The following is a 72,089-nucleotide window of genomic DNA, read 5'->3' as shown; positions in this document are numbered from 1 at the left end:
GTGTCCGTGACGGGGTCCTGGAACAGATAAGGGACATTAAAAGCCAAAGAACTATGAATAAAGTATAAATTTTAGTTAATAGTTATATAAATATTGGTTGATTAATTTTAACAAGCATACCATACTAATATAAGATACTGATAATAGGAAATGTGGGTTTGGGGTTATCAGAACTCTCCATACAATCTTCATACTTTTTTTCTGTAATTCTAAACCAGCTCTAAGAAGTAAAATATATTACAGAAATTAAACATTATTTTATGTTCATCATTAATTAAGATTTAAGACTGTTTAAAATACGAAGACAACATTCATAAATTAATCTATCCAGTGTCATTTTTTTCATTGTTTATGCCTGCCGTTTGTGCTTATCACTGATGATCAGTTTAACATTTTCCCCTTCACCAAGCCTTCTCTCTGAACTGAAGTAAGATGAGTCCCAAAATTTAAAGCTGCCACCAAAACATTAGTTAATGATATTGACAAGTGCCCACAATATGCTAATAACCTTCTCTTATATACCATTAAATTTATTGAAGCACATCCTAAGGATCTTTTTATTAGATGTAAAGTCTTACACTGTTCTCTGAACTGTGTATATATCTGTGCTGTTTACTTTTGTACTTAAAAATGAGGCTGACTACTGTTTTTATGTCTGCCAATTAAAATTTCTGGTGTTGCAAAAAGTAGATTTTGTCGTTTTTCTGTAAAACAAACCTGTGGTAGTGGAAAAAGCTCTTATTAATACAGAAATAAATGGCTTCCAGTGATTCTCCTTGTGTCTGATGATATTAATATTTTCATGGTCTAATGAAACCAAGACTAAATTCCTCACATTTGGAGATGGTGGGCCAAAAGAGAGGGGAAGAAAAAACTTACAAGTCTTACTAAATACTTGTTCTCTGTTTTTGTTGGTAGTGGTAAATGGGGTAGTGTTGTTGGTGATGATGGTAGGGAAGATGATTATATTGATGCTACAACTACTTTAGGGACAATGTGGTGGTGGTATCTGTAGATTTGGTGATTGTGTGGTAGTTTTTGGAGGATGTTGGTAGCATTATTGATACTGGAGTTGGTAGTGGTGGTGGTATAATTAAAAATATATAACAAAACTAGCAAAACTCCTACAAATTCTTAGAGCATGTAATCTAAAAATCACTAAAGGATTGGCCTTTTATGGTAAGCAATGTGGTTGCCAAAGTAGTTCTTAGAACATGATTATTGAGTGTAACTCAATTACAAACTTGGGCTCTGGAATTTCCTTAACATCCGTGCATTGCTTTCAGTGGCCTTGACCAATATGACTATATATTACAAGGTTTATGTGTTCACATTTTTCCAGGGATTCCCCTAGTACAATTCTGGTCTGTTTACTACTCCAGCACAGGACATTAGTTATTAAAAAAAAAATAAAGATTTCTACAATTTCCTCTAAATGCATTTATAGTTACATGTTTAAGCTTAACATGTGTATCTTGGAGGAGAGGAAGAGAACCAGGACACTCAGATGGTTGTCGCAAATGGAATTCTTTTCAGTCTGAAGCATTTCACCAGACGATCATTAACTTGCAGGTGTGCAATACCACAGAATTCACAAACACTTGGTTAAACAAATATAAGGAAAACCATTTGGCAGTGTTAAAGCTTTTCTACATTTCATGGGGAGGTGGTAAAAGAGGGTCACTGTAAGACATGAGATTTATAGGATAAAATCAATGGTAAAAGGAAGCAAAAATAAAAACAAATGATGGCACCAAAATCCAGGACCTAATCTTGTGAAAATCAAAATGCCATTTAAGTGCATAAAATATTCAGAGTCTTCTTCAAACTGAAATTACTTACTTTTATATATGAATAACCTTAGAACATGTTCAAGAATATTTTTCTGCATATGTATAGCATCTTATGATTTAAAATGAGTAGGAAAAAACAGTTAATATAGCCAATTCTTTTATTTGTCAAGAATTTCTTTACCATCAAATAAAGTACATTTTATACATTACACTATGTTTTTATTCATTTATCTAATATTTAGGGAATGCTAGCTGTGTGACACCATATCCCAGTCAGAGGGCTCTGACTCCAAAACTTGGCCACTACTTAGAACTATTGAGAGTCTAGAAGTTTCACCTCCTGCATCCACCACTTATAGGCCATGTGGTCTTGAGCAATTTTTTTTTTTTTTTTTTGGTCTTGAGCAATTTGTTTGTCCTTTCTGTGCCTTGCTTTCTTAAACTCTAAGATGAACCTATGGCTATGATTAAATTGTTGGGAATCACATCATGTAATATAACAAAGAAACTATGCAGAACACGATATGTACTTTATACCTATTTCTTCACTAAAAAGAAAAAAAAAGCAAAAGGAATTTTAAACTGAACTGATTCAATTGCTTATAAATTACAAAAGGTTTTTTATTCTAAAATTCAAGTCTGAGAGTGTTACTATCATGATAAATACATTTGTATGCCTTCTTCCTCACGTATTAGATATGGTCTGAGTCCATATTCTGAACATGGATATCTTCACCTACAGTGATTCAACCACATTGAAATGTTGATAAGCATTCAGGTCTCTGTAGAGATGATCCTCTTCCCCTTTTCTCTAAGATAAGCCTTACCCCCACTCATGTTTCGTTTGGCAAATCCTCATTCTATAAGACCTATGTCTTGTGTGTTTCTTTGTGACAACTTTGCTTCCCTAATTTTTATGATCACTGTCCTTTGTGCACAGATGTTTTGAGACTTATGCCACTGAAATGCCACTGTTTTTTATATGCAAAATGAAGATAGTAATAATTTCTATCACAAAGAGTAGCTGTTCATATCAAATGAGAAGAGCTTATAAACTGGTTAGAACAATGTTTTTACATGGTAAGTAAGTGTTCAATAAATATTAGTTGGTGGTATCTATGTGTTAATTTATACTCGTGCTTATACTGTTCGTGGTATGCATGTCACATCATGTAACCTCTACACATATTTGAAATAAGTGAAATACAGCAAATATCATTTTAGTCAATAAAATATAACAAGGGAAACAGCACATTTTCTAGATATTAAAGTCTTTGAATGGATTACATATTTTAAAAAATTAGTTTATTTGTATTAATACAATATTTTAAAAATCAAATGGCTATTGTACATGTTTTCTATTAATATTATTGGCCCCAAATATATTTCCCTGAGTTTAACAGGTAGAAATTTTGTAGATTTAAAATATAACTGTTTTTGCTAAGAGGTTTACAGAATCTTCTCAAAATGGGCCTCAAGTTGAATCTGGATGAACACCTATTTCTGCCTCAAAACCTTGAAATGCCAGAAAAATACTATTCAGTAATAGTGCTAAAACAAGAAATTGTGTCAAGATAAAAGAAGAAATATAAGAAGTTTCTGGAATATAGAAGGCAAATGGAAAAAGAGCAAAGAAACTAATACCCTAAAGCCCTTTAAGGAAACAGTTACCAGGAAGATAAGAGCAAATGGAGAGAAACATAAGTTCTCAAAGATGCTGGCAGTAGAGAGGTCCTGGAGCCATTCTCAGGGACAGTAATCAAGCTTGAGCCTTCTTACTAGTTCACTATGGCTCTTTCACCATCATCACATCCTCTCAATAGAAATTTGCTGATTATTACAAAGGCTAAAAATATGTGTTCTCCTTACCTAGGTTGATTACTATCTTCTCTGAAAGTGTCCAACACACCACCATAAACACATAATAGTGAAAACATATTATAATATAAAAGATATACCCTAATATAAAAGATATATCCAATGGATTTAAAAGTCTTGGGCAAATTAGATCAAAGCCCTTTGATATCACAGATTTATTACTATATGAAGCCAACCATGTTTACTAGTCTATGGCTTGTACCATTACTTATGAAATTAGGACAGTCAAATTATGATATTTCACTAGGTATTCATTTTTAATGAATAAAATATATTATACTGTAAACCATTTCCTTTTAATTTTAAACCATAAGCAAGTTAACATTATCAGAATTCCCATCCACTCCGAGAATTTCACGTTAATGATTATGCTGAAATGACTTTGTGTAAGATGGGATATTAATGTATACTTGGGATATTCTCTAAAATGCATTAACATTGTATAGAAAGGCAAAACACTCTAAACAAATCTAATCTAATGGTAAATGATGGAGGAAATTAAATAATAGTTCCTATCTACAATGAGGTATTACTCAGTTTATTTTTATTTTTTTAAATCTTTTTTTTAAGATTTTATTTATTTATTCATGAAAGACACACAGAGAGAGAGAGAGAGAGAGAGGCAGAGACATAGGCAGAGAGAGAAGCAGGCTCCATGCAGGCAGCCTGACGTGAGACTCAATCCCAGGTCTCCAGGATCACACTCTGGGCTGAAGGTGACACTAAACTGCTGAGCCACCCGGGCTGCCCAGTATTATTCAGTTTTAAAACTCTTTTAGCTTGGTGGATTTTTAAATCCTATAAAGTCTCTAGTAGAACAGGAAGAAGAAAAGAAGCCTCAGGCCCTAGATTATCTGTTTTATTGTTGGAACAGGACTTTTTTGAGTGGTAAGGTATGGCTTAGACTATAATAGTCTGAATCACTTGTCTTTACCACCTCTTCCGCACCTTATCCCCATCCATTGTTTACAGTAATTCATTAGCAGGAGATATTAGTTTTACTAGTGAACCAAAGAGAGACTTCTGTTTTTGTTATTATTGTGTTTATGTGGGACATCAGATATTACAGGAGAATGAGAAAACTTATATCTGTTCCCTCCTCAGTCTCTTACTTTAGAATTTAATTCCTTGAAGATAGGAGTAAAAAAATCTCAGAAATATCTAGGGCAAGGACAATGATCAGAGCTCATGAAATCATTGAGGAGAGATGCTGCTTAACTGTGAAATAAACAGTTTTTTTGGCTGTCCAAGTGGCACAGTCTTTGGAGAAAGGGCATCTTCCCTTCCTTTGTGTAGAATCTAGCAATAGTGTGGGTGACTAGATGTTTGTGCTGTCTCTATGGATTATAAATGGTGACATTTGTAATGGTTTCACAGTGAAAGGGATACTTTGAGCTGGAGAGAAACAGGGAAGAATAGAAAGACATTTGGTAGTGATGGTAGTTTTATCAGTCAGGATCAGCAAGATTATGCTGAAATAACAACAACAAAAAAACCTCCCGATGTCAGTATGTTAACACAATGAAGTATATTCCTTGTAGATCCTAAATATTTATACTGCTTTGACAAAGGGATTCTCCTCATCAGTTATTCAAGAACCCCCCCCCCCCTCCTCCCTTGATGAACTCACTGATACCTCAGCACAGAGTCATCAGCTTCCTTCCAATGTGAGCTGTTGATGAGAGCTAATGGGACAAAAATAAGCCTCAAGCATAGGGGAGTAATATGAGAAAATAGATCTTCAAAAAGGTCCTTTAGAAGCAACTGAAGAATTCAGCTTAATTTTGACATAAGCTTCCATAATCTCCGGAACACTGGGGAAGGGAGGCGGCTTGATGAACAGCATTCGGGCTCACTGCTACTTCCATGTACAGTAACATGTCACTTCTCTTATTTCACTGACCAAATCAAGTCAAATGGCCACAGTATCTTCCCTTGGGACAAAATATTACAATCCTTTTATATGCCTGAAAGACAAAAATATGAGCATTTTGACAAAATAAATTGTTGCTTCTGATTTTTCCCAGTGGCTAAGTGTCTGGGTTTCGAATGGAGGTCCATTTGATTACTAATCAAAATTAATAAATCCTAGGATATATGCATTTTATTTGCTTTTAAGATTTTGTTTGAATAAAGAGTACTATAGAAAAAAAAACAATTAGTCTAATCAGAGAATATTTTCAGAAATGAAGATATTTACATTATTTACCTGAAAAAATATTGATGTAAATCATTGTATATAGCATAATTCTACTTTTGTAGCAATATTGTCTTAGTCAAGATCTCAAAAGAAAACAGATGATATATTTGTCTTGAATGAGGAAGAGGGGATGAGAGAGAGAAGAATTTATCTTGGATCCAAGTTGGCCAGAACTTAAATCAGCCACTTATTTCGTTCACATTAACAGAATGCTTGACCAAGGACTGAGATCCAAAATATTAGATGTGAAGTGATTAAAGAGGGTGTCATTCATGAAAAGTTCTCTTAAAAGTGCATACTATCACTAAACATTTCGAAAGGGATTTAGGACTGACTGCATCTCACTTTTGGAGGCTAGAAATACAACCACTGAGAAGTGTAGATCTAGCCACTAAATTTAATATATACATCCACAGAGTATTCTGGAACAGAATATATATAATTTACCTTTACAAGGTACTAATTTAAAGCCTCAAAATTGCTTCAAGGAAAGAAGTCAAATCAGTTTCTCAGTCTTAAAATTTCTCTTTTTCTGTTCATCTCTATAACAAACAGAGTGAAGAGGAGAGTATATTGCCAATAGAATGTCGGTTTCCTGGGCATGACCTTTAAGAAACCTAAATCAGTCCTAGAAGTAACTGGATACCTACACTGAAACAATCTGAAAAGTAGTCCGAGTTTCCCCTATTATATCCTACCACAGGTCTGAGATACATTGAATGCGGACATATTTGGGGCATTCAACAATCCCGTGAATGTAAATATCAATGTAATAATGTTCCTATGTCACAGTTATTGTGAATCATATATATATATACACATAGATAGATAGATAGATAGATATAGATTTATAGTTTTTTTGTTGTTGCTTTTGTTGTTTTGTTCTGTGAATGCTGTTTCAGACTTTGTACTTTCTTGGAAGTAGAAGAGTTTAGGTTGATTTGACCTATTAGCCTGACTATGACTTGTGTTTGTATCAGGAGATTTTCCAATGCATAATTATTGTGGAAAAATTTTGAAACTGTAAGATTTTCTGGGAAATAATTGGCTGTTACCACAATTTCTATATTTTCATAACCAGTGTCTGGGTATTTTGATATTATTATTTGGATGGAAAATGATGCAAAGAATTTTAAATGTTTCTTTCTTTTGCTTTAATGACTGCCAGATATTAAGCAATGGTTAGATGTACTTCCTTAGAGAAAAAAAATAAAAATCACAAACAGTGCTCAAGTAATCTTTACCACAAAAGGAAGGATATTAGCTCCTTCACACCCTTAAGCAAACACATCTGAAGCTCAAATTTATTTTAGAGAAGAACTGCTGTTTGGAGACAATACAAATCTTTCCTTTCTGTATTACTGTAATGTGAAAAAGATATGCATTTCTAATGACTTTCAGTGCTATAAGTGCCATTAAGTTTTATAGAAACACTCGTTAGAGAAGTACTTGGAAGGACTTCTGTCCCTAGAATATATTCTAAAAGTAAATTTCCATAATATAACAGTTGGACAGAGAGTCCAGAAGTTGGAAACTGAAATCCCTGAGTAGAGGCCATCAGGAGTTTATCCAAATGAGAGGCTGTGGATTTGGCTGAATCATCCCCTTACCTTCGTGGAATAATCACTTAGGAGAAAAAAAACTCCCTGGATACTTCAAAGGCTTTTGAAAAGATTTTTTTTCCCCCCAGAAAATTGTTTTAAACTCTGAAACAGAAAATCAAGCTCACCACACTATCTCACAAACCCTCACAGGAACTATCTTGTAGCCAATGGTTACACCCTTTCCCCCTACTCTCTGAAAGCTTTCTAAATGGATTCCAGGGATCTGAATATATCGGATCTGTTCTTTAAAAACTCAAAGGGAATCTCTAACTTCCTAAGGGCATATCATGCATCTATGAAATAAGAGTAGAACATTGACGATGACTCCATTTCCTAAATATCAATACAAAATATATGCGGAAATCATAAAAACAACAGAAGACTCTGGAAAGATTCTGCTCCAGAAGCAACCACAGAAAACTCATGCCTGTGACTTACAGGGTGGCTGTCTGCTGGAGCTTACACGAGGCGATGAGCAATGGAAAAATATAAGCCTGTTTGTTCCCAGGGCTTCTGTAACTGTTTTCAGATTGATGTTTGTGACAAGTTAAAAAAAAAAAAAAGAACCCTTTTCCCAAAAATTGTTCTCTCATCAACTTGGGCTTGAACTGTAGCCACCATAGAGTATTTCATGAAAAATGTGACAGTCTATATAGTGGATCACTTACATGAGAAACATATGATACTTGAAATACTAGAGTTCTGTGCCAGGAACTCACTGATACCTCAGCACAGAGACATCAGTGTCTTTCCAATGTGAGCTGTTGATGAGAGCTAATGGGACAAAAATAAACCTCAAGCATAGGGGAGTAATATGGGAAATAGATCGTCAAAAAGGTCTTTAAGAGGCAACTGGAGAATTCAGTGGGTGGAAGATAACAGTGGGCTTTGGAAGAAACCAGAAACATTATTATCTTAATATACTGCTTCTATCATATTTATAACATTGAGCCAGTATATTTTATTCTGAGCTTTTTTTCTAATGGGTCAATAAGTAGAAAACTGGAGTTATAAGTTATCCAGATCATTATGCCTTGAAGATAGTTCAGAAATGGAAGGCTGCAATTATATATTTCCACCAAATTATCCACCCATTCATAAAATAAGAGAAAGAAATAGGAAATAAACTGGAAATTAGAACAAATTAGTGAGAACAGTGTCGGCAAATGACTAGTTTTATGAATAACAACAAAACAATAACAATAAGTGACATGACATTGAAGAGATGGATATATATATACTTTATATATTACGTAAATAGAACTAGAGGTGACAACTAAATTGGATCTAAGGGACAGCAAGGCAGTCATAGGATGATTGTGGGATGCATATTTTCAGAAAGAGGGGATCAGGTCTTAGAGCTGGAATGAGCTTGGTTATATAGGGAGCAGCAAGGACTGCAGAAAGAGAAGTCAAAGTATTCTTTTTTTAGCCAAAGTATTCTTTGAAAATAGTTATGAAAAGTCGGCAGACTTCTCACAGTGACACATTTAATACTCAACCAACCACCATCAACAGCAACAATAACAAAGCAAAGTAAGGTCTGATATTGAAACTAATAAACTGGACTCAAAATAATGAAGCAGAGAAGCCAAAAAGAAATAAAATAAATAATTATTTGGGGCAGAAGGATTAGAATCTACTCAACTAAGCTAAACTGTCTTCTGGGAGGGTTAGAATTTTGATTGAACAACCACACTATCCTCACTAATTTTCTTTCTAAGAAAGTGTCCATAACATAGTATATTTCTTTCTTTCTAAGTATTTTATTTAGTTCAAAAATGATTTCTTAAGTCTCATTATATCAAGATAAGCTCAGCTGATTATTTATATCTTGGAAAAATGAATTAAAACCAGTCTTGGGTCTGAACCTCCACATTACAGGAGAGGTTGCTTAAAATTTTCCATTTATTTAGAGGGGGGCAGACTAGGGAGCTGAATTATTTTAACCATGCTTATATACCATCTTTTAGCACCTAAGAATGTCAAAGCCAGTTGGGAAGCCAGGAAACTATGCAGTAAGATTAGAAGGATAAACTTAAAGAAAAATATCTCTAAGTATGATATGTATTCAGATGTGCCTTTTGGACAGCCAAGGTGAGGTTCACCTACCAAGTTGCCCACAGAATTTTAAATACTCAAGAAGGACCTTTTGGACATTGCAGTTGATGAGCAAATTCTTAACCAAGAATCTATGGAAATTACTGCACATTTCTTCATTAGAGAGTTTTTATAGAATTTTCCTTGACTTGTAGTATTTTAGTGTGCTTATTGAAAGGTGAACAATTCTCTTAATAAAATAAGTAAATTTCTTAACTTCCCAGAAACTTGCAAATGGCTAAGTACATCTATTTTATGTTCAGTGTTTCTGCTAAAAAACAAAGAAAATTTTCCAGACAATTATTGTACTATACAATAATTTTTATAATCAAGAGCACTTTTAAATTTATAAAGCAATATGCCAATGGGAATATTTAGTCTTATTATACTTAGCTTCTTATAAATGATTTGCAATTACTAATTCTGGTCACCATGAACTGTGGCTCTACTCTGACTCGTCATTACATCTAACTCTTTGTTATAAAAGCTCCACAATCTCATGCTTCATTTTCTGTGACTCCTTTGAGGCTTATCCCTAAATTTTTATTGTTCTATTCAGATCACTAGAATGACCTAAATTTTTCTTGATTCCTCACTTAGAGGCTCTATCCTCACAAGTTTCCCAAAATATTTGCCTCATCATTTCCTGTTTATAAAATGTCTATTGAAATCAGTGATTCTTTATAAATATTTCATTGTCCTCTCTAGATTATAAATTTTTGTCCATTTATCCTAACATTCTTACCAATTAGCGATTTCAGGATTCAGGAATGTGATAGGATGACTTCTTAAAGATGTCCATTCCTTCATCCTCTGACTATGTTATATTTAATACAAAAAAAATAAATCAGATGTAATTAAGAACAGTGACTTCTACTCTACAAAGGGAGGTTACCCTAGATTATCCAAGTGGGTCCAGTCTAATCACATGAGCCCTTAAAAGCAAAGAACTTTCTCTGGCTGGAGACAGATATAAATATAAAGATAAGACAGAGAGGTTTGAAGTATGAAAGGATTTGATGTTGTTTTGCTGATTCTGAGACAATAGAAGCCACATAAAAAGACCAGAGCAAAACCTCTAGTAGCTAAACACAGGTCCCAGTTGACAGCCAACAAGGAGACTGAGACCACAATCCTTGATTGAAAGGTAAACTATTTTCTTGATAACATAAGTAAACTTCTCAAAGTTCTTAAGCCCTTGGAATTGGATTCTGTCTGGAACCAGAATGAGCTTGGAAGTGGATTCTCCTTTAGAACTTCCAAATAAAAGCCCTAGCCCGCCAACAACTTGATTTTGGCCTTTGGAGACTGAGAGTAGAGCTTCCAGGGAGCCCGCCCAGACTTCTGACCTACAGAACTGTGAGATCATAAGTTGACATTGTTTAAAGCAGCACGTGTGGCAATTTGTTACAGCAGCAATAGAAAACTAATACAAAGATACACCGTTTGTAAATACCCTCGCTTATTATGAAAAAGATTAACTGGGAAAATAGGATGTTAAAGCTATTAACTCTAATTGGAGGCTTTCTGTAATGATGTCCAGAAGAATTACAGAAAAGAAAAGAAAAAAGTTTATAAGAACCTGAGTACTTTTTGGAAGTTATTTATTATATTCAGAGCAAAATGTCAATAGCAATCTTCACTCCTATAATATCTTTCAAATGTATCTACATCAAAGAAGGTACTTATTTTACTTTCATTAAGAATAATTATGGCAAGGTCATGTAAGCTAAATCTCCCAAATATGGTTCAGTTGTTTACAACAAATGAATCATTGCCAATGTAATTAATTCATAAATTCCAACAGGAAAAGAATGTGAAATACTGAGATGAAGGTTTTTCTTATTAGTTTTTTTTGGTAAAAAGATAAGCAAATCTCCTCTTATACAAGCCTAAATTCTATAATATGATGGCTTTTTTTCTTGAAAGATATTCAAAGATATTGATAAAGTAAAAGCCAAAATTACAGAATTTGATTGAAATTCAGTCAATCAGGATGGATTAAAATATGAAAATTCCAGATGTCAACTGAGGAAATGTTAAATTATTTTTCAACATTAAGGCAACATTTAAAAATAACAAAAAACAGACTTTGTCACTAAATAAAATGATTTTTTAAATGCTTTGGTATTGTGTCAGTGACAAATATGCCACCTTCCTTTTTTTTTTTTTTTTTAAATTTATTTTATTTTATTTTATTTTTTTTTAATTTTTTTATGATAGGCACACAGTGAGAGAGAGAGAGAGGCAGAGACACAGGCAGAGGGAGAAGCAGGCTCCATGCACCGGGAGCCCGACGTGGGATTCGATCCCGGGTCTCCAGGATCACGCCCCGGGCCAAAGGCAGGCGCTAAACCGCTGCGCCACCCAGGGATCCCTTTTTTTTTTATTTTTATTTTTTTTAATTTTTTTATGATAGGCACACAGTGAGAGAGAGAGAGAGGCAGAGACACAGGCAGAGGGAGAAGCAGGCGCCACCTTCCTTTATACAAAATTGCCCATTCTTTTCACATTTCAAAAATATTTATTTCAATTAAATAATAAATACTTTGTACATTTTTGTCAAATGGCTTTCTCTGCTTTTGTAATGTTTCTGAATCAAAACATGTTATTAAAAAAAGTATTAGGGGAATCCTGAGTGGCTCAGGGGTTTAGCGCCTGCCTTGGCCCAGGGTGTGATCCTGGAGTTCTGGGGTCAAGTCCCATGTAGGGCTTCCTGCATGGAGACTGCTTCTCCCTCTGCCTGTGTCTCTGCCTCTCTCTCTCTCTCTGTGTGTCTCTCATGAATAAATAAATAAATATTTTTAAAGTATTAGTAAATGCTTTATGATTCTTTAGGATATAAAAGTATACAGAATAGGAATTTGTAACTTAATTTTAATAGACTCTTTAGATTTTTACAAGACAGATTTGTATTGTGTGTAGCCAAAGAGTGAATAAAGAATTCTATAGTACAATGAATTGATATTGTAACTTTTATATTTATCTTTTATTTTCTGGTATTATTGTAATTCTTACTTAATTTTTTAAAAAAGGACTCCTATACATAGTGAAGCCAATAATTCTATTGTCTGCAATTTTCTTAAACCATTATTTAATTTTTCATTCATTCATTTGTTCTTTATTTGGCAAATTTTGTCGAATATCTGTTATCTAACAAGCACTCTCATAAATTGGGTGGATGTAAGTTAAGGAGAAAAAAAATGACCAAAAAAAATAAAAAAAAAAACAGTAACCAAAATCTGTACTCTTTAGAGTCCTATTATATATAATTGGCAGAGAAGTATCTGAGTGTTACAGTGCAGCTTGAAAAAGATTAAGCATGTATATTTTTAGACATGTGTAGTCAACTGACTTAATTTAGTTTATTTCAAATTATGACAATTTGTATCTGCCAATGTTTAAAAAAAAATAAAACTGCAATCCTATTCTCCTTCCAAAATTGTTATTAAAAAAAACAAAGCAAACAAACAAGCAAACATACATGAAAAGTAACTCAGAGTATCATAGGAACAACTTGCAAACTGCTCAACCTTGAGTGAGTAAATATTATCTTTTCCCAGTTTACAGCTGGAAAATGAGGGACAGGCAAATGTTAAGTAACTTGCCTGAGGTCACTCAGTGAGCCTCAGTTAAGTCTGGGCTCTAACTCAGAAGTTCCCGATTCCCTGCGGTTGGGCCACAAGTTCATAGCCACTGGCTCACAGCAGCTTCCGGAACAGAACACTTTTCCTGTAAGCCCTAGAGAGTCAGGCTGCCACATCAGCCTAAGTGCCTACAGAAATCAGGCTACAAGGAAGGTCAGCAACTGCAAGTTCTTATTGCTTTAACCTTTCCGCCCACATTGAGGAAATTCACAGCAAAGTGAATCTGGCCAAGACAAAGGAAGCAAAGAAAGATAGCTCTGGAGGAAATATCGTGGCCTCATATCCGTGGATGAAAATTCAGAGTTCGCAAGGCCTGAGAAAATGAACTTTTTCCGCAGTCGAAGTCGTGACATTAAATTTAGCAGTTTTTTCGTGGGTTTCTGACAAATATTTTTGCTTTTTCATTAATCCCAAATGAAAAAGTACTAACTCCAAGTTAAAATTAGAGCCAGGCCAGTCAATGGTGGTGAATCTGAAGAGCTAAGAGTTCAGTGTGCTGTGTAGACTTAAACAGTTAAGCCTGGGAGTTTGAAGAGAAATCAACTTGGATTCAGGTACAGATAAATCAATTCCAAATCCTCTGGCATACAAAATGCAGGGTTTCCTGCCTTGATGGATTGCAGTGCACTTGGGTGGGCTCAGAGGATGTGAGAGAAAAACAAAACGAAATGCTTTTAAATGGACTCAAACCGCTGGATTGCTAATGTCCCATGCATGAAAATAACGGTATTGTAAACACATCGCAAAAATAATAATAATAAAACATATAAATTTGTATTTATTAATACTAACAAAACATACACAATAACACATTAAAAATAATCCAACAACATAAAACTCATATTCAGAGGACTTGATCTGCAAGGACAACGGTCTCACTGATGAGGTCACTTGGCTGCTGTGGCGGTGCCAAAAGAAACAGCGAAAACTTTCTTTTCCAGTGGGAGATGGAGCTGTTTGGTTGGCACCAGCTCCCTACCCCCAGTCCAATTAGGTGTCCAACATAGAGATCCATTTGAGAGATATTTAACAGATACTTAAGTGTTTACATATTTAAATTGAATATGTATCTTCGATGTGCCCCATACCATTTTAGGTACTGAGAAGGTAGCAATGCACGAAATAGGAATAAAAAAAGCCCTGCCGTCATGGACCTGACACACAAATTACACACAGAAACAGTAATTAGATAAGATGATACATAGATATAGGCATGATGATCTTATCTATAAAGAAAGTCAGGTTGGTAACATCTTTAGAATTTCTATATCAGAGTCTCAGGGTCGGTGATTTGGTGACAGGAAAGGCTGAACAGGTTATCTTGAAGCTCCCTGTATGTGTATTGTGACTTCTCTGCTCCACATCAGTTGTAAGTTTAGTTCAGTTAGCTGTGGAAATAAGTTATAGATGGAGATTCTCTGGGTCAAGGGGGTTAAAGATCCCTTCCCTGACTTATCAGTGAATATACACAGTCATTCCACTAACTGGTCATCTTCAGTATTTTAGATCATAAATTGTCATATGTCTAAGTTCCTTTTGTCAGTTATATTGGCTGAGGGGAAAGACATCCTTCGGCCAATTGTATTCCTTGTTCCTCTGGCTTTCATAAAAACAGACACATTGCTTTGGGACGCCTGGGTGGCTCAGCGGTTCAGTGTCTGACTTTGATTCAAGACGTGATCCCAGAATCCCGGGATGGAGACCCACATGGGGCTTCCTCCAAGAAGCCTGCTTCTCCCTCTGCCTATATCTCTGCTCTCCCTCTCTGTGTCTCTCATGAATAAGTAGATAAATTTTTAAAACTCTTTTTTTAAAAGATTAAGTAACTTGCCTGTAAGGTTTTTTTTTAAAAAAACCCTAACATTGTTTTCTAGGAGAGTTAAAATAATATTATTGAAAATCTTGACGTCATCATTCATTCATTTCCTACACATAGTCACCAAGTTTGGTTGCTTGCTTTTTCTGCTCTCACCATGCTCAAGAAAAAATGATTGCAATAGCAGTTGACCAATCTTTCCGATTCTCGGCCCCTTTCACTACATACCATTGTGTCTTACCAGTCATTCTTAAATACTAAGCTTAGCACTGATATCCTCCACTTAAAAAATTCCAATAGTGATTATCTAATGTTTTGGGTTTAAATGCTACTGAGTGGCCTCAATCTGCTGAATCCACACTGCCCCTCACATGTATGCATGAACTGCTTCAGCTGAACTTCACTCATTCTTTCATACTCACTTGGAGTGTGTGCTCTACTACCACTAATCTGCTTGCTTCCCACCCTCTCTGGTCCTCGCTCCCTTGCTCTCTACCTTGTTTCTCCCCTTTCTTCTCCTCTCCTTCTCCCTTCCTTCCTTCTTTTGCCTCCTTCATTTTTTTCTTGTCTTTTTCAAGACACCTTGAATAAGCTTATCACCAACCATATTGGGATAGACGAACAAGAAAATTAATGCTACCAGCTTTTACCTTTTTTTGCTTGACAAAGACCAAAAAAGATTGATAATACACTCGGTTGCTGAAAATATGAAAAACAGGCAATTAACTTAAGTAGATCATGATGCTATTATTTGGTACAAACTACATAGAGGGCATTTAGTGACAACTGCTGAAAGTAAAAATGCACTTGGTCTATGGAAATGAAAGGTCATTTTTTTAGAAGTTCATCTTACAGATATGTACTCGTGTATATGTGTATAATGGATATAACGGCTATTCACTGTAGGAATTTTGTTGTGTTGTGTTTTTTTTTAATAGCAACAATTTTGTAAGTATTCATAAAAAAAAAGTTGTTTAACTTAATAACTTTCACACATGGAACGTTACCTGAGTAGATAGCTATGATGTATTTATTTATTTAAATGAATAAGATTATGTTTTACACAAGACAAAGTAAGATTTATCAGTAAGAAAAAAACAATATTTTTATGTATTAAAATAATACATAAAAATTATAATACATATTAGTAATTATACATATTAATAATACATATTATTTTTATGTATTAAAACTAATATTTTTATGTATTAAAGTTGCGATCCATATATATTCAAATATACGGATCGCAGAATGAAAACAAAAAACAACAAACAAACAAAAAACCAAGGTGCCAAAAGTTATACACATGCTGTAATATGCATAAAAACTGGAGAAACTAAGAAAGTATATTTAAATTTACTTGTATTTTCATAGATTATTATGGATGAGTATATAAGGAATTGGAACCACTGCCATTAAAAAAAGGGAATCGGGGTAAAGTAGGTGGAAAACTTTTCACTAAATGCCCTTTCGAAGTCATAAAATTTGAAAATGTATTTCTTCAAAGAGTTCTTACTAAACACTGCAGCTAAACTACGTTTTACTTGTCATCGCATGCTTCAATTCATGTGTTCTTTATCACTTAGCACGAAATGTTGCTTCAGTATGATGGTGACCAAAGAATAGTTCAGACACTCCTGGGACTTGGTTCAAATTTTGAGTTACATGTTTTGGTGTCTGGGAAGGTTGTCAACCTCATTTCAAAGATTTTTAGCATGGCTTTAGCTCTGACAGGATGTGGCATGTAATATGATGGCAGACTTTCCACGTTTCGTGGACCATTGCATATCCAGGAATCTACCATACGTCAATGAATATTTCTTCATGGCGGTATTTTTATTTTTAAGAATTACCGAAACCTGGAGACACATCAGTACCTCTGAAAAGTTCAAAAACCGATAGTGATCATAGTTTCCAAAAGAAAATAAAAGTAAGTTTTAAAAAAATTGTGACATAGCATTCATTATGGAATCTTTCATGGTTGTAAAAGTCAACATACATATTTTTGTCAACTACAGATTTCGTAGATAATTAAACAGTATTCCAGATATGAAGAGAAAAACTTGTTATCGGAATAGTTTTCATTTTTAAAAAATATCCTTAAACCAAAAAGAAAGTCTTTATTGGGTGAAAATTTTGTATATGATTACTTATATTTCACATATTTTAAGCATATGCTTTTTTTTTTCAAAATAATTTTTAAAGTATTCCATTTGGATTGAAGTATTTAACCTAAATTTTTAATTCTTCCAGCAAACCTCTCAGCAGATTTTCTTTTGCTTGGCATTATATAAACACTGGGAATATTTACTGAATGGGAACCAAACCACAAAGTTCTACAGCCAGAAAAGAAATTAACTCATAAAAGCTTCAATATAGTATGGTGTTTTATGTGATTTCTTTTGAATCGCTTATGCTTTTGTTCATGTCTCATTGCAGTAACTTTGAATGTTTAGGCATGCAAAACAGGAAACATTTTACTTTAAATGGAGGCAGGTAGACTCTTTTAATATGGAAACAAGTGCTTAGGGGTTATTTACTTTTCTGTTACATCAAAGTTAAGATGAAAACATAGGAAGCAATATCTTGGTTTTAATACAAGAAATGTTTGGATAATATTCTGCCAATTTTTTTTAAAGATTTATTTATTTATTCATGAGAGACCCAGATTGAGAGAGAGAGGCAGAGACAGAGGGAGAAGCAGGCTCCATGCAGGGAGCCTAATGTGGGACTCGATCCCAGATCCCAGGATCATGACCTGAGCCAAAAGCAGGTGCCCAACCGCTGAGCCACACAGGCATCCCCCCACCCTTTTTTTTCTTAAGTCTGCCAAAACTTATTTAAACTTTAAAAATAAATCTTTCTGATAATATGATGATTTAATCATTGAATGCTTTTGCCTTTGATTGCTAGCTACTGTTTAGAAACATTTGAAAAATGTATAAGGGAATTTGTTTGCCTTGTATTTATTGTGACTAGCTTTTTTAGCCATGTTGAAAAACATAGATTTTTTTTATGAGTTTTTTTTAGTGTAATTGGCACAGTGTTACACTAGTTGCAGATATATAACATAGTGTTTTCAGCTTCTCTGTACCATAAGTGTAGCTACCATCTGTGACAAGGCAACACTCTTACAATATCATTGACTGTATTCCTTATGTTGTGCCTTTTACTCCTGAGACTTATTTATTCCATAACTGGAAGCCTGTGTCTTCTGCTCCTTTTCACCCATTTTGCTCATCCCCCAACGCCTTCCCTCTAACAACCATCAGTTTGTTCTCTGTAAAGAAATATAGATTGTCCTAAAGCTAATTCTTTCATCTCACTCCTTAATCCTTAATTTGTTGGTTCTTAAAGGATAGTTTCATGGATACACTCAAAAACATTATTGATTTTAAAACCATGTAAGTATCTCTATTTATTTGTTTATTTATTTATATAGGGGTGAGGAGGAGAGGCAGAGGGAGAGGGAGAGAGAGAATCAAGCTGGCTCCATACCTAGTGTGGAGCCCAACTCGGGGCTTGATCTCACAACTCTGAGATCATGATCTGAGCTGAAATCAAGAGCTATTACTTAACTGACTGAGCCACCCAGGCGCATCATGAAATTTTTCTTTTTAATATGTAAAAGTGTCTTATATTTCAGAGGTATTGTGGCATTTGAGAAATGTTTGCATAAAGTGGAGGGTACAATTAGAGGATGAGCTGTGTTCATGTACCATGACCAAATTCCAGGCAGCAACTGAAGTCATGTTTTTAGAAATTGACATTATTCTCCAAAGTATTGGCCTTATCCTTCATTAGCCTGTGCCTTAAATTTCTTGAAAAAATGTTAAGGAGTGTTAACTTCTGCAGATTTAATTCTTATGGATGTATTAAAATATAACCCATTACTTTAAATATTTCTATTGAAATAGTCTCCTTTAGCCTTGATGGCAGAGGTCTCAGCAGAAGATTTACCCTTCACTGCTATATTCCCCTCTAGCTTTTGGAATCAGATCTACCTTCATATTCAGTTTCACCTCACTTTAGAGCTTCTCTTCTCTCAAACAGATTCAAATTTGATAATCTGAATCTACCATTGGAGAGACCCAAGCCCTGCCATGTCCTCTGGAGCTCCAAAGCCTGGTTCACACTAATCCTGAGTCTTGTCTGCCCACATTGTAAATTAACAGATATCATTACCGCTGTATCCAACTCTTTAGGATGGCCTGGTGTCCAGTGAAAACGACTAGCAAAGGACTGGAAGAGCTACAACTCAGAGGATGCTAGCTGTTTGGCTAAGAGCATCAGGAATATAAGAGAGAGTGGCGAGCCATCCCCAGAGAGTTACTAGTAACTCAGATTTCCACCACAGCCAGATAATTGGTACAACATCTGTAGGAAAGAATTCTTCAAAGCCAATAGGTAGTGTTTCTTTGGTGCCACTAGTACACTGAAAATGAACCATTCAAGAAATTTACAAGCTTTTGGAAACACATGCATCTAAAAAAGAATGGTAAGAGACCTTTGAGTTGCAAGCTGTACTTGGTTATCAGAGTTCCGGACATCCTATTATTATCCGTAACTGAAATTCAAAAATCCTGAAATGACTGGAACTTGTAGAGAGAATTGTCTCTCTGCAGTAGTCAATTTGAATATTGACTATTGAAGCATCCAGGTTGACACATTTATTCTCTTCACATTTCAAATGTCTTTGTCTTAATTACCTCTCCCTATGGGGAATATGTATTCATTTTTCCAGCTTTATTGAGATATAATCAGCATATAATATTGTGTAAGACTCAGGTATAACATATGTTGATTTAATACACTTGCAAATTGCAAAATTATTATCTCTATGGTTTTAACTAATAGCTCTATCATGTCACAATTATTGCTTTATTTTGTAGTCAAAACATCTAAGATCGACTATTAGCAACTTTCAAGTATATAATACAATATTGTTAACTGTAATCACCATGCTGTACCTTAGATTTCCAGACCTTATTTGTCTTATAACTGAAAGTTTGTACCCTTTTGACTAACACCTCCCCATTTCCTCATCCCACAGACTCTGGTAACTACCATTCTACAGTCTGAGTTTGGGTTTTTTAGATTCCACACACAAGTGATATCATATAGTATTTGTCTTTCTCTGACTACTTCACTTCGCATAATGCCCTCAGGGTCCAGCCATGTTGTTACAAATGGCACAACTTGTGACGGAATAATATTCCTAAATATTATTCAGCCACAATAAAGAAGAAAATTGTGCCTGATGAAGATATATATATATCTTCATCCATTAACAGATACCTAGGTCGCTTCCATTTCTTGCCTATTATGAATAATGGTGCAATGAATATGGGAACGCAGGTATCTCTTCAAGACCCCATTTTAATTTCCTTTGAGTATAAACCCGGAATTGGGAATTTCTGGTTTATATGGTACTTCCATTTTTAACTGTTTGAGAAACTTTCATACTACTTCCCATAGTGATTATATCATTTACATTCCCATAAACAGAGTAAAATAATTCCTTTTTTCATATTCTCACCAACATATATCTCTTGCCTTTTTGATGATAGCAATTCTAACAGGTGTAAGGTGATTACCTCACTGTGGTTCCAATTTGCATTTATCTAATGAATAGTGATGTTGAGCTACTTTCTGTGTATTGGTTGACCATTTATATGTCTTTTTTTTTGGGGGGGGGGAGTCTATTCTTTTCCTCTGCCTATTTTTAATAGAAATATTTGTGTATTGTTTTTGCTTTTTAGTTTTGTGCATTTATATATTTTTATTTTAACCCTTTATCAGATTTGCAAATATCTTCCCATCCCGTAGCCTTTCTTTTCATTTTGTTCATTATTTCTTTTGTGGTGCAAAAGCTTTTTAGTTTGATGTAGTCCTGCTTATTAATTTTTGCTTTTATTTCTTGCCCTTTAGCATTATATTCAAAAAAGCCTTCTCTAGACCAGTGTCAAGAAGGCTTTTCTTTATGTTTTCTTGTAGGAATTTTACAGATTCAGTTCTTATGAACTTAAAATCTTCAGTTTAGGTGTTCAATCTATTTCAAGTTAATTTTTGTGAGTGATGTGAGATGGGGAAAAACTCCATTTTTCTGCATGAGGTTATCCAATTTGCTTGACAACTCTTAAGAAAGAGATTATGTTTTCTAAGTGAGCGTCTTTGGCTTACTTGTCAAATACTGGTTGATTGTACATGTGAAGGTTTATTTCTGGCTCACAATTCTGTTCCATTGGTCTATGCTTCTGTTGTTATACCGGTATTATTCTGTTTTGATTACTATAGTTATATAGCATAGTTTGAAATCAGGAAGTGTGATGCTGCCCACTTTATTCTTTTTTCTCAGGATTGCTTTGGCTAATCAGGGTCTTTTATTGCTTTTGGTACTATTGTGAATAGGATTATTCCTTTTCCTTCTTCTCCTTCTATTTTTTTAGATGCTTTATTATTGGTATATAGAAATGCAACTCGTTTCTGTATGTTGATTTTGTATTCTGAAGCTCTACTGAATTCACCTATGTATTTTGGCAGATTTTTTTAATGGAATTTTTAAGATTTTCTATATATAAGGCTTAGTAGTGCTATCTTATTGCATTCTGGTTGTTTTTACTTCTTTTTTCCTATCTTCCTCTCATACTGCATTCTTTTGTGAATTGATGATTTTCTGTAGTGGCATTCTGTGTTTCTATCTTATCTTCTGTGAATCCCTTGCAGGCTTTTGTTTTGTGGTAAATATGAGGTAGATATAAAGCATCTTTATAGACATAATTGTCTATTGGATACTGTTAACAACTTAGCTTCAATCACATATAAAAACTCTATCTTTTTACTCCTCTCTTCATTTTATGCTTTTGATGTCACAATTTAGCCACTTTTATATTGTGCATTTATTAAAAATAAATGTAGCTATAGTTATTTGTAATACTCTCATCCTTTAATCATCATACTAGAGTTAAGAAGTTAGCACTCCACAATATTACAGTTTTAGAGTACTCTGTTGACTATATGCTTATCTTTCCCACCTTGTATATTTTCATATTTTCATGTGACTAATGAGCATCTTTCTTTTTCAGCTTGAAGGACTCCTTTCAGCATTTCTTATAAGTAAAACCAGTGATGATAAACTCACTCAGGTTTTATTTTACTGGGAAAGTCTTTATCTGATGTTCATTTCTGAAGGACAGCTTTGCCAGGTAAACTATTGTTGGCTGGCATTTTTTTTCCGTCAGCTCATTGAATATATCATCCCACTCTCACCTGGCCTGTAAGGTTTCTATTGAGAAACTGTCTAGTTCATGATATTCCATAGATCTCAGCACAATTCTCTGGGCTATGAATTCTGCCCACTAAGCCTCCTTCCTTTTTCATAAGAAACAACTCATGTTGGCAACTCAACAGCTTTTTCATCCTGCTTCTTTTTCAAGAGGTGCAAAATAGCAAAGATTTTTTTTTTTTTTAAATACCAAAGATTTACTTGCAATTTGAATAATTCCAATTTCCCCTAGTGCAAGCTGGTGGCCATTTTCCAACCAATCTCCTGAAAGTTTTTTTCAGAATTCTAAACACTAGATTATATTTTATGCATTTGAAAAATAAAGAAATTCATACCTACATTTGTTTTTATAAATGGTGCTCCCCACTTTGGGGACAGGGTTTGGTTGCTGTGACACCATGTCCTTAAAAAATTTAGAACCCATTTTTCTAGTTGAGAAGGTCTACTACACCAAAAATATTTCTGGGGCCTTGTTTTAGCTCAGGCTACTACAACAAAGTACCATAGTCTGAATGGCTTATAAACAACAGAAATTTATTTCTCATAGTTTTGATGCTGCAAAGTCCAAGATTCAGATGCCAGTAGACTCATGGTGTGGTGAGGACCTGATACCTGGTTCATTGATAGTAATCTTCTCACTATATTCTCATAAGGCAGAAGGAATGAGGTAACCTTCTGTAAGGTCTATTATAAGGACATCAGTCTCATTGATGAGGGCTTCACCCTCAGGATCTATCACCTCTCAAAGATTTCACTTCCAAATAGCATCACATTGGGGATTAGATCTTGATATATGAATTGAGGGGAGCATAAGTGTTCAGTCTATGGCAGACCTTAAAAAGATTCTCAGAGCCATATTAGAGTGATTTTTGGCTCCATATCTCCTTTTATTATTTTTTAATTTTGTTTATTTATTTAAGAGAGAACAAGTAATAAGAGAGAAAAAGCACAATCCAACAGAGAGGCAGAGAGAAACAGGGAGCCCAATGTGGGTCTCAATCCCAGAGACCTGGGATCCTGACTTGAGCCAAAGGCAGATGCTTAACCATAAGCCACGTAGGCACCCTACAAATCTTTTATTTTGAGAATGTTTTACCCACTTTTGAGACTGAAGATAAGGAGAAGTTTTGTTTTCATTCCAGTTTGTCTTGTTCTGTATGTATTATCTCTAAATTCTGATTACTAAATAGTGCTTTTAGCTCATCTTTCCCTCTTTGTATCTTATTAAAGGAAACAAAATAAGGCTAATAACACTTTCAACATTCTACCTGGAAATGATTTTTTCAAGATTCATAAAATTATTTCACTGGTTGTTTTGGTATCATATTCTCCTATAATAGTTTTTTTCATTGCTTTGTTAGCTTTCATTAATTTTTTTTTTTTCTGGCATTTTTTTAGACCTCAGCCAGTAGATAGCCAGTAACTAGGGGCAAAGCTGCTTTGATAATATCAGCTATCTGCAGACACATGGAAAAGCCTGGCCAAGAACAGCAGAAAGATTACATAACAGAGTCCAGCCCAAATTACAGATAGATAAATTTGTAAGCTAAAAAATAGGTGTTTTAATCATTCAGTTTTATGGTGGTTTGCTACATACCAATAGATAATAAAAAGCATTATCCTAGGTAAACTATTCTTATTGTTTCTCGTTCTAATTTTTCTAGCTTATTTTGATCCATTACTTATTAATTTTACTTATACTTTTCCTTCTGTGGATTGACATTGTCTCTGAAATTATGCAGATTTGAGTTTTTGAAGGCCAGTTGTATCAGGTATTGGCTTTGGACACTAGGACATGTTATTAAGTTTCTGGATTTTTGATGTCCTTAAATATAAAATAAGGATAATGTGTGTCACAAAGAGTTTCTATGATGATTAATAAATGAAGCAAGATAGGCAAAATGCCTGAAATCTAATAAGCACCTCCTCTATTTGCAATTTTACTTGTTCAATTTTTTATATTCTGTATTTTTAAATTTTAATTCCAGTATAGTTAGTGTATAATCCTTGTAGTTTTATTTATTTTTATACTCTGCAGCTTTTTAAAGTTTTTAATTTCAATGTTGTTAACATACAGTATTATATTTTCTTTGCAGTTTTAAATTGATATTTTATAGTAGATTGGGGAAAGTGGCTGCAATTTTTTTTTTTTTTAATTTCCGTATTCACATCCCTTAACAATAGGAGTTTGCTGTTCCTCCCATCTAAAGATAGGGTTGTTTCTTCATTCTCCTGAAGTTGGTCAGACCTTTTGACTAATAGTGTGTGTCAGAAGTAATGTTGTAGGATTTCAATGACAAGCATCAAGGAACCTTATAATTAACATTCTCACAGTCTTGGAAACCAGTCACCAGTCCAAGCTAGCCTTGAAAGAGGACTGGAGTGGTTTAGCTGACAGCTTAAGGCAATTTCCAGAGATGTAAATTAGGCCATCCTAGACCAACCAGCCCCCCACAAGCCTACCCCTTAACCACAAATGCATGAGTGATCTCAGTTGACACCATATGATACAGAGATGAAATGCTTCAGCTGAGCCTTGCCCAAATTGCAGACCTATAGAATCATCAACACACACTTCATTGAATCAGTAACTTTAAAAGTACTTTTCAATACACCAAAAGCTAACTAATAATATTTATAAAACCCAGTTATTAAAATGCATGGTATCTTGAATTTTAAAATTCGACAAACATGGCGTCTTTATATTTAAAAAGGGGATCACAAACATTTTACTCTTTGAAAAGAGCTATTATAAAGGTGCAAGTTGATAATGTATGAGAAAGTACTCTGCAGACCAAAAGTATCTTCAACTACCTATTTAAAAACCTATTGTTTTAATCCCTTTTTTAAAATACATGTCTCTTGTAATTGTCTGATGCCTGTTTACATAATTGCTTGTTGGTATTATAATGTTCAATAAGAAAAGTCAGCACCAACAAAAAACTCCAGAACTAGAAGTAGATACTAGAAGTAGTAAAGAGTCAATGAAAATGTTGTGGGACAAATTCTCAATTACAGTATTCTGTGTGTAATCAGGAGAGGTACCTAACCCAGTATTACAGGGATAATAGAAAAATTCTCAGGGAGGTAATAATAATAATAATAATAATAATAAAATCTTGTAATGTAGAGAGCCCCTTATTAGGACAGAAAAGTTCACACAGTGAGAGGAGGTACATTATGCATATACTACAATGAAGCATATCCAATCTACAGCATAGTAAGTAGCTGGAATATTCATAACTGCAGTCAGTATTCAATACTATCTCTTTCTTCCCCTCTCCAAATCAGAACCCATGAAGTAATGGATATTGGATGATGTCGTTCAAAATAAAAGTATATTATTGATGGAAAGTGGATTTAAGATATGAATTCAATACCTGACACAGTGTTTAAGCTTTCCAGTATAGCACACAGTCTCTGCACCAGTTACAGGCAAAACTAAGGTACTCTGGGTTTCAGCCACAGGGGTAGAACTCTCTTCATCAAGAATAATGCAAGACAAGAGAACAAATGTGGATTTGTGTCCCGGAGATATACCAGTTCTGAAAAAAAAAAAGAGGGGAAAGAATTGGTTCATGTAAGATCAGTTTCTTTGCCCAGACTTCAGGAGTCATGTTTTTGTTTTTGTTTTGTTTTGTTTTGTTTTGTTTTGTTTTGTTTTTGTTTTTCCCTCAGGGAGAGAAGTGAGTGAAAATTTCAGAAGCTGGGAATTTCCTTCCATCTGTAAACACAAGGCTCAGGAAATGAAGATATCCCATTTAAAATATGCATAATGTATCGCTATTCCAATTATAATCAGGCTAAAGAATATTAATTCACAAAATAAAAAAGGAAATATTAACAACAAAAAAGAATTTTAGCTTAGCAAGAGTATTGAGAATAACTACCCCAAGAATGAACTGTAGTGTATTCTGTATCTGATATCCTAAAGATGCCTTCTCCTTTGTTCTGATCTGTCTGACTTAGGTAAGAGGGATGCAGTCCAAGGAGTATCCAGGCCTGACTAACAAGCCCACTCCAAAACCAGGGTGTCAGTCAATGCTAGCAAATTGTGAGCCTTGAGATGTAAATCTAAGTGTCACTACCCAGTGGAAGAGTGCATGTTAAGTGGTCCAAACACCACACGTCTACTAAGATATCCTTCATAAGAAATCAATTAGAAAAAAAACATATTTAAAATGGGGACTGCAAATATATTGTATATGAGAAAATGCAATCATTCTTTATAAATTCAAACAAAATCATTACTAAAATTTTTAACTTAGACTGATCCAGCACAGCTACAGACATGTTATTTATTTTAATATTTTAAATCATAAAACAATAGAATTCTTCATGCTCTGATTTTTTTAAGATTTAATTTATTTATTCATGAGAGACACAGAGCGAGAGGCAGAGACACAGGCAAAGTGAGAAGCAGGCTCCATGCAGGGAGCCCGACGTGGGACTCGATCCTGGGTCTCCAAGATCACGCCTTGGGCTGAAGGTGGTGCTAAACCGCTGAGCCACCCAGGTGTCCCTTCATGCTCTGATATTAAAACAGATCTTTCTAGAGCATATTTTTTAAGAAAACTTAAAGAAAATGTTATATATGTGTAAAGAAAATGTTATATATGTGTATATATGTATATCTAAACATACATAATACAAATAGCTGTAATCTCATATATAATGTTTAATAACAATTTGTATTGGATTTTTAAGAATCTTAAACTTGAATGCATTTATACATTTTAAATGATCTAATTTTTAAAATTTATATATATATTTAGAAATGTATATGTGTATGTATATATGGTGTCTAAGTTATGTTTTAAAAGACAGTCTGACTATGAAAAGACAAGTAAACAAGAATAAAGAAGAATAAAGAAGTATCCCACAGAACTGAGTTCACGGAAAACGTTATTTTCCCAATACTTCTGTGCTGCCTTGCTCTGAAGATGTATCATCAAAGATGTGTCACACACAGAGTTTCACTGATGGGTGACTCACAATTATATATTAAAAAGAGGAGAAGTAGTTTCACTGAATGCATTCTCACTTCACCTCTACTTTTTATATGAAATAGGAATGTATAAAACACCTTATAACTAATAGTTCTTTGATATGAATGACTCATAACTAACACTGCTAAGTAAAATACCACTTATAAGTCAAGCAGTGTGAATCAGAAGGTGAAACTTTCATATATGAAGTTTCCTCTATAAACTAAGAATTGTATATTCAGGCAGAGAACAGGTCATATTTCCCTAATGGATGTTGTAAACTTTTAGAGGAGTACTGTGTGATTCATATCAGAAATATTTAATTTCATTTCATTAAAACATATACATACAGGATCTTTAGGTGTTTTTAGGAATATACGTATGCATTTTCACTAAAGTAGATGTAACTTATCAACTAGAATTTTGATCTTTCATTATTAAAATGCTTCAATAGGTCACTATGATGAAACAATTAAAGCTCCAAATTAATTCTGGGGGGAAAAAAGTAGAATAGATAGAGACAGAATTCTACAAGGAATAGCAAATGGTTTATTTTGGTTGATTAGAGTTAATTAGCATGTGATTGCATTAGTACATATTCCCTTGAAAAAACAGAACTACTCAAAGGAAAATGAAGAAATGTCTGCCTTTCACATGTTGACAGAGAATACAGAATATAGAAAACCACCATTCTAAGGTGCCACCTTTGGCTACTCTGTTAAAATTTTACCATTTATTTTTGGGTTTTAGCCCTATTTTCACAACTTTCATGTCGCAGGAAATAGCTTTGCTTTATATTCCAAGGTGAAAACAGATGTTGCAAGCCACAACTTCCCTCCATTTCCATTTCCCCTATTGCTGTGATTACCTCAGAAGTCCTATACTTGATTCCTCAAAAGACAAGACACTCTTCCATATGCACACATAGATTCATCTACCTCTTTGCCTTATACAGTTTTTATCTTTACCTAACCTAGGTATTTTTTTTTTTATTTTTTTTGAGAGAGACAGAGAAAGAGAGAGAGTGCAAGCAGAAGGAGGATCAGAGGGAGAGTGAGAGACAATCTTAAGCAGGCTCCAGACCCAGTGAAGAGCCTGATGGGTGTGTGTGGGGGTTAATCTCATGATCCTTAGATCATGATCTGAGCCGAAATCAAGAGTTGGATGCTTAACTGACTGAGCCACCCAGGCACTCCTAACTTAAGTAATTTTAAATCCTTTTCTTCCCTGTGATTCACTTCAAACAAAAAACATGCTCAAAACTCTTCACTGAAAAAAAACAAAAACAAAAACAAAACAAAACAAAACAAAACTCTTCACTGCAAAATAATAGTCTAATAAGTAACTTTTCCATTAACCTAACTTCTGCTTTATATTAGTTTTTCCTTCCTGATTTTTTTCCCTTTACAATCATATTTCATGAAAGAATACAGAATCAGACTTACCCAGTTCATTTCTGTCAGTATTGGTTTAGATGAATACCTCAACCTATAATAACCATGTAGGCTACAGAGTTCATCCCATGGCTTTCAGCAACTGTTAACTGTGCTGTGGACAGACTGGCTCTCCAAACAGAAAGAAGATAGCAGATCAGAGGAAAGCAAGCTAATCCTGATTGTGAACTTGTCAAATAACCTCATCTAAAGAAAAATTATTAAGTTGTGAAAAACCAAAGCTGTTCCATTTTGGGAGCAACCTTTGTGAGGAGAGTGTGATCTGAAAAAATAAAAATATGCCCCCCCCCACTCCTAAAACTGCCCTCAATGTTTGTTCTTATAAACCATATAAAGCTTGTCTGTTTAAATTATGGTCAGTCAAGATTGTAACTCTTGGGAAGAGGTTTTATGTCCACATCAGAAGTCAATTCTTTCTCTCACTGGATCTTCTAAGGAAAGGAAACTGAGAAACTTTGTTCAGGGCTGATTGAATAATGCATAGAAGATGAGAACAGCTTCCCTCTCTGGAGATATTTCAAGATAATAAATCCCCCCATACATTTCCCGGAGGAGAATTGCTTATTTTCAAAGGTAATAAGTAATCTCTTTCTGGAGGAGATTGACAGGCCACCAGTAGCTCTGATAAAAGGTCAAATTTTCCCAATTTGAGTGTTGCAATTGTGTCACACAGCCCACAGCATGCCCAGGTGAACATGCAGCCCTCATTTATGTAGTCCTGTGGGGGATTTGGGGGTTAGTAACTGAAGCAGGATGCCACTCTGCTTGCTATTTCTGCTGTAATAAAGCCATCTATGTCCTGACCCATGGCTCTGGTGTCTTTGGCCAGTATGTGTATGTGAACTTATACACAGAAGTAGGCTAACCTATTAACTTGTAATTCGGAAACATCTGAGACCATTCACAATTTTTGGCATAACAGTTCATCTGAGGGGCACAGTTTCTTCTTTTACACAGTTATTTCATAAATACCAACCATGAATGGTGTCTCTTCTGATCTCCTCATGGGAAGTAGTGGGAAATGCAAAATTCGTTATTTGATAATCAAATTGTTTGATTTTATATTTTTCAACAAAACTTCTAGTCATCAGTAAGGTTAAAAAAGTGCATAAGCAGTAAAAAGTTGAAGATTGAATCTCCATTTTTCAACAAATTTGATGATAAATGTTGATTTTGCATAAATGCTGTAATCACTGATGTCCACTCTGTGAGCCATAGTGATTTCAGCAGCTACATGAAAACCAAAGACACAACCCTGAGGAAGAACCATCAGCAACTACTTCCAAAGTTACTATGTTAAGAAGTTTGTGCCCAAGATGGAGATTTAAAACATGCTGTCACAGGTATGTTCACCTATCGCTTTTTAAAGCATGAACTTTCACTTGGATTAAGTGATCATTATTATAAATCACATTTGCTCATTTTCAGCATCATGTTTCCTTTTGTGTGTTCAACAACAAAAGTAGGACAAAAACAAGCATTAATAGTTGAGACATCTTCCCTTGAACAGGGAAGATCTTCATGACTCTAGTTTGTATCGATGATATCAGATGCTTCAGATCCTTAAATAAGCAGATTCTAAGAATGACATATTGTTTCAACAAATCATGGAGTCAAAGAAAAATGAAGTTTCATTCTGTCAAAGGTGAAACTTATATCACTTTTGTGAATGTGATTATAAATTTAGGAATTATACATTACATATTTTAAAAGTTTAATGTCAATGATAATTTTGCAGTGTTAACACAGACATGAACTTTGAAGACAGTGTTATGGTAAAAACAATACTATAAAATAAGAGAAATTTACCTGAATTTGGCTATGTGTACATTTAATCTGTAGTCATATTGTCATAAATTCTGTGATAATATTGAAACTGAATTTGAACTTTTCTTTGGCATGGGCAAAATTTATAAACATTATACGAAGTTTATCAATATTTTGTATATACTCAATGTAACTAAATTATAAAATTTTGTGAAAATGTTGTTGAAAGGAAAGAAACACTTTAATACAGAAGTATCCCTTTATGTCCATCATCAAATTAATTTGGTATGAGCCAAAATGCAAGTATGCATTTTTATAAACAAGTCCTCTCAATTCTAGTTACATAATATTCCATATTCTTTGGATATCTTAAATCAAAATATTCAATGAAAGGAGAACCCCAATACTTCAATTTTAGTGAATAGAAGTTATTTCTTTTAAAAAAGCCAGCAGGTAAGAAGACACCGAAATTCATCACTAAAATCACAAGGGAAAAATTGAATAAAATAAATTGATGAAAGTTCAAAGTACATTTAGAAAAGAAATTGAAAATTATATTTGTTAACTGGATGACTTTTATTCTCTGTAATTTTACTTTGTAGAAACAACTCCTAGAAATAATTTTCATAGAGTTCTTATTTTTAATTGAAAAAAATATATATATCTGACATTTTAGCATCTAATAAAGACAATACAAAGACAACTTATAACTAATGACAATATAAAGACAACTTGTATGATGCCTTTAAAATATTCTTTGAACAGCACTTAGAGGCAGGAAAAAGAACTACCTGTTTTTGAGCTAAAACACTAAAAGATTTCAATATGAAAAAATAATAGATTTGAGAATTTTCTCAACCTACCAAAGTTTTCTAGAGTATCTTCTCAATTACAAATTGAGACAACTAGTACAATTTACAAGTTTCTACAGAGAAAGTCATCCTTACCCTAAACTAAGACTTTGATGACAATTCAAAAAATCTTAATAACATAAATCAAATTTAGGGAAAAACATTTCTGAAAAATATCAGTGACATGGCATTTATTTATTTGTAAATATTTTATTATTTATTTATTTATTTATTTATTTATTTATTTATGAGAGACACAGAGAGAGGGGGAGAGACAGACAGAGAGAGAAGCAGGCTCCTCTCAGAGAGCTTGATGCAGCATTCAATCCCTGGACCAGGATCACTCCCTGAGCTAAAGACAGACACTTAACCACTAAACCACCCAGGCATCCCAGTGACATGGTATTTAGAGGCAGATCCATCTAAATCAGAGATAGCTAAGAACATAAGTATATACCAATAATAATTATTCTGCTTAAATTATTATTCTACTTAGATTTGTTATTTCATTTAAAAATATTTAGATTAAAAACAATTTTTAAGAGTTTTAATATATGTAGATATATGTTGTTTTTATTTCAGAAAAAAAATTGTTTTGAGAGAAAGAGTGCACAAGCATGGGAGGAGGGGCCGAGAGAGAGGGAGAATCTTAAGCTGGCTTCATGCTCAGAGCAGAGCTTAACATGGGGCAAGATCTCATGACTCTGAGATAAGAACATGAGTGGAAATCAAGGATTGGTTGCTTAAACAACTGAACCACCCAGGCACCCCCGAAAATAATTTTTAAAAATAAAATCATTTAAAAAAATAAAAAAAATAAAATCATTTTACAAGTTCACTAATATAAAAATCAACTTTTTAGGAACAAAAATTCTAAAAACTAAATTATTATTTTTAGTATTGGCTTTACTCTCACAAGTTTCTCAGTATAGATGAGAAATTTTATGGTCACCGTAGCTCTGTCCAGTAACATAGCATTTATATTCCCTTGGGAGTCTAAATTTAATTTCATTCTCTGAGGAGTAGTTTCCTCTGACTCTCTTCCTATGGAATTGATTGAACCTAATAAATCTATATTCTTGAGAAAAAAAATCCCTATACGGAATGTTCTACTACCAAAATTACCTTCCTAAACATGAGTTACATCATAATATAACTTCTGTTCAAAGATCCTCACCACTAGCACCCTGTTCCTTCCCTAACATGCTGAAAAATACTATCAAACATATTCATGCAAGCATGCAACAGACTCTGTCTCTCCATTATCATTTCTACCCTTCCTGTATCCCTATTTCTACTTCTCTGTCTACATCTACCTCTACCTCTATGTCTATCACCAGTCCCCATCTCTATCTCCATATTGTCTTCAAAAATGGCATCTAGTAAGTATTTCATGATTCCAGGACTTTGCACATCTTATTCCTTTGTGCCAACCTCTCTTTCTTCCTTCACCTAGCAGTCTCCTATTTATTTTTCTTCTCAAACTCAAACCCTCTGTCAACACATTACACTTATTTTTAACTCTCTTGTGTCTCTCCTATGTCATGAGCTACCTATGGCAGAATATTAAGGAATGTACTTATTGGCTAGGTGAATTTTATATTTAGTACAATTTAAACATATAGGATGACTTTCCATACATTCAGTGCAATTAGATCCGGTCATTTCATGGAGATAATTGTTGCCAAAGCTGTTTTTATTTTTCCTTTCAAATTACTGTTAGATGTACAAATTTTATGTTGGCCTAGATATAAAATGAAATTGTTCATATGAGTATGATACTAATTTTTGGATTAAAACTTAGCAAATTCTGATTTGAGAGACAGATTTGATCTTACTTTAAAAATATGATTAAGATATTAATTCTGGTCAAAATATTATTTAAATAATATTTGTATTGTATATGTTAGTCCTCTTATAGAAAATGTAATTACAATTATATTTATCCTACTCTCTTTTCTTCAGATGAATGTTACTATAGTCAAAAACACATTCCTTTTGAGGATAGGTAATTTTCACTGACTCTCTCAGTGTGGAAATTATGAGACATAAGATTTAAAATGCTTGCTTTTTGTTAATGATTCAACAGAGTATCCACTGGGGCAAAACCACTTTAAAAATCATTCCTGAAGAATTATCTCATCTTTGAAATAATGATCCGTGAATGAAGACATCCCATGCATGATTCTAGAAGGGTAAGGTGGAAATAAAATGTGATAAGAATGGCTTGGAGAAAAACGATTTTCCAAAGGAAAAGAGAAATATGGTCACACAACAAAAAAGCTGGTTGGTTGATAGTGTTCTTGTTTTTATTGTCATTTGATTATTTCAGGTGTTCAGTAGAAATGAACATGATACATTTCCACTCAAACCTTGAAAAACACACACATACACACACACACATATTTTAAGTTTATTTTTAATGAACCATATGGAGAATCTAGGACTTTTTTGCCAGAAGTGTGCATAACCTAATTGCTAAAACAAAACAAAAACCAAACACACACATGAGATTCAACTTAATCACAGTAATATCCTATGGTCAGAAAATTTTACCCAAGCAAGGTAAATCCATTCTGCAAAAATTGGAATTTGCTATTAAAGCCAGGTAAAAATTGTGTCAAACACTTTTAACAATAGTCTTTTGCAAAGTGTCAGCATTTCAGTTGGTTTAGAATGGCCCTGAATGGCCCTTTGTGTGTGGATGCCTATTTGCAAATAAGTTCATTTCTATATAAGAATAAAAGAACATATATTTATGAAAATTCCCTATTTCAAAATGCCCCATTATCATGGAATGTCCCTTAGGCAATATCAGAAAATGTAAATTAATAGTTACAAGGAATATAAGAAGACTTTTGTTACAAGAAATAATTCTACACTAAAGGCCTTAAGGAAATTTTGAACTAAAGATAGGTTTTAATCAGTTGCTTACCTCATTTTCTTTATAAACATAGGAAGGAAGATAAAATCAACTGAAAAATACACAACCTTGAAGAACTATATGATGAGGGCCATCTGATGTTAAAGCAATTTGCTCAAACTAGAATATGCCTATTCTAGTAAAGGCTGGACTTGGATCTGTTGCTAACTAGAGAGACACTACAACAGCTGTGAATGAAACATTATTCACACATTTGAGGTTCTGTCATTCATTCTTCAACAATGTCAAGTTTTCCACTTGTGCAAGCTTGTTTTGGTTTGTTGGTGTTTTTATCTAGGAGACAATTTGACGCACTGATGAAATATTTGAGCTATGCTGAACCTTTTTCATATAGAGTTAGGGAAGTTACTATATCCAAGTAAAAGAAACTAGAGTCATTCAATGACACCAAATCCATTGTTCAGATTATGATGACTCATTATATCTAATGTAACATCCAAAAACTCAGAGAGCTGCAGGGGGGAACTGCATAATTGTCCACAGCTGGGAAAATTTTAACTGTATGAGATGTTAGACTACAGAATAAATCAGAAATAGAATGCAAGATTTCCAATTGATGTATTCTATATTTGTAGTTTTTCTTATACTGGGGAAAACAGAATTATAGAAAGAAGTGAGAAGCAATCATAAATTGCTTCAATTGATTGCAAAATCAGTTTAAAACTAGAACATTGCTTAAAAATCAGGCCAAATGTGACCAACATATTAGTTTCAGTCTTAAATGCTGGTTTCAAACTTTAATTATTGTATCTATTATCCTTGAAATGATACAAAGTTGGATTTACTAGTATATATCTCATTAATAATGTTATTTTCTTCAATCATTCAATTTTGGTAATCCTTTTTAACATTACATAAGAGAAAAAAAATAAAGTTGTTCATTACTCAGTGATGTCAAGTAATCAAACGTAGTCATGACCAAAAAATTTGTGATACCTTTGGAATTCTAATTTATTTATTTTAACCAGTTGATAAGCAATAGAGTGACTTAAAGTTCTAGTAGATTGATAGGAGGATCATTATTTAAAACATTAGTTTCAAGACTGGTACCTGTGACCATGAAAAAACATATATTCCTCATTTCCTGTATTTTACATAAGTTAATATAGAGTCAACCTCCATACAATGCAAGGGTTAGGGACACAAACTTCCCATGCAGTTGAAAATCCATGTATGACTTTTAACTCCCTAAAATCTTATCCACCAATAGCCTTTAATCAATGAAAAGCCTTACCAATAACAAATAGTTGATTAACACATATTTTTGGTGCTATATGCATTATATATTGTATTATATATTATGTATGTTATACATATTATACACTTTAAGATCAAATAAGCTAGAGAAAAGAAAATGTCATTAAAAATTATGAAGAGACAATACATTTACTGTGCTGTACTATATTTATTTATTTATTTATTTATTTATTTATTTATTTATTTATTTATTTAAAGATTTTATTTATTTATTCATGAGAGACACAGAGAGAGAGGCAGAGACACAGGCAGAGGGAGAAGCAGGCTCCATGCAGGGAGCCCGATGTGGGACTCGATCCCAGGACTCCAGGATCCCGCCCTGAGCCAAAGGCAACCGCTGAGCCAAAACTCAACCGCTGAGCCACCCAGGCGTCCCTGTACTATATATTTTTTTTAAATCTGTGTATAAATGGACTTGTGAAGTTCAAACCTCTGTTGTTCAAGGATCAATTGTATTTAGCACTAAGAAATGCTCTGTTCTTTGAACGCACCTTGAGCAGGTGTGACCTACAAGCCCAGTTGGAGGGACTGCTAGTAGCTTTCTAATAAGTAGGGAAATGCTGTCGAGTGAGGTAGAGTTATGACTTGGCATCAGGTCTCTTCCTATTTTGTTTAAATTTTCTGTGGTCATTCCTACTTTTTACTTTTCTTAGCCAATCTTTATTTTCTCTAGCTGCTTTGTGATCTCCCATTGTGTTTTGTAGTAGTTTCTTAGGTCAATCATAATAAAGTACCATCAAATGAGTGGTTTAAAAGAACAAAAGTTTGTTCTCTCCCAGTTCTAGAGTCCAGAAATCTGAAATCAGGGTGTCGGCCTGATCATGTTCCTTCCAAAGGCTCTAAGGGAGAATTTTTTCTCGCCACTTTCAAATTTTGGTGGGTCCTGACATTCCTTGGCTTGTGGCAGTGTATCTTCAATCTTTACCTCCTTCTTTACATGCCTTTCTCTATGTTTCTGTGACCTTTCCTCTTCTTATAAGGACACAAGTCTTTAGATTTTAGGGGTCATGATAAATCCAGAATGATTTCATTTCAAAGTCCTTGACTAACTACATTTGAGAATATTTTTTTTTTCCAAATGAGGTCACATGGGATTCCCATTGGACTTGAATATTTCAGGAACACTCCAGGTCTTCAACATTTTATTAATCCTTCTCTTATCAGTTATTCAGAGTTAATTCATCAGAATCCTCAGGTTCCCTTTGTGTAGCTCCAAGTCTTCATGGAAAGCCAACATCTACCTCTGGCAATGGATATATAAAGACACCACTTCCTGTTTCTATGACCCTTGAAATGATTTGAAATTTGATCAGGAAAAATAAAATACATGATTATCAGAAAAAATAAATGCCTACATTCATGCCACTCCACACCACTGTGAAGATATTGAGCTATGCTTTTGGCTGGTGTATGGACTACACATCCCAAGAATTCTTATCATACAATGGAATGCACCATTTGGCAGGTCCGTAGATTTGCAGCTACTAGTTCAACAGCTGCATCATGATGTGTGTCCCCAATTGAGAGGCTCAAGAGTAGAAATTCTTAGCTGCTTCCAAGATAGATTAAAGGAAGGAATCAACATAGTTGGACATGAACATCTGCTATTGCTGACATCAATGAAACAAACAAACTACTTGGCAAGCTATCTGTGTCTGGCTTGTGGTAGAAGGATGATGAGTCAGAGCACCCCCAAAAAATAGAACCCGAAGGAAAATTTATGTGGTAACACTTTAGGAAGGGGTGCAATACTGGATCATCAAGGTTGAGGGGAAAAATCACATTCAAGGTGGTGCGTTACTAAGCTGGCCACAAGAAACACAGCTGGTTCCTGGATCATGTGGGATGTCTGTGGAGTGGCTAATAGAAATAGTTTCCTCAGGATGACTCCTTGAGTTGGATGGGGGGTACAGATGGTGAGTAAATGTGAGGAAATAATATGTTTTCTCTTCCATTTCTCCTAATTTTTATTGGGCAAATTTTATCCCAATAGTTTGAAATCCCCAGAAATTTTGCATTATGTTACCTAATCCCCCTTACAGTAACTGGGGAAGCAAGCTTTACCTTGGGTTCTGGGATTTTTGGACTGGACACTAGACTTGATGTAGCTTTTGTCACAGCAGGTAAGAAAAAGACTATGCTATTATCTAGTCCATGCCTCAGGGAGGCTGATCAGTGGTGTCATGAGATGAGGCATGGACACTGATGTAACACCTGTACTTTGCCACGTAACAGAGGCCTGGGGGAAACAATAATGAATGAGCAAAGAACTTAGAAAATATCATATTTCAATGGTAATAAATAGGGGCCAACTTTTAGTCAACTACTCAATCCTTATAGAAATGAGCCAGATAATTCTCTAGATTCATGCTCTATGAACCAGAATTGGTCCAACAGGTCTAATGACCAACTCAGCCCATGTAATTACTTTTTTTTCCCCATGTAATTACTTTTAATTAATATGTATACTGTTTACTAGATCCTGCAACTAGAGTACCTTATCCAAAAAGAGACCTCTTCCCTAGAATAGGGAAATGGGATCCTTTAATCAGAGAGCATCTGCTTAGTGGATTTGGGCTGCTATTACAAATTTCTGTAGACTGGGTGGCTTAAACAACATTTATTGATCATGGTTCTGGAGTCTGAATGTCTAAGATTGGGGTGCCAACATGGTTAGGTTCTTGGTGAGGGCCCTCCTCCTAGGTTACAGATGGGCACCTTCTTGCTATAGCCTCATGTGTCAGGAAGAGAGAGATTAAGGAAGCAAGCTCTCTGCTGCCTTTTCTTATGAGATCACTCATCCATCATGAAGGCTCCCCTCTCATTACCTCATTGCCTCCCCAAAACCCCATCTCCAAATATCATCACATTGGGGATTAGGGTTTTAACATATGAATTTAGGTAGGCAGTGGCACAAACATTCAGTTTATAGCAGTGACCTCTAGCATCCATGCCCACATTTCCTTTGATATCTCCTGAAGCCACCATCTCCACACTACACAGTTTATTCCCAATTAGTCTTTTCCTTTTTCTCCTTATTTCTTCCTCCTTCCTGATTCCCATCTGATGTGGGCATAAATCCTCATCTTCCAGACTCAGCAGTTTTTCCTCAGTGACTCTTTATGTACCAAAACTTCTCCTGAAAACATATTTTCAAAGGTCATTTTGCCCTAGGCAGAATACCTTAAGATGCTTCTCCAGGAAAGTAATTCCAGTAATTCCAGTTTAATAAGTTAAATTGGTTGTAAAAGATAATTTCTTCTGAGTGGAATCCTGATGATAACTTTTTTACTTGAAGTGGATGCCAACAATGATTTAAATGCATAAAATAGCTGGATTGATTATTACAGAAGGTGTTAAGATAAGTAAATATTATTGTCATCCTCTGAAGTCATGGGTGATGTGACCAAGTATGATAGAGAGGAAATTAAGTCCTACTGAAGTTGACAAAGCATGATGCTTGGCAATGGTGGTCAGCCACTGAGGAACCATTAGTGTTAAGATAATTTATCTCAAAGTGGAAGCAGGTGGTACAGTGTTTGGAAGACAAGACTTTTAAGATTTAAGACCTACGGTGAATTGTATTGAATGCTATGTTAAAATTCACACATCTGCTGAGTTTAGGACTTAAAGGGGATCAATGTAGACTGTATATTCTTCAATATCAGCATTTTTTTCCTCTAGTGCATTTTGATTTCATGTATTAGATTATTACATTGTTAGTACAATGATTTATATATGCTAGATTACTGAACTCTTATAAAAAACCCCATGAGGTGGGTACTGTTATTACCTACAGTTTACTAATGAAACAACTGGGGTAGAAAGAATTCAAGTAAATTATCTAACATAATTTGGAATATGTATTAAATATGGGGATTTAAACTCACTCAGTAAAAGCTTGCACCTGATTTCTTCTTAACTTCAGCCTGTGACTTTTCCTTTCGCCAATTTTACTCCTTATACTTTATAATAAACTATAACCATGAGTATAACAATTTCTGAGTCCTCTGAGTCCTTCTAGTGAGTCATCAAGTCTTAGGAACCCTGAACACAGAACCTAAAAAGGGGAAACTAATCTCCTACACAGAAGTAGGCAAGATTAAGTTCTAATGATGACCTTGAATTTGTGTAATGCTTCAGTCTTTTTTTCTAACCAACAATCAAGCAAAATTGTTAACCCTTTTGGTCAAGTTTGAAACACTGGAATGAAATCTTCATGGATTTCCTAAACATTGATTCTAATATACCCAAATGATGGGGCTTACAATTCTTTCAGCAAGGTCGCCTTTAAGGACATACTTTTGAAGGGTGAGATGTAAGATTCTATGGCCAGGTTCTGTCTAACACAACATCCATGACATGAAGTAATGACTGCCTGGCATAGTAAGTCTCCTGAACTCTCATAAATTCTCAAGCATTGTTGGATGTCACCAATTATAATATTTACATCATCTGATATTTCTCTACCTCTTATACACACCCACACACACATACACATAGAGTTTTCTACTTTCCATCATATCTGCCAAAAAAAAAAAAGAGATTTGCAACAAATAAAAGTCTTGAAAGTTATTTTCTCTAGAATTCAATGTTCCATTATCCTCTTATTCAAGTTCTGATTCATTTCAACCTTTCACTATCAAAATGAATACTTCTCCCATAGCTGATCGATTCCCCAGTTTTAAAGAAGTCTAGTCTCAAATAAGGAGAAGAAACACCATTTGTGACTTAAATCCTACAGCACTGCTGTTTCTTATAGTAAGAAGCATTTTCTTGAAGGGCTTTGTAGCGGTCTAACCTCTGCAGCCAGATACTTTTGGGAAAACTAGAAAGTCTAACGTATGTAAAGTTATGTTATCATTTTCATTTCTCCTTTCCAATTTATGTTCCTTTTACACACAGCATTTAGCAACAGAAGATATCAGAGAGAGCTTGTCATGCCTTATCCTCAATTGCAGCTATAGAACCAAGTTTGGATTTAACTCCATTGAACCAACATAAGGAAGAAGTCAATTGTTATCCACCAAAGTATTTGTTCAAGATTAAGAGCTGTATGTGAGTGCTCCCAAGAGTGCCAAGTACAACAGAATTGACTCTTATTCATCTAAACGACTAGTTACGTGCTGTGGTTATACAATCTCAAATTCAAGTTTATATCCTAAATATGAAAGATGCATTGCCATTTTTGTTTCTTATATACTAAACATGTTCTTAATTTTCTTTGCCCCCTTTTCATCATCAATATGGATATTATGCAGGATACTTCAAGGCTGAAATAAATTTTAAATATTTTGGACTTATTTAATAGAAAGGTCCTTCTGGAAATAATTTTTGGTCAGAATCGAGATTAGGGGTAAGCAATATATTCAGGTGAAAGTCAACCACTTGATGAAGTCAACTAAATTGATGAATATCTCTTTCAAGAATATAGAATTAAGTCAAGCAGAGATTTACTAAAACAGGTTTCCCAATCTTGCACACTTATTTCTGTTCATATTACCTACATACAAAAGGCACAGAGTTCCTTCTGTTCATTAGAAATTCAAGGTCTTTGTCTGAGCTTGATGATCTTGGTCCTAGTGACTGCTTCTCCACACAGATTTTTCTTTTTCTTTTTCTGAAGATTTTATTTATTTATTCATGAGAGACACAGAGAAGGGGCAGAGACATAGGCAGAGGGAAAACCAGGCTCCCTCCGGGGAGCCTGATGTGGGACTAGATCCCAGGACCCTGGGATCATGACCTGAGCTGAAGGCAGACGCTCACCACTGAGCCACCCAGGCATCACCCAAACAGATTTTCATATAAGTTTTAGTTCCTGCTTTCTCAGACCCTTTCTCAGGAAGGGACTGTATTTCTTCCTCTAGCCACTGGGCCTGTTAGAGATCTACTCCCTCTAGAATTTAGGGCTTGCCTAGATGCAGTTTGGGAATATTGAGGCATACTATGTCAACTTTACTTTCAAGTTTTTTTGGTAACCATCCCATCCATGTTTTGCCCCCATCCTGGTTTTGGTTTACAACTTCCTAGAAGTTTTCTTCAACCCTTCTCAGCCATTCATTATCCAACTGAGGTGGAGTGTTTCATAATCTTTCCTCCAACTAATGACCTCTCTACCCTTATCAAAAATCTCTTTTTACCTGCCAGGCAAATGGAAAGAATTTGACTTTAATTTAATATAATGTACATTTATATTCATTTAGAAATAATTATTATATTTTTGTTTTTTCATTTAAATTAATATGCTAATATATGTGTATATTATCCATATAAAGACATTTATGTATTAATAGAATAAGTTGTCTTTACTTAAATCAATGGCCTTCAAACTATGCTATACATTAGAAATTTCTAGGGAATTTTTAAAAAGATATCAATGCCAAGGTCTCACCCTGAGTGATTCTGATGTAATTGGTTTAGGGTCATATGTAATTTATAAAAATTCTCCTAGTGAGTCCAACGTGTCAGCATTGAGACCCACTGCCCTAAAAATATGTCTCTTTAAATGAATTTTCTATCCAACAGCCTATCATTAGTTTGACTCTTCAAACTAATTTAGGAAAGTTGCCACTTCTGGCAGCATAGAAGATGAGCTGTCCTGGGACTCTCTCCATTGATTTCTTTCTGTTTCTTTCTTCTGCTTTGAGACTGATGCCAAATTAACTATTGCCATAATCAAAATATCTACCTTTTGCTTTCTCACAATCTGATCACTGTTAATGATGCAAGATATGGAACTCATTTAAATACAACCTTCCAAGAGAACATAGACAAACTTCTTGATTTAAGTATTTCTGCCTCCATCATGTCTGACTTCTTGCCCTCAGGATTTAAATTTGGCTGATAAAACGGAAGGCACAGGAAAATTTTATATTTCTTAAGGATACATTACAAGAGTTTCCTCCTAACAGTACATGTATATTATTGCCAGGGTTACCTACATAATAATAATAATAATAATAATAATAATAATAATAATAATAATAAAAACCTGTAAAGAACTTCATTCATTTGTTTAACAGATATTTATTAAACAACTACTATGGACCAATTATATTAGGTGTTGGGAAGAACATCAACAATGAAAACAATCAGGAAGTGCACAGCCCAGCAATGGAGGGCAGCCAGGGGGAGAAGGGAGGCAAACGTTCAACCAATCTCTATTCCACAGTAATTGTGATAAGAATTAGGAGGAGAAATACCAGGAGGTTTTCATGTGGGGAGGCTGGGGTGGTCAAGGAAGGGCATATTTGAAGGAATAGCATTTAAATAGAAAATTGGAAGATGGGTATGGGGCAGAGGTTAATGGAGGTGAGGCGAGATACAGACCAAGGAAATAGATGAGGTTTAGATTCAGATGTGGGAATGAGCTTGAGGATTAAAGAAAATTATTTTTTAAAAACTGAAATCAATGTAACTGGCACAGAATAAACAGAGGGTGATGGTGAAAGGTGTGGCTGGAGAACTAAGCAGAGGCTGGAACTCTTAGAGGCTAGACCCCTTAGAAGCTGCATAAAAAAGGTCTGCATTTTGAAAAAAAATAAAAGTCTGCATTATAATTACAATTATAATTAACAGCAGCATTTTCTAAAAAAGACAACAAAGATTTAAAAAGGTATATTTGTGTTTTCTTTCTTTCTTCATTTATTCACTCACCCATCCATCCATCCATTCATTCATATTTACTCAAATCTCACCTTCTCAAATAGACCTACATTGATTCTTCTATTTCTATGGGAACCTGTCCCCATCCTCAGCCCTGACCCTCCCTAACACCTTCTCTCTATTGCAGTTTTCATTCTGCCTCCTACCAATTGAACCATGCACTTCTCATGTTTATTGTCTGTGGTCTGTCCCTACTCACCACCGCAAGCATGTGAGAAGGGAGTTTTTCAGCTGCTGTATTTCAAGCAGCTCCTTAGAGCAGCACCTAGTGCATAGGAGAATATGTGCTCAATAATTATTTGCCCAGGATATGAATTTCTCTTTTGGCTAAGTCACTTATTAAACTTTTGACCTTCATCACGAATTCACACTAGACAGTTTAAACTTAATTGAGTAGTACATAAAGTAGACTTTTTTTTTCTTCCTTTGTATTTTTCCAATGAAAAGTCTTAGCATTATTTATGTAAGCTTTGTAGCAGACATGATCATATTCTCAGCAGAGAGGTCATGGACCAAATATTCTCATCCAAGAAGATATTTTCTTTAGATCAGACTCAGGAGGTACAATATTGGCAAGTCAGCATGTATGATATTTTTCTGGGCCTGTTCTCACACATATCCATTTCTGCTCACAGTCCACAGCGTGAACTTCACATTTATGGAAGGTGATTTTTAAGTTCACATTATGACCCCCTCAAATATGTAGCTGAGCTCAATCTGCTGTAGATTCTCTAGGCAGAAGCTCAAATGTTTTTTTTTTTTTAACTCCTGAGATATCAGAGCTGTCATTACCCAGAAAGTGGCAGGCTTGCCTTCTAAAAGCACACAGGCCCTTGTCTCCAAGAGGGTCTGCTGTGTTGACCAGTAGAGGGCAGCGGCAACTCTTCAAATTTGGCTACATGTCCTGACCATGAGGAGAGACACACGCTTTATTCACTTACAAAAAAGTGATTATTGTCTTCAGCCTATTTTTATTCCCTTTTTAATCATCTAATTATTGATTTTTAAATAAGCAGATATGCAAAAAGAGAAAAGAAAATCACTGATACCTCCATTACTCAGAGATAGCATAACTACTACTATTTGATGTATAATATTCCAGTTACATATGCATATAATTTCTATTAATTTGCTAAAAATGGAATCATAGAATGAGTACTGTTTAATAATATATTTTTCAATAAAATAAACCTGAGTCTGGAGCTGTATCTTGAAGAAGCAGGAGTGGAAAAAAAAAAAAAAAAAAAGGAGGAAAGGAAAGATAGAAAAGAAAAGAAGAAAAGAAAGCACACATTGATAGAGATATGGCAAAAGGACAGAGGAACCTAATGAAAGAGCTCCCAGTGTCCAAAGCTGAAATAATTGGACAAAAATATAAAGTAGAATTGGACCACAATCCAAGGTATAAAATAAATATCTGAGTTCATATGGATATCAATACATGACCGAAGAAGTTAATAAAGTATAGAGACAAATTTGCTTTGTAGAAGAATCCCAAATATTTGAAATAATCCCCACTCCTTAAGTGTGGGCTGTACACAATGACTTCCTTCCAAAGAGCGCCTACAGTTTAGAAAGAGGAGGGAAAGGCATTAAGGAGGGCATGTGATGAGATGAGCACTGGGTATTATACTATAAGATGGCAAATTGAATTTAATACAAGATATAAAATTGAAAAAAAGAAAGAAGAGGAGGGAAAGAATAACCTCAGAGTGGAGAAACCTGATAAACACTATCTTAGCCCAGTGATCAAGGTCAAAGCTCAACAAATTGTGTTGATGGTATGTATCTTTGATGTGTATGATAAAAATGGCACTTTATCTCTGTGACATTTCTCTCCAAACCCGAATGGGAAATGAAGACCCGAAAAGGCTGAAGGCAAATTTCAAGTTGCTGCATTTATTGATCAATAAAATGTTGAGAGAGGGCTAAGACAAAGTTGGAGAGACAGCTGACAATGCATTTCTGGATGAAAGAAGATTATATCCGTTTCTGAATGGAATGCACAATCACTTGCACACAAATATTGGTGGCAAAATATACAAATGTCAGATTTCCCTGGGAGAGACTGCTAAACCCATTTGCTGGATAGAGCATTACCCGGTTCTCACAGCTCACCTGAGCCATAGAAAGAGCAATATCTCTATGAAACAGCTACAATTACAGTTTTTAAAAAGTTGAAACAAGTGGAAAATATAAGCTTGTAAATTAACAAAACTTCTGCTGTTTTAACTTTGACCAAATAACTGAACATGCAAAGTGAGGTAATATCTAAGTTACTGGGTTGCTATAAGAATTGATGAAATGATAAAAATTATTAAAAAATTATAGTGTCCCTTCTGAAATTTGGATTAGAGAAATCATTATATTTAGCTGTCAGAAATGGCAGAGGGGATCTATTTGCTGGTATCCCATTAAATTAGGATAATGAAAGACAATCCATATCCCCAAATCATCCACCTACTATGGATAAACATCTATATGTTGATCCTAAACTTAATAAACCTACTTTTATTAACTGGCTGTTAAAATATCCCTTCTATCATTAAAAAAAAATTAAGGTCTTAGTCTCAACAACAGTCTTCTGAGTCCTATGGTAAACAACAGAAAAAAAAATCCTTCTCAGCATTTAAGTTTTTGTTTGTTTATTTGTGTGGGCTTTTTGTTTGTTTGTTTGTTTGTTTTACATAGTCTTTACCTTACAGGTTTTGGCATATCAAGTATACAACTGTTATTAAAAAGCAAATGCATTCTCTATCAACCTTACTTTATTTTTCTTATTAAATTTATTTATTAATTTTTTGTTTCAGTTTTTTATTTAAATTCTAGTTAGTGTATATATAGTATAATATGTCTCGGGAGTAGAATTTAGTGATTTATCACTTACATATAACACGAGTGCTCATCACAGCAAGTCCCCTCCTTAAACGTCCATCATTTAGTCCATCCTCTCTGCCCACTTCCCCTCCAACAGCCCTCAATTTGTTTTCTATAGTTAAGTCTGGTTTATGATTTGCTTTTTTCTTTTATTTCCCCCTATGTTCATCTGTTTTGTTTCTTAAATTCCACACATGAGTGAAAACATATAGTGTTTGTCTTTCTCTGATTGGCTTATTTTTCTTAGCAGACTACACTCTAGCTCCATCCACATCATTGGAAATGGCAAGATTTTGTTCTTTCTTATGGCTGAGTAATGTCCCATTGTACATATATACCACAGCTTCTTTATCCATTGTTTAGTCAATTGATATTTGAACTTTTTCCATAATTTGGCTACTGTTGATAATGTTTCTATAGACATTGGGGTTCATGTATCCCCTCAAATCAGTATTTTTGTACCTAGTAGTGCAATTGCTGAATTGTAAGGTAGTTCTATTTTTATCTTTTTGAGGAGCCTCCGTATCATTTTCCAGAGTGGCTGCACCCTTTCTCTGTATCCTTGCCAACACCTGTTGTTTCCTAAGTTGTTAATTTTAGCCATTCTGACAAGTGTCAGGTAATATCTCATTGTGGTTTTGGCTTGTATTTCCCTGATAATGAGTGATGGTGAGCATCTTTTTTACGTGTCTGTTAGTCATCCAGATGTCTTCTCTGGAAAAATATCTATTCATGTCTTCTGCCCATTTCTTAACAGAATTATTTGTTGTTGTTGGTGGTGGTTTTTTTTTTTTTTTTGTGTTGAGTTTGATAAATTCTTTATAGATATTGGATACCAACCTTTTATTAGATATGCCATTTGCAAATATCTTCTCCTATTACACTGGTTGTCTTTAATTTTGTTGATTCCTTCACTGTGCAGAATCCTTTTACCTTGAGGAAGTCCCAATTATTCATTGTTGCTTTTGTTTCCCTTGCCTCCAGAAACATGTCTAGTATGAAGTTGCTATAGCTAATGTCAGAGAAATTGCTACCTGTGTTCTCCTCTAGGACTTTGACGATGTCCTGTCTCACTTTTAGGTCTTTCATCCATTTTGAATTTATTTTTGTGTATAGTGTAAGAAAGTGGTGCAGTTTCATTCTTTCACATGTGGCTGTCCAGTTTTCCCAACATTATCTGTTGAAGACACTGTCTTTTTTTTCCATTGGATATTCTTTCTTACTTTTTCTGCACAAAAACAGACATGTACATTACTGGAACAAAGTAAAAAAGCCAGAAATGTACTAACAATTATATGGTCAATGAGTCTTCAACAAGACAGGAAAGAATATACAATTGAGGATTTTTTTTAATGGACTATCTATTCACCTAGTCAATATCTGAAACCCTTGTCAGGTAAACAATCTCTAAGGTCAACCAGATTATTCAAAATAACATGGACTTTTTTGGTTATTATCTCAAAATATCTGCTCACAAATAATAACTTTCAAATATGACCATAACGGAAATGGCAGCAAAGTATATGACACAGTGCCTCAGGCTCACATGTGTAACAAAAGTCAACACAAAAAAGAAACTTTGAGAAAAGCTTGATAGGAAATATCCAAACAGGTCACTTCTTGAGTAGGGTGATACATTGAGACTGATGCAAATTGTAGTTGCTATGGTGGAGTTCTGTGTGTGCAGCCCATAACCTAGAGTTATTCCATTACATTTCTATAAAGGTGCACACCATTGCTGTGATGCCATTCATGATGGAAAATGGACACTTATTTCCAAAATTAATCTAGCAATTTATTGTAGCCACTGATTTCCAAAGTAATCCCATCATAAGAAATGGCCATATTTGGGGCTTCTGGGTGGCAGAGTCACTTAAGCATCTGACTTGATTTTGGCTCAGGTCGTGATCTCAGGGTTGTGAGGTCGAGCCCCAAGTCAGGCTCTGTGCTCAGCATGGAGTCTGCTTGGGTTTGTCTCTCCTTCTTCTGTCCCTCCTTCTCATGCTCTCCCTTCCTTTTCAAACAAACAAACAAACAAATCTTAATTTTAAAAAACAGCCATATTAAAAGAAACATGTCCTTATGAGATACTAATATACTGTACTCCTCTCTCTTATTTCCAGTCTATCTCTATATCTGCTTATGGACTAGCTCTTTTTTTAAAGATTTTATTTATTCATTCATGAGAAACATGGAGAGAAAGAGGCATAGGCAGAGGGAGAAGCAGGCTCCCTGTGGGGAGCTCCATCCGGGAGGCAATCCCAGGACCCCGAGATCATGCCCTGAGCCAAAGGCAGACACTCAACCACCGAGCCACCCAGGTATCCCTGGACTTGTTCTTAATACCAGTTTTACAGTCTGAACTAAATGTGTCTTTGAAATTGATCAAAATTGTTGTCACTTAATTGCAAATAGTCCCACACTTCCTCTATTTTTTTTAACATTTACTTCATATACAATTGACCCTAGAACAACATAAGGGTTAGGGGCACCAACTCCCCTACACACACACACACACACACACACACACACACACACAGTTGAAACTTCACACAAAACTTCTGACTGTACAAAAACTTAGATGCTAAGAGACTACCCTTGGCCGGAATCCTTACTGATGATGTAAACGATCAATGCATTTTTTTGTGTTATATGTAATACATATTGTATTCTTACAATAAAGTAAGCTAGAGAAAAGCAAATGTTCTTCTGAGAATCGTAAGGAAGAGAAAATACTTTTAAAGTACTGTTCTATATTTATCAAAAAAATCTTATTATAAGTGGATGTGTGCAGTTCAAAATTGTTTTCAAGAGTCAAATGTGATAGAGTTGATAAGAAGTATATGAAATTTAAAACTTTAATTTGACTCTGTAATTTAATGAAGCTTTGCAGGGGTAGGGGCAGGTATAGTAAGATAAGTTGAATGTATTTTGCATGTGAATTGCTTGTAGATCTTTGGAGGTCAGAGTGCACATTGTGGTGGGCAGAGTTATGGCCTCACAGAGATGTCCACATCCCAGGGTCATAGGTGGCATAGTGGTGAGAATAGCTGCTTTCCAAAGATGTTCTTAATTTCTGGAACTGTTTTAAAATTTTATTTTTATATTATCTTAATTTTATTTTTTGAAACTTTAAATATGTTTTGTTATATGGCCATCAGGATTAAGGTAAAGATGGAATTTAAGTTGCTATTAAATTGACCTTAAAATAGGGAGGATTTCCTGAATAATCCAGGTGGGCACAATGTAATCAGAAAGGTCTTTCAATATGGAAGGAGTCAGAAGAGCTACTATCAGAGTAATGCAAAATGTGAAAGACTTGACAGGCCACTGCTGACTCTGAAGATGGAAGGGGGTCATGAGCCAAGAAATTTGGGCAATCTCTAGATACTGGAAACGATAAAGAAATGCTTTCTTCCTAGAGCCTCCAGAAAGGAATGCAAACCTGATGACCCCTGATTTTAGTCCTGTAGGCCTATTTCAGACTTCTGGCTTCCACAACTATAAAATAATAAATTTGCACTTTTAAAGCCACCAGGTTTTGTGTTACAGCACCCACAGGAAATGAATACATTTGTGATGTCCCAGTAACTAAATCCCTGGACCCCAATCCAATGTGGATCTCGTTTGTGCTAAATTTTGCTCTTCAACAAATAGAATTATTATAGAATTACAGTATATATAGCTATTAAGTTCACCCATACACACAATCATTAGTTCAGCCAATCTGTATACATCCTAGTTAGTGTATAAGAAGATCATTCTATTAAAGTGAATAAAAGAATGAGCATATCTCTTCAAGAGTATAATTCCATGCTATTTTTTGCCTCTCTGCTTTTGAAAAACTACTCCACCGGTCTTGCCATTTTCTTATTAACCACATCCTTCCTTCTTTTACGAAATAATCCCTTTTGCCCTTGAAGATTCAGGTCATGGACAGCCTATTCCAAGCAACATCCCCAGGCCACAATTAGCTGGGGTAGATATTTCTTTCATATGTTTACTTATGTTCTACCCTAGTTTTCCTTATACATTTCTGCAAAATGCTATCCAGGTGTTTCTTTTTTGATAAAGAAAGCTTTTTAATGGGAACTTATCTATGCCTGATTTATCTTTGAAGCCCCTCTATCTTTGTGATGCTAATACAGCACTCACTAATATGTTGTTCCAAAATGAATACATGAATGAGTGAGCATCCTCTTGCTGTTTCTTTGGAACCTTGGTGAAAACAATTTCCTTATTCTTGAAAGAGTCCTTCTCTTCTTCCCCTTAGTTTATAAACATGGTCAGTTGTCTCTTAGCTTAAACAAAACAAACTCAACTAACCCTAAAGCTTTTTCTTATTGCACAATTCTGTCCCCTAGTATATCCCTTTAAAAGGCTTATAAGAGACATTCACATTCATTGTTTCCCCTTCCTACCCTCCAATTTGGTCCTCACATTTGGTAAAATGACTTTTCTTTCCATCTGTATTAGTTTCTAGGGTTGTCGTAAAAAAAGGACCACAGATTTGGTGGTGTAAATGACACGAATTTATTTTCTCACGGTTTTTAGGCTAGAAGTCCGATATCAGGCTTGGCATGTTTGGTTTCTTCTGAGGCCCCTTCTTGGCTTTAAAAGACTGCTTTCTTGCTATATCCTTGCATGGATTTTCATCTGCCACCCTCATAAGGTCTCTCTGTGTGTTCAAATGTCCCCTTCTTATATGGACACCAGTCTGATAGGATTAGGGCCCACCTTCCACACCTTATTTTATTTTAATTACTTTTTTAATGCCCTTTGTCCAAATACAGTCACATTTTGAGGTACCGGAGATTAGAATTTCAACATATAAATGTCAGGGGGCACAATTCAGTCCATAACATCAGCCACAGGTCAATACAAATGCTCTTCATAAATCCTTCAGTGACTTCATAGTGTCAACACAGTGAATATTGTTCAGTTCTTTCTGACCGAAATTCTCTGTGTTTTACAAAGGTCAGCCTTTCCTTCTTCCTGAAGCCCCTTTCCTCTTTTCCAGGCTGCCCTTACTACTGTCTTGTTTTCTTCCATCCCACCTGGCCCTTATTTTCTGCTCCTTGCCTTTCTGTGTTCCTTATATACACCCTCATCTGTAGTGTCCTTTCCTCTCTATGATGTTCACTAAGTAAACTCATCCAAATGTTTTGCTCCATATTCTATGTATATATTAATGAATGTCAGCTTTCAATTTCTATCTCATACCTCAGTGTTTAGCCCTTGACCTAATATTCAAATGCTCACCAAATATCTCTGTGAAATTCAAAATATTCCAAATAAAATGTGCTGCATTTATTTTTTTTTTTGCATTTGCCTTTTCATTTATCAGCACTTGCATATGTGAGACATCCATTTACCCATAAACCCATACCAGAGATGTCCATGTTTCCCTAAATTCATGGTTTTAATCCTCACCTCCTATCTATATCTCCAAGTCATACTTCTCTAGCTCTCCTCAGCTCATTGCAGCCTTATAAATAGTCTCTGGCTTAAGACACTCATTGCTAGTCTCCTGAAACACTGAGATGACCTTTCAGCTGGCTGCTTGGTCTTATCTGTTCCCATATCCTGTGACTAGTCCACCCTCTACATTATTTTCAAAATGATGTTTCTAAAATTATGATCATTTTATTCCTTGGCTTGACACTTGCACATACTTATCCAAAGTTTTTAGGTTAAAGTTTGACATTTATTGTAAGTTTTATTATTTAGTCTCTTACTACCTTTCCAACATAAGCTCCCATCTTCCCATGATTATCCTTCTCTTTAGCTTATACAACCCACAAAAGATCAAATGTGATTGTCAATAATAAAAATAAGTTCAAATTATAATATAAATGGATTTGTCTTTGCTCTATCTTCTATTTATTTCTATAAACTTATCCATTACTACTTAATGAACCAATCATTTATAAACATAAACACAAATACTTGGAATTTCTCTTATGACCCCTCTCTTTGGAATTTCAGGTAAAATAGGAACATTCTACATGAATCATTGTCTAGAGAGTCTTCTTTGGTCATCATGTAATAGGGGATGGCATCCAACAAGGTTCTCTCCTTCCCCTTCAGTAGATAATCTGAATTTATTACCTAGTTCTGGTTATTCAGATGGGAAACACATTTCAGAGGAGGGAATTTTGGGGGGAGATAAATAAGTATGTACATATTTTTAACATCCATTACACACTTACCAGGTGCTAAGTACAGTGCTAAGCACTTTGAAATATCTATCTTATTTATTATTTGAAATAATCCTTGTGATGTAGATATTATTGCTATCCAGTCTTGCAAATGAGAAAGCTGAGCTACAAGATCACATGGGTGGCAAGCATTAGAAATAAGAGTTTGAATCCAGTCTTTGGTTATTGATGATAGACTATTATGCTTGATCCAAGACTTTCCGTAGATGTCCACTTTTTATTTCTACAATCAGTGATACCTTTTTGCGGTGGGGTGGGCAGGGGTGAGGAGGGCCAGAGGTAGAAAGAGAGAGAATCCGAAGTAGGCTCCACACTCAGCAGAGCCTGATATGGGGCTCAATCTCACAACACTGAGATTGGGACCTGAGTCAAGATCAAGAGTTGGATTCCTAACCAAATGAGCCATCCAAACACCTCAGTGATACTCTTAAATTTTTCTAAGTATATACATATTTCTGTAGGGTTCTTGGAGATTATTTTAATGTTACTAAGGAAAATATCAGTAAATAATTGTCCCCAAACTCAGTTCCACACATTCCTAAATACCATTTACTAAATGTCGATTTAACTAATAATTATTAACTTTCCCTCAGCTAGCAACAACTGAGACAGAAAATGAAATGGAAACAAAGAAACTTCTCTTTGTATTTATTTAAAACAAAATGAATGCCACACATTTAAAAATTTAGACTATACTGGGAACTTTTTTACTTCACAGTGATATGAAGTCCAATTTATTGCAATTTGAATTCTCTTTTAAACAAAACTTTGGCAAAGGAAATAATTGTTACAATAAACATAAACTTTGATTCAGGCTAAATATAGATGAATCTTAAATGTATTTTCCTAAGGAAAAAAAAACAGAACTAAAAAGCTATATATTTCATGATTCATGATTCCAATCACATAATACTGTGGAGAAGATAAAGTATAGGGACAAAAAAAGACCAATAGAGGCACAGATTAGAGAAATATGGGGCAGAGTTAATGAAAATAAAGGACCAGGAGAATATTTTGACGTGATGGAACTCTTCTGGGTGAAAATAGTGTTGGATATATGGCTATATGCATTTGTCAACAGAATAAGACTATACAAAGAGTAATTACTACTACATGTAAATGTTAAAAACGTAGCAATCAGCCATGGTGAAGACATGGAATGTAATTTTGACAAATAATTGAATATGTTACAAGTGAATTACATGACTACACCAAGGAGATGGGAAAGAGAGAAGCAACTTATGGCAACTTTGGAACACAATATTTTGACTGAATATAGCACGCCAGAAAAAAAAAAAGTGAACTACACACATATACTGTGTTCTAGTGCAACATGCATTAAAAATTCCTAAATTATTTTGTTTGCGAACTATGGTTGAAAAAAATAAATAAATGCAATGCAACAATGAGAGCCAGGTTTCTCAAGAAATTATAAAAAATAAAAAAGGGGGTTTTAATGAATCTTGTGATGCTGCAATGAATTATGTGTGTGTGTGATGATGATAGACAAATGATAGATAGATGATAGATAGATAGATAGATAGATAGATAGATAGATAGATAGATAGATAGATATGAATGCAAGTATTAATATACTTACACATATTTCCTGTCTCCATCCACTGAGAGCCACTAGAGCAGTGGCACTCCCTAGTAATGGATATACTTAGCACTCAGTTTTCACAGAAAATATCCCTTTCTTTTCTTTTCTAATAAAAGAAAGGGATATTAACTATAAAGAGCAAACTAAAGGTTACCAGAGGGCAGATGGGTGGGGGTATGGGTGAAATATGTGATGGGGGTTAACGAGGACACTGGTGATGAGCAGTAGGTGTTGCATGGAAGTGTTGAATCACTAAATTGTACACCAAAAAGTAGTATCATATTGTATGTTAACTGGAATTTAAATAACAATTTTTAAAAAAAGGAAATCAGAACTTCTTGGAGACATGCATGATTTTTGGACTGGGACAGTGATAGTATATGATGAGTGTGGAGTATTTTGTGTGCTAGAAGTTAAGGTTGTACTCAAAGTAAAGAAATAAACAAGGGATCCCTGGGTGGCACAGCGGTTTGGTGCCTGCCTTTGGCCCAGGGCGCGATCCTGGAGACCCGGAATCGAATCCCACATCGGGCTCCCAGTGCATGGAGCCTGCTTCTCCCTCTGCCTATGTCTCTGCCTCTCTCTCTCTCTCTCTCTCTCTGTGACTATCATAAATAAATAAAAATTAAAAAAAAGAAATAAACAATCAAGAAACGATAGGAGTATGTTGAACATCAACAGTATGTGACCACTGATATGATGCAGAAACAAGGGCATATTGTCTCCACTGCTACCTTCCCAGTAATTAATTAACTAATTAATTTAAATTTAAATTCAAATCACCAAAATATATACATCATTAGTTTCAGACGTAACGTTCAATAATTTATCAGTTGCATATAACATCAGTGCTCATCATATCACGTGCTCGCCCTAATGACCATCACCAAATCACCCCCCCCACCTGTAACAACTTTCATTTTGTTTCCTATAGTTAAGAAATTCTCATGGTTTTTCTCCCTTCTGATGACTTCCCATTCAGTTTTTCTTCCCTTACCTTATGATACTCTGTGCTATTTCCTATATTCCACATATGAATGAAACCATGTCATAATTGTCTTTCTCTGATTGACTTACTTCACTCAGCATAATACCCTCCAGTTCTATCCAGTCTATCCAGTTGACTGACTCCAGTCCAGTCAACATAAATGGTAGATATTCATCCTTTTTAATGGCTGAGTAATATTCCATTGTATATATATATATACACACACATCTTCTTTATCCATTCATTTGTCAATGGACATCTTGGCTTTTCCCACAGTCTGGCTAATGAGGATATTGCTGCTGTAAATATTGGGATGCAGACGCCCCTTCACTACATTTCTATCTTTGGAGTAAATACCTAGCAGTGTAATTGCTGGGTCATAGGGTAGCTCTATTTTTAACTTCTTGAGGAACCTCCATATCATTTTCCAGAGTGGCTGTACCAGCTTGCATTCCCACCAACAGAGTAAGTGTTCCCCTTTCTCTGCATCCTCATCACTGGTTGTTTCCTGTCTTGTTAATTTTACCATTTGACTTGTGTAAAGATAGTATCACATTGTGGTTTTGATTTGTATTTCCCTGATGCCAAGTGATGGGAAGCATTTTTACATGCATCTGTTGGCCATTTGTATGTTTTCTTTGGAGAATGTCTATTCACATCTTCTGCCCGTTTCTTGACTGGATATTTGTTTTTTGGGTATTGAGTTTGTTAAGTTCTTTATAGATTGTGGATACGAGCCCTTTACCTGTCATTTGCAAATATCTTCTCCCATTCCACAGGTTGTCTTTTAGTTTTGTTGGCTGTTTACTTTGCTGTGCAGAAGTTTTTATCCATGAAGTCCCAATAGTTCATTTTTGCTTTTGTTTCCTTTGCCTTTGGTGATGGGTCTAGCAAGAAGTTGCTGTGGCTGAAATTGAAGAGATAGCTGCCTGTGTCTCCTCTAGGATTTTGATGGATTCCTGTATCACATTTAAGCCTTTCATCCATTTTCAGTTTATCTTTGTGTATGCTGTGAGAAAATGGTCCAGTTTCATTCTTCCACATATGGCTGTCCAATTTTCACAGCACCATTTATTGAAGAGACTGTCTTATTTCCATTGGATATTCTTTCCTGCTTTGTTGGAGATTAGTTGATCATAGAGTTGAGGGTTTATTTCCGGCTTCTCTATTCTGTTCCATTGATATATGTGTCTCTTTTTGTGCCAGTATCATACTGCCTTGATGATTGCAGCTTTGTAATACAGCTTGAAGTCTGTCATTATAATGCCACTAGCTTTGATTTTCTCTTTTTAACATTCCTCTATTAGAAATCTTTTCTGGTTCCATATAAATTTTAGGATTATTTGTTCCAGCTCTGTGAAAAATGTCAAAGGTATTTTGATAGGGGTTGCATTGAATGGGTAGATTGCTCTGGGTAGCAGAGACATTTTAATGATTTTTATTTTTACAATCCATAAGCATGGGATGCTTTTCCATTTCTTTGTATCTTCCTCAATTTATTTCATAAGTGTTCAGTAATTTTTAGAGTGCAGATCCTTTACCTCTTTGGTTAGGTTTATTTCTAGGTATCTTATGGTTTTTAGTGCAATTGTAAAGGGGATCAATACCTTAATTTCTCATTCTTCTATGTCAATATGTGTATAGGTATACAACTGATTTTTGTTCATTGATTTTACCTCCTGCCACATTGCTGATTTTCTGTATGAGTTCTAGCAATTTTGGGGTAGAGTCTTTTGGGTTTTCCACATAATGTATCACATCATCTGTGAAGAGTGTGATTTTCACTTCTTCTTTGCCAATTTGAATGCCTTTTATTGTTGTTGTCTGACTGCTAAGGCTAGGACTTCTAGTACTACGTTGAACAGTAGTGGTGAGAGTGGGCTTACCTGTCATATTCCTAACCTTGGGGGAAAAGCTCTCAGTTTTTCCCTATTGAGAATGATATTCATGGCAGGCTTTTCACAGGTGGCTTTTATGATATTGAGGTATGTTCCCTCTCCCTCTACACTGTGGAAAGTTTTAATCAAGAAAGGATGCTGTATTTTGTCAAATGCTTTCTCTGCATCGATTGAGAGGATCATATGGTTCTTGTTCTTTCTTCTTCTAATGTGATGTATCATGTTGATTGATTTGCCAATGTTGAATCATTCTTGCAGCCCAGGAATAAATCCCATTTGGTGATGGTGAATTATCCTTTTAATGTTCTGTTGGATCCTATTGGCTAGTACCTTGGTGAGTATTTCGGCATCCATGTTCATTAGGAATATTGGTCTGTTATTCTTTTTTTGATGGGGTCTTTGTCTGGTTTTGAGATCAAGGTAATGGTGGTCTTACAGAACTAGTTTGGAAGTTTTCCTTCCCTTTCTATTTCTTGAAACAGCTTCAGAAGGGTAGGTATTATTTCTTCTTTAAATGTTTGGTAGAATTCCCCGGGAAGCCATCTGGCTCTGGACTGTTGTTTTTTGGGAGGTTTTCAATTACCGCTTCAATTTCCTTGCTGATATGGGTCTTTTCAGATCTTCTATTTCTTTCTTTTCAGTTTTGGTGGTTTATATTCCTAGGAATGCACCCATTTCTTCCAGGTTACCTAATTTGTTGGCATGTAGTTGCACATAATATGTTCTTAAAATTGTTTGTATTTCCTTGGTGTTGGTCACGATCTCTCCTCTTTCATTCATGATTTTATTAATTTGAATCTTTTCTCTAAGTCGGCTAGGGGTTTATTGATCTTACTAATTGTTTCAAAGAACCAGCTTCTGGTTTTGTTGATCTGTTCTACTGTTGTTCTAGTTTTAATTTCATTTATTTCTGCTCTAATCTTTATATTTTTTCTCTTCACCTGCTTGGTTTAGGCTTTATTTGCTTTTATTTCTCCAGCTCCTTTAGGTGTAAGGTTATTTTGTATATTTGAGATTTTTCTTTTTTCTTTTTTTTCTTTCTTTCTTTTTTTTTTTTTGCAAAAAGCTTATATTGCAATGTACTTCCCTCTTAGTACAGCCTTTGCTGTATCCCAAAAGTTTTCAACAGTTTTATTTTCATTTTCATTCATTTCCATGAATTTTTTAAAAATTATTTAATTTATTTATTTATGAGAGACACAGAGAGAGGCAGAGACATAGGCAGAGGGAGAAGCAGGCTCCCTGCAAGGAGCCCAATGTGGGGCTAGATCCCAGTACTCTGGACCACGCCCTGAGCTGAAGGCAGACACCCAACCTCTAATTTTTTAAATTCTTCTTTAACTTTCTGGTTGACTCATCCATCCTTTACTAAGGTGGTCTTTAAGCTCCAAGAATTTGAGTTCCTTCCAAATTTCCTCATATGATTGAGTTCAAGTCTCAAAGCATTGTACTCTGAAAATATGCATGGAATAATCCCAATCTTTTGGTATCATTTGAGACCTAATTTATGACCCAGTATGTGAGCTCTTCTGGAGAACGTTCCACATGTACTTGAGAAGAATGTATATTCTGTTGCTTTGGGATGGAATGCTCTGCATATATCCGTGATGTTCATGTGGCCCAGTGTTTCATTCAAGGCCTTTGTTTCCTTTTTGATTTTCTGCTTATGATCTGTCCATTGCTGTGAGTGGGGTGTAAAGTCCCCTACTATTATTGTGTTGTTATCAATTAATTTGATTATCAATTGGTTTGTAGAATAGGCTGCTCCCAAGTTAGGAGCATAAGTATAATTGTTAGATCTTCTTGTTGGAAACAGCCTTTAAGCATGAAATAGTGTCCCTCTTCATCTCTTATTACAGTCTTTTGTTTAAAACCTAATTTGTCTGATAAGAGGATTGCCCCAGTTTTCTTCTGAGATTTATTAACATGATAATGGTTCTTCACCCCTTTACTTTTAATCTGGAGGTATGTTTTGGTCTAAAATGAGTCTCTTGTAGACAACATATGGATGGGTCTTGCTTTTTTTTCCAATCTGACACCCTGTGTCTTTTGATTAGAGCATTTAGCCCATTTACATTCAGAGTAACTATTGAAATAAATGAATTTGGTGCCATTGTATTACTTGTAAAGTCCCTGTTTATGTAGATTGTCTCTGTTTCTTTATGGTTGATGTTAGTTTTGGGTTCTCTTTGCTTACAGGATCCTCCTTAATATTTCTTACAGAGCTGGTTTAGTGGTCAAATATTCTTTTAGTTTCCATCTGTCCTGAAAGCTCTTTATCTCTCCTTCTATTCTGAATGACAATCTTGCTGGATAAAGTATTCTTGGCTGCATGTTTTTCTCATTTAGTACCCTGAATATATCATGCCAGCCCTTTCTGTCCTGCCAGGTCTCTGTGGATATGTCTGTTACAAGCCTAATGTCTCTACCATTGTAAGTTAAGAATCTCTTGTCTTCAGCTGCTTTCAGGATTTTCTCTTTATTTTTGAAATATGCCAGCTTCACTATTATATGTTGGGGTGTAAATCTATTTTTATTGATTTTGGGAGGGAGTCCTCTCTACCTCTTGGACTTGAATGCCTGTTTCATCTCCAGATTAGGGAAGTTCTCGGCTATGATTTTATTAAATATATCTTCTTCCCCTCTCTTTCTTCTCCTCCAGGGACCCAAATAATTCTAATATTGTTTCATTTTATGGCATCACTGATTTCTCAAAGCTTCCCCTCATGGTCTATTAGTTGTTTTTCTCCCTTTTCCTCAGCTTCCTTCCTTTCCATCAACTTGTCTTCTATATCACTTACTCTTTCTTCTGCCTCATTTACCCTAGCTGTTAGAGTATCCAATTTAGACTGCATCTTAGTTAGAGCATTTTCAATTTCAGCCTGATTAGATTTCATTTCTGCAATAAGCTATTCTCTAGTGTCTTTTATGCTTTTTTCAAGTTCCAGTAATGACTTTATAATTGTTATCCTGAATTCCATCTCTGACATTTTACTTATATCCATATTGATTAGATCTGTGGCAGGGAATATTATTTTTGGTTCTTTCTTTTGTTCTGAATTTCTCCTTCTAGTCATTTTGCACAGAGAAGAATGGATGAACAAAATAAAAAATATCAACCACGACCCAAGTGAATTACACACTAGACAATTCCAAAGAGGTCAGAAGCCAAAAAAGAAAAAAAAAGAGAGAGAAAAAAAGGTGGAGGTGGGAAGAGAGAATATAATCCCACAGGGTGGAAGAAACAGGGTGATCCACTTGGTGTTAGGTGCATTTTGGTCCGTGTGTTAGAAGATACTAAATCCCAAAATTGTAAAGAAAGCAAAACTTCTATATGTATAAAATTTGATACAGTGAAAGGATTTAAAAAATGATGAATATACAATGGAATATTACTCAGCCATCAGAAGAGACGAAAACCTATCATTTACTTAAACATGGATGGAACTGGAGGGTATTATGCTGAGTGAAATAAGTCAGTTTGGAGAAGGACAATCATCATATGGTTTCACCCATATGTGGAATATAAGAAATAGTGAAAGGGATTATAAAGGAAAGGAGGGGAACTGAGTGGGAAAAATTAAAGAGGGAGACAAACCATGAGAGACTCCTAACTCTGGGAAACAAACAAAAGGTTGCAGAAGGGGAGGTGGGGGGATGGGGTAACTGGGTGACAGGCACGGAGGAGGCAATGATATGGAATGAGCACTGGGTGTTATACTATATGTTGGCAAATTGAATTTAAATTTAAAAATGTAAAAAAACATGATGACTATATCTATAAAATGTAAACATAAAAAATAAAAGTTAAAAAAAGACTTAAAAACAAAGAGTTGATTAAATAAAAAAACTAGCTGAAAATGAAAAAAATAGAAAAATTTTAACTGAAAGATAAATAAATCTTTTGAGAAAAAAAAATCTCAAATTTTATAAACTATATTCCCTCAGCACTGGAGTTTTGCGGCCCTATGTAGTCTGTTAACTTGTTATTCACGTTGTTCCAGCTTGACATCCAGGAGTGGGGCCTGTGGTGCTGATTCTCAGGTGCCTTTGCCTGGGCAGTGTTGTACTACCCCTTGTTAGGGGCCTGGGCTTAGTATAAGCTGTTTCTGGTTGCTCTGCATGGCTCGTGTTTCCTGAAGGTTTTCCGTGCCTCTTTAGAAGATGAAAATACAAATGGCCGCACCCATATCTCCAGCCTTGGAGCTGAAAGATTGAGGTCCCCTCTCTTCAATAAACCCTCAGAGATAAGTGGTCTTCACTTTTGTGTGGGCCAAACTCTGCAGACTCTTACAGTGCCCACCCACACAGATCCTTCAGGAGAAGGCATAGGGTCCCTGCATTCCTAGCCTTGGCAGGGCCCACACTGAGATGGGTCACCCAGTCAGGCCGTGGTTCATGTTTTATGTGAACTGAGCTGAAAGCTGCCTCCTGGGCTTGCTGACCACATCCAGTTTCCTTGTTCCAATGCTTGGGAAGTCTGTCAGCTAAGACACCTCTGTTCTTTCTGTGACCCCAGGGATCCTGAGATCACACTGTCTTACTGAAGATTGTGCGCTGCTTCACCACCTGAGCACCTTTCAAGTGGGGACGTCTCTGACTGGAGCAGATTTCTAACATGTCAATTTTGTGCTCTGGGGCTATATTACTTTCTGATAGCCAGCTTTTGGAGGGTCCCTTGCCTTGCCATTTATCTTCTTAATCTATCCCTTTAGATTCACTTCTCTGCACCTCCTACCTTGCAAAAAGTGATCGCTTTTCTATTTGTAGAATTCCAGCAACATCTCAGGTTGAATTCATAGATGTTCAGAATGATTTGATAGTTATCTATCAAAATTTAAGGGACCAGATGAAATGAGGTCTTCTACTCCTCTGCTGTCTTGCCTCCCTTAGAAACCACCCTTCCCAGTAATTTATAACTTCAGTACAATTGTGAGGAAATATCAGCCAGATGCAAATTGACAGACATTTTATAAAATAACTGGCCAGGACTAATCAAAAAGGCCAAGGTCATGAAATACAAGAAGAGACTGAGGGACGGGGTCATGGATTAAAAAAACATAGAAGACATGACAAATAAATACAATGTGGAATCCTAGATGGAAACCAGGAACAAGAGAGGGAACTGGTGGAAAACTGGTGAAATTCAAATATTTTAACACATTTAATAAATGTATTAATTCACATAAATGTATAATAATCATGTTCTTTGCTTTAACAATTGTATGATTGTGTAAGATGTTATTAAGGGAAGTTGAGTGAAGGCTTTAGTAGACTTCCTTGTACTGGTTTTATAATTCTTCTGAAAAATCTAAAATTATACAAAAACAAAAAGCTAAAACTATTTAAGTCCAAATTACTAGTATTTTAATTATTTTTTTAAGAAAGTAGGTATTATGAAAACCTCCATAATAATGTGAAGCTTAGTAGAAAATTTTAGCAACTGTATTAAACATGAACTGGACTTCTAAAATCTTTTGAAAATATATTTTTATTTTTTCCCCAATCTCTAGGTTAGGAAGAGCAAAAGCAATAATAAAGTGATAAATGAGTAATGATAATTTTAAACATTATATTGTTAGTAATATATTTAACTACCCATACAAATAATACTTATTACATCTTTCTCCCATGGATATTTTACTTACAAAATATCTACAACATTCAAATTGCTTACACCACAATGAACCCATGGAGTGAAATTGGGGTGGAGGAAAAAGGGAAGACAAGTCATTTGTAAGGGGCCTTAAAAAAACTTACCTATGAATTACATCTGGTTTTGCTCTGAGGACTGGAGACTTTTGAACTTATAATTGTTAGAATAGCAATTTTCTCACATCCGTGTAATGTAAAATTGAAAAAGTTTCTACAAACAAATAACATACTGTTGTAGACCTATTTAACAAAGCTTCATGGAAGTTTATTTATTAGGGTGTTGCTCTGTTAAAAATAGTGTTTTGGGATTTATCCAGATCACTATTAAATTACATTATAGGCCAAAACCAATTAAAATGGAACTTTTTTTTTTTATCTCGGCTATTTGGAATATGTGCCTAGCGCATAATTAACTGGAATAGGATGGGCAATGAAGGAAGAGTACAATGACAGAAAGCAGCCAGATACCAGAACAGAATGGAACAAAACAGTGTTCTTAGCCTTCGGATGGATGGATCCAATGAGGATATATCAGAAAATATATATATTTTCTAACCAAATACTTACCCTCTCCCCATCCAAATATACTCAAGCTTATCCTATCAAAATTTTCTGACATTCAAAAAAGGTTTATAAACAGCTTGAACCCCAAACTTGAAATTAAGCTGAAAAGTGCCTTGTATTAAGAAAGTTAATACGGCTTTAAAATGTTAAAGTAGGGATCCCTGGGTGGCACAGCGGTTTAGCTCCTCCTTTGGCCCAGGGCGCGATCCTGGAGACCTGGGATCGAATCCCACGTCGGGCTCCCAGTGCATGGAGCCTTCTTCTCCCTCTGCCTATGTCTCTGCCTGTCTCTCTCTCTGTGTGACTATCATAAATAAATAAAAATTAAACAAAAACAAAAAACAAAAAAAATATTAAAGTAGCTCTTTGTGAAAACTCAATCTCATTAATTACAAACACAGAAAGCAGAGTGATGTTTTGCACCAAATTTTAAGCTGGAGTTGTACTGTACTTAACATGTTACTCCAATAATCTGAAGTGTTGAGTCAGCTGGTCTGTCTGGCAAGCTGGTTGCTTTATCTTCATAGTCATTCTCATTTCCAAGCTGGTGCTTGACCAAAGATTGGCCATCCCTGAAAGAATTAGAATTACTCTTTGGGCAAAGAGATATGCATATTGTTCTGTTCTCTCACTGGGTCCTCCATTTAAGTCTTTGGGATTTGTGGTGTATTTCTTACTTTTTAAATTTAGATTCAATAAGCCAATATATAGTACATCATTAGTTTCAGATGTAGTGTTCAAGAATTCATCAGTTGCCTATAACACCCAGTGCTCATCATGTTGTGGTGTATTTCTAAAACCTTATCCATGGTACTTGAACACTGGGTGTTTTAACTCCCAAGTTTAAGAACAGGGATAGCAGACATATCATAATCTTTGCACATTTTTCTACTTTATCTCCACATCATTCAAAGAGGGACATTTTTCACACTGACTTCCAATACTACTAAAAGATAAAACACGATGAGTGCAAAGATCTGTTTGGTGATTGGGTGATATTTAGTTATTTTAGTAACCATGTCCACTGACACATAACTACATAAATGAGTTTTTTAGATAGCATGTATGTGTTCCATAGCTAGAAGAGGCTTAAAGCCAGAGTTTTCAGTATAATAAAATGATAATTGTTGACATTTGGCTGAACAACATACACAGTTAAAGCAAGTCACACATTTGGCAAACATTCTAAGATCCCAATTTAGCAGGCACTTCAGTATAACTTGGCTTATGACCAGACTTTTCTTAGATTAGGGAAATGGCAGGAGTTCTGATGTTTTACTTTGTGCCCTAAGGACGGCAGCTGATAAATACATGACTTTCTCCATAGGGGGAAAGGAGAATATGTATTCCAAGGGGAATATCACAAATAAATTAGGACTAGAAAAAACAAATATTTCTTTGTGTATAATGTTATTAAAATTACTTAATAAGACCCTTTTAGTAAGTCATAACATCACTTTTCTAAAATGAGTTATGTATTTATTAAGTCCTAAACCTTACCGATGATATAATAGCAATATTCAACTATGAAAAGTAATCGTGAAAACTTTTTTTTAAAGATTTTTATTTATTTATTCATGAGAGACAGAGAGAGAGAGAGAGAGAGAGAGGGAGGCATAGACATAGGCAGAGGGAGAAGCAAACTCCATGCAGGGAACCTGACATAGGACTTGATCCCGAGTCTCCAAGATCACCCCCTGGGCTGAAGGCAGTGCTAAACTGCTAAGCCACCAAGGCTGCCCTCATGAAAACTTTTGATTGAGAAAATATTCCTTTGAACTGAAAAACCAACAGCAAAATCTAATCATCCTATAGTAATCGAATATCATAAGTAAACTCTTATAATTTTGAAAAGAATAATCTTTTACTATAGTGCTTGGTACACAAGAGAGAGCATAGCTTATATTTTATAGGTAAAATGATCATAAATATAAAGAAATAAAATTAGCTTGATTTTAAAAAATCAGTCATCTTTATATATACTGAAATGTGAAAATATAATGTAATACTTTGCATTCCACCTTTAAGTAAATGAAGGCCATATCTTGAGTATTTTGATCTTTTATCTAGTTGAAAACAAGACAACTTTTTTGTTTCTTTATTCTTCACAGACAAGAAATCTTTTTTTTTTAAAGTTAATTTCCTGACTTAATATAATGAGCATGAGGGTAGCCTAATACATCTCTGTTCTTGACTTCTGAATAAGATTAATCAAAGATGTCTTCCATTTTCAAGTAAGATGGCCTTTTACATCCACTAGCCACCTCCTACTATATTTGGAATACACATTTTCAGATAAAACATTGGATGACAAATTTGAATGTGTAGTTTGTTTTTTAAGTGGTAGATACAGCCAAGTATGAAGTAATTTGGCCACTGTTAGAAGATGATCAAAAGGATTTTAAAGTCTGTTTTTTGTTTTTTTTAAATAGGACAATACTGAAGCTACAACAGCAATTGGTGACGGAAGTAGAGTGCTCTTTAATAGATGTAAGTCACACTAATTATTAAATCTGAATCAGACAGGAGATGAATGATATCATTATCCACAGCTCTAGTGAACAACTTCCAAATATGAAGGGTTACATAGGGATTGGAAATAAATTTATTCAAAGAGACAAAAGATGGATTGTTGATTCCAATGGACAACTTGTCCTTTTGAACCACTGAAAATGTTATAATCTTTGCTTTTTTCCAAAGTGAAACAAAATTTGTATTAAGAGAAATATTGTTTATTTTTGGTAAACCAAGGACTTTCAAAAAATCATGATTTATAACAGTAAGAAAACATAGTTAATTACCAAGGACTACATAACTTGTCCTTGAAAATCAATACAAAATGTTAATAAAAATAGAAAATCAATTGCCCCTCATTGGCGATTTGCCTGCTTTACATGTAACGATCTTCTTGGAAGAGTTTTTATAATGTCTCACTCACATTGTTTATCATGTTGGAGGAATAGCAAGGGAGATTAAAGACCATGATAGGGTTGTTCTGAATTGAATAAGGTAGGAAAAAACATTAACTGATTTCAAAGACAGTGAAGGAATATTTAAAGAATGATGCCAGTTGTCCTGACAGGAATTGTTTATCTACATGTATCTGGAAGTGGAAAGCCTGCGAATATTCTAGGATAACAACCAACCAGGGAAGAGCTGATATCAATATGTAAACATTTCAGCTCATAAATTTGAACAGTCACTGTAAATGAGTGAGACTGTTGTTATACAGTCATAATCTAAACTAAATGTAAGCTTTGTTCTCCTCCCTTGGTTAATACTTATTTCCTTCACCTAGAGAGGTCTTTGCAGCTTTCACCCAGCACCACATGCTCCTCTCACACAAAACTAATAACTGAGGTGGAGAGGATCCAAATGAGAGCAAACTCAAAAAAAAAAAAAAAATCCAAAATAAACTTCAGGAATGAAAGTAACTTATTCCCCTTGTTCTGATTCTATATTTAACTAGTTGGGTAAATTTTAGCCATAAGATAAAGAAATTAAAAACTATTATCAAGGTGGCTGGACTCTTGATTAATATATCTTGGTGTGCTTTCAAATCCTTTCAGTTGAACATATGACACTCCAAAACCAGAAGAAAATACGATTTTGTAGCACTAACTCATTTGTATCATTCACAAACATTTAGTTAGAGTAATCAGAATCTTAGTCTGTGATCTCTTTCTCCTCCATCTACTTCTTTTCTCTTTGCTTGTCTTCTTCTCTCTCTTTGCTTTTTCTTCTTTACTCTGAGAACTGCAGACATGGCTTCCAACCTTATAATCTGTGTCATTGGTGAGTATCATGAGGCTCCACTTAACTTGCTTATTTAATCATAATGGTCCTAAAATCCACATTTGTTACAAAATGAGATTTTTTTTTTCTCCCTCTGGAATAGCCAAGCACATGTAGGAAAAAGGAAATTCCATTAATGCATCTCTATCTGGTCAGTGGAGGTCTGCAGGTCTGAAAGACTTGAAACCTCTAATCTCACAGGGCTAAAAAGATGAGATATGAAAGAGAATACCAACTCCCTGACATGTGCTTACTACAAGTCTCAAGTGTCCCCCACATTTACTCATGATGTGGATAAATTTCAGGGTGAGTGTGGATGGCTTAATTCACCAAGTCTTAACCCAAAGTAGATTTAATCCTTTAATGCAAATAGAAGACATGAGATAAGAAACCAGACAGAATGGATGGCTTGTCAAAAATATTTAGAAGACATAAAAATAAACGAGGAATCACACAAATATGTATTGTTTTATCTCTCATCGTGATGATGACTGTAGGAAAATTAGATTCTGGCTTCATTGCTTATAAATTGAGTCTAACATTATTTATTCACACCAAACAGATTAACATGTTAAAATGTTTCAAGTCTCCAAAAGTATTTGGAGTTTCTTAAAATTGTCCCAGATTTTGACATTTCGGAACTCACTGGAATGCAAACAAATTTGCTTGATTTTTCCTCCCTTCATTAACTCTTATGTGTTATATCGGATCTCTTTTCTGTGTTTGGATAATGAGGACTCAGGAGTCTCCTGGCTTTTGGATCACACCCATTTTCAAGCACAAGTTTGTTTTGGATAATTATCATAGTTCTTTGGGGGTTTAAATTTCCAATCTAACCAAAAAACCTCAAATTTATGTCTAAGTCAGGCTGCCTTTTTACCCTTCTATTGAGGTCCAATTCATGGCTAGTAAACTCTTCATGGAAGAAGGGCTAAAACTCTGGGTTTTGTATATCTGTTTTGTTGTGTGGTCTACTTCTCCTCTCTAGATATCCTGGATCCTCCTGAACTGAGAGAAAAATAGAGTGTTTAGAGAAAGAGGGCAAAATTCTTCACATCTAGGTCGGATTATTTTCAGACTTTCATTGTCAGTGTGTCCAAATGTGGCAAGCATCCATATGTCCTCTCTTCCAAGATCTTGTTAATGGAACCTTGAAAATTTCTCTTTGAGGATGTACACACTGAAATTTCCTAATATTAATTCTCTGGGTGTTTTCTAACCCATGTTTAGCTCTTGCCTTAAGGTAATCTTCCTCAAGAGCTAGTTCTCCTCCCTTAGGCAGCTAGTTCTTCTTGGTTAGATCACATTAAGTGATGTCAGTTGTATATCATGACATCTGCTTGACCTGCAAGAAACACATGAATTCATTCCAGAGTGAATTTGTTTTATAGTTTATGTGATTGAATGTGCACTAAACAATTTGATGGAATTATCCGCATTGTTGTGCAGCAGGGTGGTACTGCCTGCCACGAGAAGCACCCACCGGGAATGTGGGCAACATTGTCCACATTGCAACTCTTGTCCTTCTAGAAAGAGTTCTAGAAAGAGTTTCTATTTAAAACAAATAGTTAAATTTGTGCATAATCTAGACCATCTCTTCTATGGAAAGAGGGAAGATGGTAGGTTGCTTTTTAATGAACTTAAAGAAAATGAGTTATACATAAGCAAGTCCTTCATGTTAGTGTCTAGTTGCATATCTCTTTAGAATATTGGTGTGATTCTCAAATATTCTTACTACTTTGGGGTTTCAGCCAAAACTTTGGGAAAAAAAAATACTAAATACCCCATTTAGCACTCATCTATGTTTACAAGTCAATGTTACAATTTTGGCATAGTCTAGTCTTGCTGCATGTGTTATGTTATTTAAATTCTGTTTATGAGTTTAAAGCTAATGGCTCAAAAAATCTGATACCAATTATGATATTTGCTTCAAGCTTCAAGCTGATGCTCTTTATCAGATTTAAGAGTTTCTTTTGATTCCTATTTTGATTTTTTAAATATAAAACGGTGTTCTTCTTTTAAATGTCTTTTCTACATCTCCTGTTGAGCATCTGGGCTTTAACCATTGAGTCTATTATCTTAATGTAGTGAAGAACATTTATTCATATTAAGAAATTAACCATTTTGGAGAGCAGTCAGTTGCAAATCAATAGGAAACAAAACTAACAACAACTTAAACATTTTTTTTTTTTTGTCCTTACCTAAGTTAAGACATGGCCAATAGATAAGGCTGATTCAATTCTTAAACATACTATCATAGGTCCAGACTTTCTTCATATTTTCACTGTGAATTTCTGCCAGTTTAGCTTTTTGGATTTTATCCTCATGTTTTCTACTGAGTTGTCCCAAGGTAGTTGCTAGAACCTCAGACATCATGTCATTATTCAGGAGATGCAGAGATGGAAAAGGGTGTTTTTGAACCCTCTGAATCACTGGGAGGGAAAAAATGATTAATGACCACTCAAATAGTCTGGCAGATTTGTTAATATCTTGTTGATCCCAAATAACTATGTCAAATAGCATCCTCGCAAGGGAAAATATGGAAGAGAAATTTCATGGAGAAATTACTGAGTAAATAAATTTGTATTAGCACCAAGGAGAGAGGAATGGGTATTAAATGGGCATAGAAGTTGTCTACAAAACCATCTTTAAAGTTCTAGGTTAAAACGCAATTGCTTATGATGGATTTTTATGTCAATATTATCTTTTATTCTATAGAATATTTATTTTTTCCCAAGTAAGATTGATGACCTGTAGTTTTTCTTTATGACACATAATCCTTTTCTGGTTTGAGTATCAAGACTATATCAACCTATAAAACAATTTTGGGAGTGCTCCTACATTTCTATAGTCTGGAAAACTTTATACAGTTGTGGAATTACTTGTTCTTCAAATATTTAACTGAGCCAGCTTCAAGTACACTATATATCAAGCATAAATATAAATGCATCCAAAGTTTTATGGGCCTTCCTTTTTAAAACACTGTTTACTTGGTGCCCTAAAAATAAAGATAAATTCACTTAACTTTCCAGCCTTATAATATGTTCCAGAGTATTTGTTCATTTGCCTTTCAGAAAACTGGCTTTCCAGCATGGCTAGATAGGAAGATCCTCAACAAAATAAACATCTGGTTGTGTTTTATTTTATTAAAAAAAAAAGAAAGAAAGAAAGAAAGAAAGAAAACTCTACATTCCTCTCCTTGACAATGCTAGAATAATACAGTCACAAACATTTCACAAGGCCATATAATCACACTATTTGTATTTTATTACCTTTTTATATTATTAGCCATGTAAATACAGCTTCAGGAGAACCATGCAAGGATTTTACTAAAAGAAGTGCTGAAGCTAAAAACAGCTAATCGAAAACAGGGAAACAAAAAAGGACACCCAGTGGTTTGTTTTCATCTAAACAGAAATGTACATCACCTATCATAATTCAGAAAGTAAAGGTACTCAAAATACATGCATCGAGGCCAAAATACCAGAGGCTCTCTCAGCATTATCATGTTTTTTTTTTTTTTTTTTTTTTCTTAAATTTAAGATACTCACACAGAGAGAGAGAGGGGGGCAGAGACATAGGCAGAGGGAGAAGCAGGCTCCATGCACTGGGAGCCCGATGTGGGATTCGATCCCAGGTCTCCAGGATCGTGCCCTGGGCCAAAGGCAGGCGCCAAACCACTGCACCACCCAGGGATCCCATCATTATGTTCTTTAAACTAAACCATACGTTCTCACCTTTGGCCAACAAGGAACAAATCTTTGCACTTAATCCAAACAGCAGCATTTTAAAGTTGTTCCTAATTATATCTTTAGGAAAGTACATACTTCTTCAATGGGATACAATAAATGCCATACTTTTTTACTATACTGATCGGGAAGAGAAAAATAAGAGATCTAGTGTGTGGTTTTTTTTTTCATATTTGACATAATATGCATGATTGCAGAATAGCTTCAAGTGATGAGGGTCTCCTATTCTGCTTTGTGATTGGCCTCTCATAGGTCAATGTATTCTCAGACTGCATTTTTAGCTTTCTTATGTAATATTTGTTGTGATAGATGATTCGACCTTTCCTTAAACATATTGGAATTTTCACTACTGCTTATTAATTTCCTTGAGACTTAATTTTTTATCTTTCTGTTTGTTGACAATTACAGTTGTATGTCCTTTTTAGGACCCAACTCAAGTTTTGGATCCTTTCGGGACACCATGCTTGTGCTTATGCTCCTACTGGGCTTTCCATAAGTACGCTTAAATTGCTCTCCAATGTGCATAAATATGCCTACACCACGCCCCCAGTACACTTTTAGATAATATAATAGACATTTTTTTATTTGCCTGCCTGTTCCCACCCCACCATCTCCTACCCACATCACTAGACAAATGGATTCTCTCTCTCAACATTTTGATTGAATTAACACAAAATTTCTGGTTAATTATCCATTAGTGCTGAATTTAGAGAGGTCTTGATTACGGGGCTGGTGAGTAGATGTGACGTAGGTGTAGATTTAAGGCTTACTGCTATAGACGACCACTGTTGGATCCGAGATCCTTGCAACCACAATCCATGGGAGCATCTCCCTCTTCTATATTTCAGAGCCTCAGAGTTTTCTAATCTGGGCTCTAGCCTTAGCATGAGAGATCTGTCTTGCCTAAGCAATCAGTATTATCTGGAATTCTACAACCCTATTCACAGGTGCTTGACCCTCAGTTGTATTTTTCTCCAATTGCAGGAGACGGTCCTTGTTGGATACCCTCTGAATGTCACACTTCATCTTTAATGGTTTAATTATCCTTCATATTTCATTACTCCTCTGCAGGGTGTCAGTGCAGATTATTCCTTTGATACCTTTGAAATATCTGACTCCTAGCATCAGCAAGCAGGTTCACTGCCCCTGGGGATGTTTTCCCAAAGTAATATTTTAGCAAATTCTGTGGACTTAGGGCACCTTCTTCCAGGGATTTCCTTTGCCTTTACATGTCACAGAAGATGGATTTTTCCTTTCAAGTTGGAAGCAATTCTGTTGGAAAAAAAAAATAAAGGTCTTGTTACCTATAAGTATCTGTTTGATCACTTTTGCTCCCAGTGGGCTTAATACAAGACTTCAGGAAGCAGACTCCAAGGTGGAATTAGAAATGTAAGGGATTTATCAGGTAAGCATCTGAAAGGGCCCATGGGAGAGGGAGCAAGAGTCAAAAGGGAGAACTCATATCACGATGCAGGACTAAGACTTTT

Source organism: Canis lupus, chromosome 31 (assembly GCF_003254725.2).
Source record: "Canis lupus dingo isolate Sandy chromosome 31, ASM325472v2, whole genome shotgun sequence".
Classification (NCBI taxonomy): domain Eukaryota; kingdom Metazoa; phylum Chordata; class Mammalia; order Carnivora; family Canidae; genus Canis; species Canis lupus.
Note: the sequence above shows the minus strand (reverse complement) of the source record.